At 50.4% G+C, this 63,762-nt stretch overlaps 1 protein-coding gene across 1 annotated transcript; it reads left to right on the top strand.

Moving 5' to 3' along the window:
* Positions 1-7,341: 7,341 nt before the first annotated feature.
* On the top strand, positions 7,342-60,122 carry ABCG1 (ATP binding cassette subfamily G member 1). Its single transcript, XM_080938274.1, has 15 exons — positions 7,342-7,432; positions 13,794-14,037; positions 38,723-38,840; positions 41,181-41,313; positions 44,608-44,658; positions 49,436-49,581; positions 50,913-51,036; positions 51,436-51,550; positions 52,827-52,975; positions 53,105-53,206; positions 53,949-54,117; positions 55,478-55,578; positions 55,776-55,934; positions 57,426-57,544; positions 58,531-60,122. The coding sequence occupies exons 1-15, from the start codon at positions 7,391-7,393 to the stop codon at positions 58,757-58,759; spliced, it is 2,001 nt and encodes a 666-aa protein (XP_080794400.1). The 5' UTR covers positions 7,342-7,390; the 3' UTR covers positions 58,760-60,122.
* Positions 60,123-63,762: the final 3,640 nt, after the last annotated feature.

A 63,762-nucleotide genomic window follows, 5' to 3' on the forward strand; every position in this document is an offset into this window, starting at 1 on the left:
ATTTCTCTCTGAGCCACTTTATACATTAAACTTTACCATAAGTGACAGATGGGGGGTACAGCTCTGGGGTCCACATTTTCAGGCATTCAGGAGCTCTTGCAAAGCACCCCCTGGGGAAATGGGGTCCACTGCTTTTACATGTTCTCAGCTCTACCTTATCCCTAGGGCAAGTAAGAGGGTCACTGTATCTGTCCCCAAGCCTTCTTCTGGGAACAAGGTTAGTCTCTGGAAATCCGAAGACCTCTTGGCATATAATGTATGGGATCCCAGAAATGTTAGAGCCGTTGGATGCTGGCTGGCTCTGGGTGGAGTGGGTGCCTCAAGTTAGGTAGGGATATTTTTCTAAAGAAAAGAAGACTAGCAATGTAGGTTACCAATGCCTTTTGAGCAAGAACCTTTTCTAAGGGACAGGAGCTTCTAATTATGAGTGGGAACGTGGCCTCCAGGAAGTTTCCAGGAAGGTCTGTCTGTCTCTGGCATGTCTGTCTTCCTTACTTGCCCTTCCATGTTGCAGGCTGATAAGAAGAATAGAAACAAGCTCTTAGCAGCACGCATTTCATAGCCACCCAGAAATGCAGTTTTCTTGTAGTCTATGAAGACATAGCCCTGCTAGTCAGCGTGGATGTGTGGCTGTCAGCGTAGACCCTGCCTGCCAGAACAGACACATACCTGTTGATGTAGACCCGTGCCTCTCAGCGGTGACACACTTCAAACATAAACACACTTCTGCCAGTGTGGACACTGCCCATCCATGTCGACACACACACGTGTGGGTGTGGATACATGCTGGCCAGCACAGACTTGTTCCTGTATGTTTCACTGTATGCTGGGGAGACATACAATGTGTATTTTCTCATTCCCTCGAGACATTGCTAGTTAATCTCACCTTTCCATCTCTGCCTTCCAGGCTCTTCCCATGTGCCTCGTGCCTGCTCCTTCCATTCTCTGTAGCTCACATCCCTGACCGTCTGTCTGTCTAGGTATGCTGGGGGCGGGGGAGGGGGACAGAGAAACTCCACTGGATATTTGTGAGGTTCGGTAGGAAGTTGGAGCAAAGGGCGGCCAGAGCTTTTGCCACTGTGCATACAAACCCTCTCCCATGACCAGCCCCCTGCTCGGGCTTGTGGCTTTGGAGAAAGAAAGGAAGCCTTCTAATCCGACATACCTAATTCTACCATGGGCAGTGAGCAACATATGTGGGGCACACGGTGACCAGCTTTCTTAAGTTTTGTGTTTTCCTTCAAAATATGAAGAGGAGCCAAAGGAAGAAATGTCCCTCAGCACCCAATGAAACACACAGTAGCAAGACAGGGACTAGTCGGGGCTGGCCAGCTTGTATTCACACTCACACATGCCCGAAGGTGTGTGTCCACTTCAATGGACAGTGTTTATACTGGCAGTACTTTATCTGTATTGAGAAGTGTGTCTGAGAGGTACATGTCTATGTCAACAGATATGTGTCTATACTGCCCTGCGGTGTCTACACTGGCAGTCACATATCCATCTGGACTAGCAGAGTTTACACTAGTGGGAGAGTAACCACTTGAAGTGAAGGAACCAGAGAGACTCGGGGTTCCTAGCCTGATTTGCACACACACTATTCCATGGTAGGAACCTGGCTATGGGCACACGTGCCTGCATCTTGAGGCTGATAACCAGGAAGGATGAGGAGAAGCCCTGGCTCAAAGGATGCTATCTACGCATCCACAGACTACAAGAATGCTACACAGGGGTGGGGCAGCTTGCGGGAGATAGCCCCAGAGATGGGATCTCCAGGATGGATACCTAGAGGGTAGTCTTAAAAGGACAGGAATGACAGCAATGAAAGACTCACATCCCCAGCTTGCCTCTGGCTGAAGCACAGGACAGTCCCCACCCTAAGCTGTGATGACCCCCAAGAGTATTGGGTTTCTGGAGGGAGTCAGAGCTATGTATTTGGCTTCCAAAAACCTTCCTGTCCCTTGAACATGGAATTCTTTGGGTCTGCCTGCATCCCCCGTGCTGAGAACATCTCTGGTACCCAGCACATCAGGATCTGCTAAGCCCAAGGCAGGATCTTAGTAGGAAATGCTGCTTATACTGACACAGTTCCACAGCCAACCAGAGGAAGGAGGGCCATGGGAGTTCTCTCCAATCCACCCAGAGCAGCATGCCCTGCGCCGACAAAGCCAACTCCAGGTCAGTGTTGAAAGTCACATCACCCAGCTTCATGGAAGGCTCAAGTCATGGGAGATAATTCATCTGCGCTATCTGTGGCTGGCTGAGGAAAGACAGGAGGATTGGTACAATGATTGTCCCTGAAGACTTTCCTGGACCTGTTGCTGGAACTTTCTAGGAAAAGGACTCTCTCTAAGAGGCCAAGCCAGCATGGTGTTTGTCCAGCTACCTGCAGCTGCTCATGAGGAAGCCACAGCCCTTTGAAGGATCCTAGGTGCCTGTCTTTAATGGACCCATCTATACCATATATGAATTATAGAGTTCAGAGACTAAACCCTCAGGGCCCCTCTCCCACCCTTCTTAGCACACTCAGCAGCTACTTTTCCATCACGAAGAAACTGTATATGCCTTAGGACTAGACTTTGAGTAGAAGGCACACACAGGACCAGTGGAAGTCTATATGGGCAGTAACTGCAGTCAAGTGGCAGAGGGTCCATTGACTTATGAGCTCCATGGATACCAAGTCAGTGGTTTGCTACAAGACAGCCAGGCCATGGAAACAGGTGTTGCCATGTGGTGACTACCTGAATGTTATCACACAGGGACTTTGCCATGGCACCCGGGCATGGAGATGGTGTGAGATATAGGGATTTGTTTATTAGACATAAATTCGAAGCCTGCACTCAGCACAACGCCATAGAGGAATGTCAGAGCAGCAGTTCTTGGCAATGACCCGGCTCTGGCCGGCTGGATGTCACTCAAGGCTTCTAGGTTACTGCGGATTCCCATACCATCAACTCAGATCGGTTGTACTCACAGGATAGAGAATCTAGATTTGATAGTGGGCTGTCCTAACCACTCTGTCTGTCTTGGTCAGGCCACACCGAATGGCATTCCATAGTAGACCCAGCATTTCACAAAGGATCCTGAGGAACTGGCATACATCCAGAGAAGAAGGGGCAGGAGGCTTGTCCTACAAAGCTTTGCTGGAGAGCTGGAGATATGGAGATTGAAGAAAGGCACATCAGCCTGACAGATGGCTCATAGCTTGTTTGCCTCACTGGGGCCTGTGGTGCCAGACAGGAGCCAACAGACCACGTAGCCTGTGACTGAAAGCGATAGGGACAAGAAGGAGGCAGATACAGGGGTGCCTCGCTACCGGAGGAATCTATAGTCAGCTCTGTGTCTATAGGCTCCCCCGTCCCACCCTACTCCACTCCACCCTTCCACGATGCTATTATTTAAAATTAGCTTTTTGAGAAATTTCCACTCATTATTCTTTTTTGCCTGAGACATTTTTTTTTTTTAAACACAGCTCTGGGTATATAATTTTATAAAATAGTTCTGCAAGTCAAACAGTTCCGGACAATAAATCACAACTTTACTTTAGAGCAGTTCGTTAGCATATGCCTTCTTACTGTCTATTAAAGAGGAAAGCAAATTTGTGTACAAATGAGACGAGACGAATGTGTTTCTAACTTAATCCAGTCCCGAGATATATGAACTTGATACCTGCGTGCTGTCCTAATTTCACTTCTGTGGCTGTGACAAAATGCTCTGGCAAAAATAATAATGATAATAATCGTCATCATCATCATCATCTCATGTATCTTAATGGTAGAACTCTTTGTCTAACGTGCATGAGAATCAGTTCAATTCTCACTGTTATAAAAACAAAACACAACTTTAAAAGGGTCTGTTTCAGCTCACAATTCCAGGTTCCAATTTTTCATAACAGAAAAGCCAAGGCAGCAGGAACTTAAATCAGCTAGCCCCAGCATATCCACAGTCAGAAGTGGAGAGAAATAAATGCATAATGCACGGGTGCTTTTAGTTCTTGGCTGGCTTAATCTATCCCAATTAGTTCAGGACCTAAGCCTAGGGAATGCTGCCTCCTATGGTGGGCTAGGTTTTCCCATATCAGCTAGTGTAATCAAGACAGCTCCCCCACCAGACAGGCCTACAGACCAGCCTGATCTAGACAATTCCTCACAGAGACACTCTTCCCAAGTGATTCTAGCTTTGTGTTCAAGCTGATAAAAGTAACTATCGCACCTGCTGAGGAGCCATGGCAGAAAAATATTAAGAGATCTTATTTTCTGATAATTAAACCATTATGTTCCCATGACAGCCCACACCTTTATATGCACAGTAAAAACTCAACATACAGTATTCAGAAATCTGAAGTAATGTGTTATTAGTCTGATGGCCTTTGTAGTGCAAAGTGTGTTTGTGTGGCATGTGAAGGATCAGGGCTGTAATGACATCACAGGTGAGTGTGGACAGGAAACCCATGGATTTGTTACGTGATTGAATGAACTTTTGCGGACCATTCCATGACCTGCACATTCTATGGTGCAGCTCCAGTTGGACTATGGACCCACAGCTTAAGAAGCCTTCCTCTAAGTTGCTACCAGTAGTAGTAAAATGTAGTGAAATGACACATCTTATTAGATACGATTGTATCATGGCGGAAGTAAGTCAGAGACAGTCCAGAGCACACAGGAGGGAATGGGTATGTTATAAACAAGTCCTGCATCTGTGCAAGGGATATGAGGTTTTGGCATTGGATGTGGGGTCTGGAAACCAGCTTCCCATAGGTACCAAGGAATACAGACAGTATTAATGGAAAGCCCTCTTGCTGAAACAGGAAGTGCTTCCTTCCAGAGGTCCCCAAGACCAACTAGGTCTATCTATGTATGTTCATGTCTTGCTAGAATTTCCCACTGGGGTTATGTCTGGACTAGACAGTGCTGAATTGTACCCACCTCACATTGGCTGGCCTGGTAACTGTGGTTAGAAGGTCTCCAAATGGTACAAAAGCAGCTGGGCTGCAGCTCCCTCTGTAGTTCCTATGGACTCAGCTACTTAATTTTTCCTTCCATGTGACTTGGGCTAGGAGGGCCCACCAGGATTAGGCATTATTGACTGGGTACAGCTGATAGGATGGGAGAGTGAGAGTCTTACTTAGGGTTTCTATTGCTGCAACAAAACACCATGACCGAAAAACACGTTGGAGAGGAAAGGTTACACTTTCAGCTTACACTTCCAAAGTGCTGTTCATCACCAAAAGGAATTCAAACGTGGCAGAAACCTGGAGGTAGGAGCTGATGCAGAGGCCGTGAAGGGGTACTGCTTACTGGCTTGCTTCCCCTGGCTTGCTCAGTCTGCTTTCATATAGAACCCAGGACCACTAGCTCAGGGGTGGAAACACTCACAATGGGCTGGGCCCTCCCCCATCAATCACTAATTAAGAAAATGCCTTATAGCCAGATCTTATGGAGACATTTTCTCAGTTAAAGCCCCCTCCTTTCAGATGTCTCTAGTTTGTGTGTCAGATTGACTCAAGACCAGCCAGCACAGAAGGTAACATTCCCTGAGAGAAGCCACCACATGAAGGCAGAGCTACTGAGACATCAGAAGGGGGTGGGTGAGGGGAGAGGGAAGGGGAAGGGAGAAGGAGCGGGGAGGGGGAGAGAGAGAGCTGTATTTGTCCTTGGCCCCACTGCACCTGAAAACAGGTTCGGAACCTATACACTATGGAAAGCAGTGTATTCAGCCAGTCAAAACCGGCCTCCTGTTACTTACAACCCAAGTCTGTCCAGCTCTACCGCTCACTCATTCCCTGCTCAGGCATGCTGGGATGCCAGCACTAGACTCGGGAAATAGACATTTGTCTGTAGAAAGCACCCATCACTTGTGGGGGGTCCACTGCGGTCAGAGGGACCACTACCCCACGGACGCATGTATGAGTGGGGGGAACCCTTTCAGTGGCCCAAGCCACACCAATGAGGACCCCACACATGGCTGGCTGTCTCTGTCTGCCCTCTCTGGCTTCCTCCCCGGGGCTTCACACTGAGCCCTGTGCATTCTCAGGAGCCCAGAAAGGCCCGCCTCCCATCTGAAGCTCCTGTGGACAGGATGCTGAGTGGTGGAAGCTCATTGTTGGCCTACGTTTGAATTAAAGGTTCATCAAGTGCACGTGAATCCAAGGGGAGGGGCGTACAAATGGGGGAGGGGCGCGGGGCGGGGCTGAGCAGAAGGGGTTTGGGAAAGAAAGAAAATGCCAGAAGAAAATTCTGGAAGTAGGGAGAGTAGACACAGAGTAGACATCTGCAAAAATAAGGCATGCTGATACATGGCCTTTGTCCTGGGCACATTGTTCAGTCTCCCCTTGTCTATCTAGGCTGATCTATAGCAGTGCTTGGCACCAGGACAGACAGCAGCCCAGACACCAGAAACCGTTCTCATTCCCTGAGAGGTTTGTACTCGTAACCTTTTTCTAGAATGTTCTGGCTTTGTCAGCCTTCTTGATACCAGATCTGGACATCAGTCCCTCCTGCATGGAAGCCCACCCTCTCCCCTCTAAACTCAGCCATGTCCACTCTCCTTTCTGTGATTCTAGGGAAAAGCTTGGCCAAGGTAAAGGATGTGACGGTGTGACACCCATTTCCCTGCCCCCTTCTAGGAGAGCAGAAAGTGTCCCGGCGGCACGTCCAGGTGTTGGAGTAGGTGGCTGCTCTACTGTGCTCAGCAGACGCCCTCAGCTTAGCATCTGAGGTTGGGATTAAAGAATTTCACCGAGGTTATCAGGTAACGGCCCATTTACAAAAAATAGGGGCTTCAGTAGGGTACAAGAACATGGCTGTATAAGACACTGGAAACACCCCTGTGGCTTACTCGGGGATGGAGTGGTGCTTTTGGAGGCCTAGGTGCTATCTGTATGAATGCCCATGCTTCAGCAGCCATCTATGTCTGTCCCCTGGGGCTTCCACCTGGAATACGTGCAGAACAAAAGAGCCACATGCCTTCTTCCCTATCCCTTTGGTCTCAAATCACCTCCTCCGGAGGTTTCCGAAACAAGGACCTCAAGGTTTTGTAGGGCGCCCCCACTGGTTTCTGCTACGGTTGAGTTGGCCCAGCCCCTGCGGGGGTCTCTGAACTGGCCTTCCGAAGCCCAGTCGGTTGGGCCCAGCGAGAGGCCTAACAGATGGCTCCGGGTCTAGAGCATCCTCCAGCCGCTTTGCAACAGGAGCAAAACAAGAGCACGCGCACCTGTCGGCGCCCCGCCCCCTCAGCGCCGCCCAATCGCGGGCCGGGGCGGGGCCGGGGCGCAGTCGGAACCCGCGCAGAGCGGCGCCGTGGAGCAGGAGCAAGCGCAGCCTGGTTCCTGCAACCTCGTCCCCGCCGCCCGCAGCCTCGTCTCCGCCGTCGTCGCCGCCGCCCCCGGGGCATGGCCTGTCTGATGGCCGCTTTCTCGGTCGGCACCGCCATGGTGAGTCTCACATCCTTTGCACTAGGAGCTGGCTTTTGTCTTCTAAGGAAACAGGAAACCCAACGCTTGGCTGGCTGGTCCTCACACCAGCCGCCGATGAGCGCATCCTCCAGGCGCTGACCTGGGGCGCTCTGGAGAGGCGCCCGGCTCTGCCCGCCTCCGCCCTGGCCACCTGGAACCCCGGGATGCTCCCGCACTGGCTTGGGGCACCGGAAAGGTGGAGGGACCGGGAGTGGGACGCGAGGCAGTGAGCAGCCTCACAAATGGGCAGGTAGATGGCCTTGACTTATCCGCCTCCTGGGTGAGGGGCTCGGGATGTGGAAGCGCACTGGGGAGGGACTGCAGACTCAGCCCGAGGGAGGGGAGGGTCGGATATCCCTGGGGAGCTCTGCGGGGCAGGCAGGCAGGCGGGCGACTTCTTGCGCCACCCTCTGGAGCGCTGGGCACAGTGGGGGGACAAAAAGAGAAACTGTGCCCCAGGAAACGGAGCCTGCAGTCCTGCGCTCCCCAGGGACAGCTACTCTTGGAGGAGACAGCGGAGTCACAGGGGAGACAGAGGAGGACGAGTCCAGGTCCCGGCGAGGGTGAGGGAAGGGTGTGGGCATTTACACGCCCCCCCCATACCAGTCTTAGGACAAAACCTAGGTGCTACTGAATTGCTAGGCAAGTACTGTTCCCAGAGGTGGGCAAGCGTCTCCTCTTGCGCGGTCACTCAATGCTTCAGGAAAAAGAGCGAACATACAACAAAAACACAGTCCACCATCTGTCTGGTCTCACCCGTGGCCTTACCGGCTCTGCCTAACAAGCGGACATTGCGGTTAATAACCTCTTAGGCTCACTTCAGACTGTGATAGAGTATAAACAGCAAGCCCTCCGTTCTCCCACCCGAATCGTCCCTTTCTTTCCCTCCTAGCTCTGTTACTAGCCTGCCTGTTCCTTCCCAATACGCTGGAAGCCCACATAGCACAGTCCCTCCCCTTTATTTCATTTTTAGCATCCTGTATTTGAAGTCAGCAAGGCTCAGCAGGATTTGACCGACAGTTACCTCTTGCCTTGAGCTCTAGAGAAAAAAAAAAAAGCACCGGCTTTGTGCGCATGCTCTGCTCTGACACCCGCATCCTGTGATTCCAAACAGGTTACTGTAGAACTCGGTCTGAAGCCCAGCCCGCCAACTCATTATGTAATGATTTTGTGTAAACCGAATGGAGGAGAGATGCACTGTGGTGGTGTTGGTTGGCAGGGGGTGGGGTAAGGCGGGTAGGGAGACCCCCGCCCCTAAGCTGCTTCCCATCCTTGGGACGTGCTCCATTTCCGATCCATCAGAGCCAATGGAAACAGGAATCGCTTCTCCTCCAGTTTTATCTAGTTGGTGGCTTGGTTAACACTGAACACTTGGCCCTTTCGCACTTAACTATCAACGCAAGGATGTTGTTGGCAACAGAAATTAAGATAATTGACAATCTTCGCAAGTAGAGGAAGTTTGGTGGGTTCTCTCTGCACAGAACTGGCTTGAACCTGTGGATTAATGAACCAATATGTTGTAGGGTATAGGTTTTGATTTATAACGTTATGGTTTGATACAGCCCAGACCCATGCTATGACGTTACTGATCTCATAATGGCTGGGGTTATCTTCTATTGATAACCCCGTTGATAAACCTATTGATACCTTTAAGAAGAATTTTCTTCCTGGAAACCTGGCACTTGTGTCTTAAGTTTTAAGTGTCTGTCTGCCTGTGGTTATACCACCTCGAATCCACGAATCTTGTCTGATTTTGGAAGCTAATCAGGGTCAGCCTGGTCGGGACCTGTTTGGAAACAGGAGGTGACAGCCATTAGCAATGCCAGGTGTTACAGGCACAAAGCAAAGCTGAGGTTAATTTTTCAGAATGTTCTGAGTTTCAACAAGACCTCAAGGTTGACTTTTTAAGTGTCTCCTGCCTTAGGGTCCTGCTGGTGCTGGCTGAGCGAGCTTTAAATCTGGGGGTGTGATCCTGGAGGGTGGCCAGAGCATCCCTGGAGTACTGGGTTCTCCAAGGCAGCAAAGACACACAAGGTGGGCACGTCTTTCCAAGGGATGGTAGCGTTGGAGCGTTGTGGCATTGTGAGTGGTCACTCGATTATAACCTGCCCTTTAAGCTTAGCTCAGGGTGTGACATATGGACACTTTTCCTGTGGGAAATGGCTCTGATTATGGGTTAGCATGTTTTCCTTGGATGAACCCAGGATATCCTAAGGATACCGTCTGGGTGAGCATCCTAGTTGGTCATGAGGAAGCACAGACAAATGCAAATGGGAAAGCTCCCTGTCCCAGTGTGCAGAGAAAAATTCCGTGTTGGAATGTGTCACAGTGAAGGGGTCTTCCGTGCTTGGGTAAGACTTGCTGGCTTTGTGTGAACTCCCCCCACCCCCACTCCTCTGGCATCTCTAGATTCCGAGCATTTGTGCAGAACTCACTGGTCGCTGTGCCAAGAAAGCAATCTCCTGAACGGCCCCCAGCAACGGTCCCAACAGGGTCCCCCTCTGCACAGAGTCTCCAGCAACGGACTTCCTGCCTTCACCATCTGTTTGATCCTCAAAAACACATTGGTGAGGAGAGGGCACAGTGTCCAGACAGGAAGGTAGGGAAACAGACCAGCCCAGGGGGGAGAGCAGGAGCGGATAGGTGTTTGTTTTATTTTTAATGAGCTCAGGAGGCTGAGGCAGAGCTCGCTGTAACCTACATTATTAGCTAGCAGCTCTCATCAGAGGGCGGGTTTCCAGAGAGCTGGTCTATTTTGGAGTGACAGGCCGCTGCCTCATCACATAGGTTTCCATGATTTTATTAATTGGGTGAGGCCACTGGACACCGGTGGAGGAAGGGTGGGACTGCTCTCTTTGCTGGGAGAGGCTGCAGGAGTTCCTGTCTGCTATGCATTTCAGTCTGAAAGGGCAGCGTGGCACCTCTGCTGTATACAGTGAACTAAGCAATGGTCAAACGGCTGGATGGGAGGAGGCCAGCTCAGACTCGGAAGCCTCAGGAAGCTGGACCTCCTGACTGGGGTGTCCGGAGCCAGGTGGACCGGTTGGTTACCTTGTTGCCTTCCTGTGATCTTTCCAACTAGTAACTTCCCTCCCACCGGTACTGTGCAAATGCTGAGCGCACAGGCTTGCTGGAGCATCCTAAGCACGCTGAATCTTAGTCACTCTTGTTTACAGTCACTTGCCTAGCATGGGCCCGCACGTGGTCTTGCTCTTGAACACATCCCATCCTAAGTAGCTAACTGACTTCTCCCTCCCTCCTCAGTTCTAATCACCCAGCTTGCTTTACAGTCTGGCGTGGTGGGCTCCTACTTAGTTACCCCCTGCTGATTAAACTTCCCCAGTTCTGGTTCTGCTGGTGACTGATAAAGCTTCCTGAGGCTGGAGCTCTGGGCTTGGGTTCCCTTTCTGGGTCCCCAGCAATCCCCAAACTCTCTTTTTGGGGTTCTCTCTAGTCTCATCTATGCCAAGGTCCCTGTTTCCTGTCTTCCTTTGCACCCCAGCCTTCTGGCTGGTTCTGCCATAGGCCCAGGTGTCCCTATTTCAGACTCACTGTTCACAGAGGCCCTCTGCAGGGAGCGTGGTACACAAAGCCTTGCCCTCATCTGTCTTGCTAATCTCAGCCTGGGCTATTTCTGCAGACAGACTCTGTTCTGGGCCCCTACCTCAGGGTCTGATCTGAATCGGATACCCCCCCCCCCACACACAGCTTTTGTCTAATCCCGCAGTGACAGCTGCTCTCTTCCCTGGGCTCAGTTTTGAACTTGTGCATGCTAAGGCTACCGGCCGTGTCTGTGTCTAGCTGACTGGTGTTATCTAGTGTTCTGTCTGTTAAGGGAATGAATGTGTACACAGATAGGTCCAGTGAGAAGGTCAGGATGCAGGCCTGATGCCTGTCTGATATCCGCCGCACTAGGGAGTAGGTGGGATGATGGCTGCCAGACCTCTTACTCCTGTGGGTTTCAACAGGGAAGGAAGCAATCCCTTCTTGGCTTCCCTGGGGTTGGTCGGAGGGGGATGGGGGGGCTGCAGAGAGGGGAGATTACTCCCAGCAGCTAGAACCTGAAGGGTAGAGTTGTAGGGGATAGAGAATGGCTGCCCACCTCTCTCAGGGTTGGCACTAAGCCAGGAGTACTTCCAAACCTATGAGAAGCCAGATTGGGGGGGGGAGGGGTGACCTGGTCTTATCTAACTGCCTCTCTTTAGGATGCCCTGCCCCTAAAGCACCTGGCATTTCCCAGGCTCCTCCACAGCCCTTGTAGTTATGAACCTGCCATGTCAGGTACAGCCACAAAGGACAGTAGATGGGCCCAGGGGGTGCCCCTGTGTGCGCTGGGTGGGTTTTAAGTCACATAGGTGCATTCCTACAGAAGTGTATGACAGAGTGACCCACCTTCTTCAAGAGGCCTATAAGGGAAGGCACCTGATGTGTGGGCACAGAGGCCACTTGTGGGTACTCTCCATTGGGCTCCGTGGGTCTCAGAGTCTCGAGCACAGACATCGTTTGGAGCAACTGTGAACCCACTTTGTTGGCACTAAAAAGAGCATCTATGCTTCGTGTCTGGTGCCCGGAGCTGGAGTCCAAGAATTGCCTCTGTGTCTTTTACTTGCATTCATTCGGTAGGTGTGTCTGTGAGAATTCAGAGATGCTCATGAGGGTGGGAGTGGATCTGTGGCTTGTGCATCTTTTTCTTAAGCTCAGAGCCCCGTTTTTCATCGCGAAGAGACTCTGAATTCATTTCCAGGTCCTCTACCATAACCCGTTTGTGTTAAGTATTCAAAACTCCAAAGCTTGCTCTTGAGCTTTGGACCCCCGAATGCCTCAGTGGCGAGGACGTCAGCTCTTCCATGGTTCAATTGCGTGCTCTCAGTGGGCACGTGGGTAAGGGACTTGACTTGCTGGTCTTATAGAGATTATTGTAGGTGAGGGTAGGGTCTTGTATACCCAAGGCTGGCCTCAGGCTCACTATGGAGCTGAGGATGGATTTGAACTTCTAATTTTCCTCCCTCCACTTCTCAAGCTTCTAGAGTTATAAGTGTGCATTAGTATAGCGGGTTTGCACAGTGCTCAGGAGCAAACCCCAGGGTTGGCGCATGCTAGGCACACATCCTACTGACTGAGTCACCTCCCTAACCATGTAGGGTGGCTTTTTGTTGTGGACAGTCTGCTATAGTTTTATTCTATTTTATTTAAAGAAGTAATAATAAGTCATAAGTGATACTAGAAAAATAGTTACAAACAAGCCATAGAAGAACAGCATGTGTATCCTTTCTACATCGGTGTCCCTTACCAGACCAGCAGCCTTGGTGACCAGCACCTGTGAGGGGTGGGCTCTCTCCCATACATCAGCAACCTCCTGGCTGAGCCTGCAGATGGCCCACGCTTTTGGACATTTTCCCTAGGCTTCAGGAGACTGCTAGAAACACTTTAGTACAACGTGTCCCCTTAAGGCCCTGCTGTGTTTGGAGGGTTCCTGAAGCTATTGATCAAGCCAGGGTTACCAAGCCATTAGAAAAGCAAAGCCCTTGCTTTGCATAAATAAGCCTGGGTCTTGGCCCACCTGCTACGTGCATTGATTCCTTGTGAAAGACTTGAAAGCTAAAGCTGTGGGCTCCTTGGGTACTTTAGACTATGCTGGCTATGGACACCTTTGTAATGCAGAAAGCACCCCACCTCACGTGTGTGTGTGTGTGTGTGTGTGTGTGTGTGTGTGTGTGTGTGTGTGTGTGTCTTAATGGCTCAAGTTTAGATCTCCTGTTCCCCCTAATTGTGGCACCCCAGCCTTAAGTCACCTGTGCCTCAGTTTCCTTGCCTGCATAACAGAGAAAAAAACAAACTACACCAACCCTCCGATGTTATTAGAAGGAGAGTGGAGTTCCAAGGGATCTAGAAAATGTGACAGTAAGGTATGTCAGCCCCCACAAGCCGGTGCTCTAATAACACAGTCTCAGACGTGTCAGGAACTGACACAGGGAACACGTGACAACAGCTCATTCTAAATAAGCCCCATGTGTCTTCCCCTAGACCCGAAAGGGGTGAGTCTCCATGGTGGCCCGCCTCTTCTTTATAGAGGAAGGCAAGTCACTTAAATTTTAGATTAGATGTCGTGATCCTAAAGACTGTCGATGTGTTTGGTGTCTCATCTGAGGTGATTTTTTTTGCTAAAAGCAAAAGTGATAGTTAGTGGGACAGCCCCTCTGGGGCCGAGGGTATTCCAGAAAGGTCTAGAAAGTACCTCTATAGGTGATCAGTGACCCTGAGCCCAGCAGCAAGTCTCTTGATATTCCTTCTCTCCAGGGAGCACACAGCGTACCTCATGGCCTCTGTTCTGTTCTTCCAGAATGCCAGCAGCTACTCTGCAGCAATGACGGAGCCCAAGTCCGTGTGCGTGTCGGTGGACGAGGTTGTGTCCAGCAACGTGGATGAGGTTGAGACAGACCTGCTTAATGGGCACCTGAAGAAGGTGGACAACAACTTCACAGAGGCCCAGCGGTTTTCCTCCCTGCCTCGGAGGGCAGCCGTGAACATCGAATTCAAGGACCTTTCTTACTCGGTACCAGAGGGACCCTGGTGGAGGAAGAAAGGTAGGAAAGGAAGCCACCAGCTTGGTGGCTGGGTTGTGGGGAAGCCCTTGAAGGAGAGTCTTGGTCTGAAGTTTGGAATGTTGAGATGTATTTTTCACAGCTGGTTTCTCTCCTATGAAATATACAGGTTAGATTAGACAATCTCAGAGTTCACAGAGGCCCTAAACTTCAGTGGTGTTGGTATAGGTTGAATGTCCCCTGTTGAAAATGCTCGGGGCCAAAAGTACTTCTGACTACATATATATTCTGGATTTGGGGCAATAGGTACATATCTGTAATGAGGTACCTTGGGGACAGCAGCCAAATGTGGGTGGCTGCGATATCCACCTGTTTCTTGGACAACTTATGAGATACCTGAATGTGATTTTATACATTTTTTCCCCTCATGCATCTATATTCTGATTGTGACTTATCACCTCCAATCATGTGGGAAAAAATTCCAGTTAGTGCTCAGAAAAATGAGAGTTTTAAGTGTCTTAGATTCCTAATAACGGTGCCCGGGTAAAGGATTTCACAGGGTCACCCAGCATCAGGGCTTTCTTGTTCCTAGCATGAGGGTCCTCCCTAGTGGACACTCAGTTGCTGATGATTTTTTTCAAGGTAGAATACTTTTCCAGTCATTCAGAGAAAGCGTGTGTTGCCTTCCAGGCCTCAATTGTTCAAGAGCATTCCAGGGTCGGGCATAGCCTTTCTGGGAACCGGCTTGGTTTTGAGATCTTGGGAGGACTCTTCAATGTGTAGTGCTGGTGGCCAAAGGGGAGGACGGAACAGAAGAAGCCCCTAGGGCACTATATGACGAGGGACCCGCACTATATGCTGAAGTTTCAGCTGCTCAGCCATCCTCCTGAGTTCTCCACCTCCCCTACACAGGGCTCGCTGAGGTTTGAGTGCACAAGCCTCTCTGACTGGTTCTTACTTTCCAGCCTAGTCTGCTGTTTGTAGAAGTGGGGTAGTCAGGGAAGAGACCAGGCAGTTCATGGTATTTACGGAATCACCACAGGCAAATTGGAAACCCGAAGGGGACTTGGGATATTCGAGGTGACTTGGGTGCCACCGGAAGATTGATTAAAAAAAAAAAAAAAAAGTTAAAATAGTGACACAACCTTTCTTCTTTCTTTCTAAAAAGTTAGCCTCTTTTTAAATTTGTCATCTTTTCCTCTTTCCCTCCCCCATTCCCCGTTTTGTTTTTTCTGCTTCCTAAAGCTAAGCTGCTGAGACCATTGGCAGGGGCAATCTGGTCTTGGTGGTAAACAAAATTTTGGAAACTTGAGAAGCCAATCTCCAGGACCTTTGAGCCCAGTGGTTGTTAAACGATTGTGATTGTGTCTGGGTTTGCACAACCAAGAACAGGCCTTGTCCCCTCTCAGGGGTGATTGTGGAGCACTGTTATCTGACACTCCTGCCTGTTTTGTTAAGAAAGAAACTGCACCAGGCTCAGCCGTGGGTCCTTTCTATGGCGCCCTTGGAATTGAAAGGTAGGAAATATACAGAAAACTGTACCTCATGGGGCTCGTTGCTTAGTGTAGATAATTGCAACAAACCTGTGAAGCACACAGCAATCCCTGCATATGGTCTTGGAGGTGTTGTGGTGGGGTTTGAAAAACCCAGGCTATAGGTGAAGATGGCTTGCCATGTAGGGGTTCAGATGTTTGAATCCTTGTGTGTCGGTTACTTATTTAAATACGAGACAGAAAGGACTTAAAGGGAAACGGGCTTGTTTTGGCTCCCACGTCCAGGGTACAGCCAACCATGGCAGAAAAGTCATGTGGGCAGAAGAAGAAGGCAGCTGGCTGCTCAGTGGTTTCCACATTCAGGAAGCAGAGAGCGATAGATGCCCATTCTCGGCTCCCTTTCCCCTTTTTATTGAGTCTAGGACCCTAGTCCATGATATGGCACCGCCCACATTTAGGGTGAGCCTTCTCTCTTCACTTAATCAAATCCAGGAGTAATTATTCCTCCCAGAAGCAGCCAGACACTATTCTTCATGGCTATTCTGAATCCCATCAAACTGTCTCCCAAGATGTACCGTCACACCCTGGCAGCATCTTGAGTTGAAACCCAGAACGTAGATCTGGGCCCAGGAGGGGCAACCCCTCAGGTGCTGTATCCGCCTCTCCGACCATAAACAGGTCACGTTCACCATCAGAGTCAGGTAATGGATTCCTAACAGGCTGAGACGCAAGTGTCGGTTCTCGGCACCTTCGAGGATGTTCAGCCAGGTGGCTGTTTGCCCTGTAGTAACCTCTGTGGGTTCAGGCATGGGAGGAGTCGCACATGAGCCCCGGGGGACTTGCCCATGAGTCAGAGGATGACAGATATGCTCAGTCTGGTATGTCTTGTTGTTGGCTTCTCAACCAGCTGGCGTGGCTTGCCGTCTGATCTCTTCCACAGTTTTGCTTTTCTTCCTCTGCAGCCAACATCTCTGAGGTACTACCCTCTCTTCTGTGTTCCTTGTCCTTCCCTGGCTGCCAGACCTACATCAGAATTGAGATGCTTTTCCAAGTCAGTCTGAACTTAAGATTGAAACAAAGTACCTACCTCCTCCTCAGTGAAAGGGCAAACAGAAGGATTGTCCAATACTCCTGCCTGAGGCCACAACCTCCTCCCTGAAGTCCAGTGTGGAGGCCGGGCCTTGCCCAATTCTGAGCCCTGTGGCTCATGTCACTGGCAGGGAAATAAAGTCTTCTGGAGGCTCGGGTGCCCAGGGAAATAGTCCATTAGCCTGTAGGTCACATCTAGGGAAACATAGGCATTTGCCTCATCAGCTACAAAGGACAGGAGCTGCAGACATTCTCGTAACCTCCCTCCTGACACCAGTGCTATGTCCTGGTGACTCCGAACCTGGGGGTTCAATTTCCTCAACTTGGAACTATATCCAGTAAGCAGGCAATCAGTAAAGTGCATTTTCACTGGGGCCCGGCAGCACCTCTGGATTCCTTGTCTTTCCCCCACACAACACCCCTCCTTGCCTCTGCTCCTGAATGTCTAATCTGCTTCCTTTGCCCCCCCACCCAGTGGGACTTCTTGCTCTTTTGCCCCTCACATGGCTAGTGACCCTTAAGGGCTCCAGCAGTCACTGGAGCTGTGGAGGTCATGTCCTTGGCTACTCTTGCCATTTCTCTACAATGGTGATTTGGGATCTGCCATCCTCTTTATGCAGTGCCAAAGTGACCTTCAGGGTAGAAGCCACTTCTCATATGCTGCTACCTGATTAGTTTTGTCGGCTGTGTATCAAGACGATTGGCTTGTTGTTGGCTTTTAAGATTCACCCTGATGTGCTTAGCTGACTGTAACTCTGGGGTTGGCTGCCATAGCCCTGCTGGAGGGAGGAGTGCTGGAGGGAGGACTGCAGGAGGGAGAAGTGCTGGAGGGAGGGCTGCAGGAGGGAGGAGTGCTGGAGGGAGGAGTGCTGGAGGGAGGAGTGCTGGAGGGAGGACTGCTGGAGAGAGGAATGCTGGAGGGAGGAGTGCTGGAGGGAGGACTTCAGGAGAAAGGAATACTGGAGGGAAGACTGGAGGAGGGAGGAGTGCTGAGGGAGTAGTGCTGGAGGAAGGACTGCAGGAGGGAGGAATGTGGGAGGGAGGAGTGCTGGAGGGAGAAGTACTGGAGGGAGGACTGCAGGAGGGAGGAATGTGGGAGGGAGGAGTGCTGGAGGGAGGAGTGCTGGAGGGAGGACTTCAGGAGAAATGAGTACTGAAGGGAGGAGTGCTAGAGGGAGAACTGCTGGAGGGAGGACTGCAGAAGGGAAGAGTGCTGGAGGGAGAACTGTTGGAAGGAGGACTACTGGAGGGAGGAGTGCTGGAGGGAGGAGTGCTGGAGGAAGGACTGCAGGAGGGAGGACTACTGGAGGGAGGACGGCAGGAGGGAGAACTGTTGAAAGGAGGACTGCTGGAGGGAGGACTTCAGGAGAAATGAGTACTGGAGGGAAGACTGCAGGAGGGAGGAGTGCTGGAGGGAGGACTGCAGAAGGGAAGAGTGCTGGAGGGAGAACTGTTGGAAGGAGGAGTGCTGGAGGGAGGAGTGCTGGAGGGAGGACTGCTGGAGGGAGGAGTACTGGAGGGAGAAGTGCTGGAGGAAGGACTGCAGGAGGGAGGACTGCTGGAGGGATCACTGCTGGAGGGAGGACTTCTGACTTGTAAGACTAAGGAGCTCTGGGAGCATCTAGCCTGTCAGACTTATAGATTGGTAGAGGCAACAGGAGTCCGAGAGCAGAGGCAATTTGCCCAAAGTCAAAGCCAGAGGGGAGGGCCCAGCTGTTCTCCTCTATTACCCAGATAGAGGCTGGATCACTCTGTAGACCCCTCATGGAAACCAGTTCCTTCCCGGATTTCTCCCAGAATGTGGTGCTACTATACTGAGTCTTCTGAAGACAATAACACTATAAATATACTGTCGCCTTAGAGAAAGCAGGCAGGAAGGAAAGGGACAGTCTTAGCTTTAGGAGAGGCCATTCTGTCTCTCTCTCATCCAGGAGCTTGACACTGACAATGGCATTTAACCAAACATGTATTTTCAATTGTATTTAAGTTTTCATCTTTTGATTAATGATGTCTTCGGAGGAAAAACTAGCTCATGTAATAGATTCCTGGTAGGGAACATAATTGTGAAAGGAGCCAGTCTCGGGAGGGGATGGTTTACCCCAAGGAGCATCTCACCGGCTTCTGATCTGGTAATTACTCTCCCTCAAGGAACGCACTCACGTAGTATGTGAGCTGATGGGACAAATGACTCGGAACAATCTTGCCTTTGGTGCCGTCACACTGGCTGTTGTGGTACGGGGACTGACGGGAGGAGTCTCCCCCTCAGGCCAGAGTGACTGCGGAAGATACAGTCTGTGCTTCCTGTGGTCCAAGAATCCATTGCCAAGGCTGGGGAGGGGAGATGCTGTATACTGTCCCCTCTGCAACCCAAGCACAGCTGAGTGGTTTCCTGCACAGTTGGCTAACTGAGGGGGGCTTCTTCAGTTTGCTTGGCTCAGAAAGCTGCTTTAGGACCCGTTCTGACCCCTCTCCCTAGCTCAAGGTCATAGCTGTAGGAAAGGCCAACTTGAAACCTTGTCTGTGGTATTTGGAACCAAGGTTGGTTACCTGCAGGAACCCCACGAGATGAGTGTTGACCCCTGAGCTGGTTTCATGCTGGACCACCACAGTACAGATGGCATTATTAGCGCCTGTCCTATTTCCTGTCTCATGGGTCCTGCTTGGATGTAACCTTTGATAAGGCTGTCTGAAGGGCTTTGCAATTCCATCCTCCTCTGGAGAGACTTGTGTGTCCTGTGTCCTTGTCAGTGGAGGACACTGGTGGCAGGGAACATCCTCTGCCCAGCAAATGACACAGCTCTTAGGAATTAAATACATCTGTAGAGATCAGCCAGTGGTGACGCTTAGGTTGAGAACAAATGCTATCCCACTGGGGCTTCAGGACATTTTCTTTAGTGTCCTTTTAGCCAGGCTAGGCCATGTCTCCACATGCCACATTCCATGTGCAGGGGGTGGGGGGGGCGAACAGGATCCTCCAGTTTTCAGCCCTACTCCCACTCCCTCCCCCCCCCCCCCAAAAAAAAAAAACAAAACAAAAAAACCAGGAAAGGTGTTAAGCAGTCTGATCAGCTCCAAGCCAGATTATGTGTATTGGCTTGCTTCTGAGTTCTAAAAGGCCATTGGACACCCAACACCCTTCTCAAATTAAGGTTTGCTTTCGCTTAATTTTCACCACCCTTTCACAAGGCCTGTCATTACAGGCTGGCTAAAATGAGTGGACCAGGCCATTAATAAGCCCCTTTCAGGAATTGCATTAGGAAATTTGGACTTCGACCAAATGCCCAAGATCGGAGAGGGGAAGGGGAACCCAGCCCAGATAAGAAAGGCTTCAGAGAGCCCCAGGGTTGGTGATGCTCAGGTTTTAAGGGGGAATTCACTCCCTTTAGCTGGAAGAATTCTGTTGATCCTCTTGGCCTGTCTTGTGCTAGGCTTTCTTTTGGGCCCCAAAAGAGATTGCTTTTAACACAGGGTGGTGTGCTTTATTTAGGGTGGTAGCTAACCCTTTCAGGCAGCTTCTAACCTCAGGCTACTTGCAGACCTCTTGTGGCTTAATTGTGTTGAAGAGCACCCCAATGGCCATCTGTTGCTTGGGTAAACTTAGAGGGCAGGTTCTTGCTCTTCATTATTTGGTGACTCCTGGGGACAGATGGGTAGGCCTGAGAGCAGCACCCTAGGTGATAAGGAACTTCTTTGGTAATCTAAAAATAGAATTTGAGGAACTGTTGACATTGGATGGATCTTGGGAGTGCCCAGAGCCCTTTACTTCCTAGTTTATAGTCTCAGCATCCAGGCTCTCCTGTCTCCCCTCGTCTGGCTGGCACATCTTCTCCTGTTAGTCCCTCCACATGAGAAGAAGCTGCACTCTGGAGTCAGAGGCATGAGTTTCCTATGCACTGTGTGGTCCAGGCTGACATCTTGACATGGGTTCAAGCCCTGATACCATTGTTCCTGGGTTTGTTCACCCCCCAACCCCCAGCATTCTATCTGGCAGTTTCTTTATCTGTCTATGAGACCTTGTGACTTCCTCAAGGTTGCCCCGGTTCTTGAGCCATCTGGCCTCTGCAGGATGGCTTCACAGGCCCTTACTCGGCCGCCTGAAGGGTGTCATTGTCAGTATTTAATTTCCCAAGGACATTCTTACCATGCTTGTCCGTGTCCTCTGTGCCTGCTGCTTGCATTTAGCACCTCCGCAGTGGGGCCTCCATCCAGAAACCCCCGCCTTCTGAGACGAAAGACCTTTTAAAACTGAAGCTGGCTCTCCTGGTTCAAGAAATAACTATAGCTGACAGTTTGCGGAACATAAAACCGTCCCTTTTGTTTATAAACTGGCCGGGAACTAGTGGTTAGTAACCGTACACCTGCTCCCATCGAGTTCTAGCAGCAACAGATTTGCTTCTTTAAGGGAAAGGGGGTCACCACAAGGGGCAGATTAAATAGTTAAGACTCCACCACATGGTCGAGGTAATGTCACAAAGCACATTCTTCATGAGACGTGTTGATAAAAATAAAAAAAAAATTCCTACCATGCATAGGAAAAGCTACCTTCAAATCAGATATGTCTGATGCTGGTGCTTTGCTTCTGTGAGGAAATGTGTCAAAGGGCTTTTCCAAGGATGGCTGATGTGGCTGCTGGTTCCATCACACATGACCCAAAGCCAATAGTTTCGCCATCCGCTGAACCAGCTGTATGTTGTCAGCTACCTCAGCGCAGTGGGGCAAATGGCATTCAGTGTGAAGAGTAAGATATGCCAGGAGGGCCATCAAGGCTGTGATTAGGTCCAGCTGAGACCTATATTTAGCATCTAGATCTTGGCGCCAACAGGAGCCTTGGACTTGCCCTAGTCTGAACTCCCACATGTCAGGGGACCAACCACCTGCGCTTTCCCTCCCAGCGAGTCAGTCTCTTTGATTACTGCGGTCACCAGGAACTGTCCCAAGACAGCACTCACAAGGGTGTGCTCACCCAAGGTTCGTTCTTAGAAAATGCTTCTGAGCTAAAATTCAGCGTTTGAGTAAGGTCCGTGAGTTGATCCAGCTCCTGCTTCTGGAACTCTGTGGAACAAGTCATCTTGGCCTTGAAATGGGCCCACAAACTGGACAGAATAAGAGACTGACCAGGGACAAAGGAGTAATCAAGTTTATAAGGGAGGCATGAGGAGTACGTGGCTGCCAGACAAAGAAGGTCCAGGCTTGCTTTGAGATTGCATGGCACGGTGACACTTGGGGCTAACAGGGCAAAGACAGGCATGCCTCCCAGAAGGCTTTCTATTATTGGTAAGGGGAGAGCCCAGTTGAGAAGCAGCACTAGCCTTCTGCTTTGTATCTGTCACGTGGCAACTGGTGCTCTGCCCAGAAGCCCCTGGGCCAAGCATCCCTGCAGGGATTGTGGGAGGTCTCAGTTTTATGCCTCTTCTCCCACTTTTGAGGGAGTCATGCTTATTTTCAATTAAAAATAGCCCATGTTTGCTGTTTCCTTTCCCACATTGTCTCATTACCCCAGAGTTTCAACTCTCTGCCGCAAAAAAAATGTTTCGAGAGGCCCAGACCCACATAGGATGACCGGCGTTAAATTCTTGCTCAGGAGATAAATACTGTGGGTGTCCACACAAAGACCTCTTTGCCTACTTTCAATGGAGGTATGGGTGTGGAGTAGGGGCAGGGGCAGGAGGCAGGCTTGACTTCTACCTGGAGTCTTGAACTGCACCGCTGCCTCCTGGACACATTAGACCTCAGCTCACTCTCCAAGATGGAGTTACATATGTTCAGCCAGTGATCGAGAGGGGGGGGGGCATAAATATGGATGAGAGAATAGTTCATTCCAGCCAACTGTCATCTACATGGTCCAGTATTAAAGGGACTGGCCAAGTGACAGCCCCATAACGAGTTTTTATTGCTTAGAACACCCCTCCCCTCCTTCTGTGGTTCTGTGAGCATCCTACAGGCGGCCAGGTCACACTGGCTCTATTGCTCACAAGGAACCCTGGCTGCAGGCTCGGTAGAGGCTGCCTGCAGGGATTCTTGGGAATTCTCAGTGACTGGAAGGAGATGCTGCAAGGATCTGCCTCCTCCAGTTTGCAGGTGCGGGCGGGGCAGGTGTGCGCTGTCGCGCAGGCGCAGTGCGTGCCTTCCTGCCTCCCTGCCGCCCGCGCCGGGGTTACTATCGGTCAATGCTCGCTAGTAACCTTCAGCTGGCGGCAGCGGGGAGCTGGGCGATTGGCTGCGCGCTCCCGGCTCTGTTGCTAAGAGGATGTTGCTGCTCTGGGGGGCTCGAGAGATCCCGATGTGCCGCCATCCTACAAAGAGCAAAGCCCCTGGTCCCATTTCTCCACTCCAGGCCCAAAAGGCACCCAGAACTGAGAACTTCTCCAGTATCTGAAGCAGATGAAGCAGGACCTATTACTGGATAAATATGTTGATGCACATGGTTGTTTCCTGTTTAAGCTTAATCTGGGGATGTGGCTGAGTGGGAATAACACAGCAGATACCAGAATGCTGAAGCCGTCTCTGGGTGCTGGCTATGACCTTGAAGTTCTGATCAGATGTGTGTGTGTGTGTGTGTGTGTGTGTTTGGGGGGTACTGTGGGTGTGGGTGTGCTTTTATACTGCTGTTTAAAGTCAGAGTTCCAGGTCACACCCATTTCCAAGAGACACTGCTGGTCTGTGACTCCGTGAAAATGGTCTTACTTGCTTTCGTGTTCAGAGCAGCGGAAGGCACAAGAGGCAGGCCTTCTCTCTAGGACCAGGGCTGGTTCTCAAACCCTACAATTTCCCTTTAAAGACTGGTCTGTGGATCCACTAAGCCAGCTGGAATCCGGAGGACTTCCCTGCCCCAGCTGAGTCACTTCCATCCTGGGGACTGCAGAGAATGAACAGCTGAACTCCAGGAGGGCATTTTGTAGCGTCTGTCCCCCCCCCCCACGCCCCCCAGTCTGTGAGTTCACAGGTATAAGAAAAGCACAATTTCGCCCATTTAGGTAACTGGAAGGCCCAGGACAGGGCGGGACAGGAGGTATCACGTCATGCCCTCCCTGGGGACCAGGGCCTTCTTGAGACACTGTCCTGATAGCTCCTTTGGGCTTAATTTAGGCACCCTGTGAAGTGCTAAGCAGTATCTTGCATATGGTCTGCTCAACCTCCTGCCCAATGCAAGGGGATCCCTTGGGGCCGGTGACTTCTCTGGTTTGTATGGGCTTTTTTCTTTTTCTTTTTTTTTTTCTTTCCTCTTTTTCTGTTTGCTTCTCTACCTTATTTTGTAATGGCAGAGTTAACGTTTCTCAAGAGAGACGATGGAAGCAAGCTAGAGATGGGTGGCAGGAAGTTACTGTGACATCATGAAACCTCTTCTGTTTCCTGGGGGGTGGTTATCGAGGGAGGTGGGCAGAAACCCCTGTCAAAAGAAGGAAGTGTGCATTTTCGATAACTACAGTTATCACAGCTGAAGACAGTGACACACGTGGTGCTAACATGACCACGTGCCCAGCAACCCCATGCGGAAGTGTCCTTAGCTCCATCTTGTGAGATATTGGCACTTGGAGCCTTGAGCTACGCAGGGCTGGGTAGACAGAGAGTGCTTCCTGGAGATGCTTGTACCCTCCCTCTGGCCATCTGACTTTAATAATAGTCCTTAAGACATTGGAATTTCCCCAGGAATCTCAGACTGGGAGAAGGAAAAAGTCAAACAGAAACTTCTCCCCCAGGACTAGATTTCACATGCTTCTGATAACTTGTTAGATGTCCTTGCAGGAAAATCTGGAGCCCAGACAAGGATGAATCCATGGTTGGTGGTAGGTGAGCAGACATTTTGTCTGGGACTACTTAGTTATGTAGACACTGTTCCCTTAAACTCAAGCCTCATGTAAGCATCCTAAAGGTGGGCTTAGACATCTCTGGAACTCTGATTTGTTCTTCCCAGTGTGGCTACATAGAGTAACCTTTTAAACTTTTGCTATTATTTTGTCTCTTTAATCAGCATACTGGGGGCAGATGGGTGAGCATGGCTTGTAAGGACCACCAGGGATGGGTCTCTGACCAGTTATATGTCTCTCAGAGATTCACTGCTGCCTCCCTTAGACTTAACACTTGTGTCTCCCTGGTGGCCAATATCAGAATGGAATCAACCTTCCTTTCAGAGCCATTGATAAACACAGTTTACTTAGTACTTGGCCCTGCCCTGTACAGGACAGGGCATAGCTGTGTCATACCTGAGAAGGCCCTCTGAGAACTCTCAGGTCATTGGGTGATGAGTTTTGCATCTTGGAGACTATTTATACTGAAGCATTGGCATTTGTGAGTGGCTGGGTGGAAATTTCCACCATTGAAACAGAGCTGGGTAAGCAACATTACACTTCAGAGCCTGCCTCCTGAGAGAGGTTAATGTAGGTCATCTTGGGAGGATGTGAGACTATCAGGCCCCGTGTATTTCTGTCTTGTGGCTGGATCTTCATGATCGAACATGAGAAAGTGGTACTCATTGCTTTAACTGGCTACCGCAATGGGGACAGTAGCTGTGTGGGCAGAGAAGCTCCCGTGGCACCTGAAGCCAGGTCCTGTGGGAGGGTCACTCTTGGGTCTGTAGATATTTACAGTAAATTTCATAATCTTATAAATTTACAGAAAATGCATCTCTCTTTTTCTCAAAGTGGGGGGTGATAAATGAAACTACACTCTGAAGTTAGTTTTGAATTTCGTTTCTGTTTCTTAACAAAATGGTTTCCAGTCTTGACAACATTTAAGACCATTCCAGTAAAGGAAAAGGCCAAAGGACGCACTGCGTGGTTGGGAATGTAGGTGTAAAACTCGCTCTTCAACTCAACGGCAGGGCACTGGATGAGTCTTTGCCTTCTCTATAAAATAGAGCATCAGAACAGCAATAAACCATAGTTTAGTGGGTCAAACAGCTTGCCACCTACAAACGTTTTATGTCCCACAGGCACGACTGAATAAACAGTATTGTGTGTGACATCAGAAACTATTAGTACTAGCATCAATGAAATGGATTACTAGCCCTTTAGACATTCTAAAAGAAAGTATGCTCTGATACCAGGTTTTCCAAGCCAAAGAGCATGGTCGTCGGCAGATGCTGGTTCAAACTTTCCTGGGCCATGTGTCCTCACAGCTCTTGTGTGTCACTCACTACTACTTTTATAACAAGATACTTGTTCAAATCTGATCAAGGTTACAGGTCTGTATGTGGTAGAGCCCAAAGTGATCTTTGATGCTACCTCCTAAGCCCTGGATGGATACATCTCTACTCCAACCTTATCCCAACACGTCTGTGTGTAATGCGTACTTCTAGAGTGGCCTCCGTTGTTGGAGCAGAACACCCTCCAGCCTGGCCAGCCCTCTAAACAGGGCCCACAGGTAGATAAATGTTCATAACACTCAAATTAAGAACCTTTGGCCAAATGGTATCTTCAGAATCAAGGAGTTGCAGGAACTGTTCTAGAAAGTTCTTCTAGTCATCTGAATGTTCAGGTGTCTAGCACCTCATTCCTTAAGTCAGACCCAGAGAAGGGGTGTGTGGCAATGATACTTTAGCACCTCTATACTAGTTTACCCTTTTACGGTGCTGAGGACGCCATGCATGCTTGTTGTGGGCTTCAGGGGGACCCAGGTTATACAGGAGAGAAAGGCAGCTGAGGATGGTGGTGCAGTGTTGGGTCGGGATAGGATGCCAGCCAGGCTAAGTTTTCATCCTGTCAAAGAAGGGACCTAAGCACAAAGATCAGAGAGACCCTGCTAGTGACAGGAGCAACCCCCAAGGCAAAGCCCAGCATGATGTGATTCCTAAGTTCCTGCTCTTTGACCGTTGAGGTCATAGGAAACAGTCAGGGACCACCAAGGATCAGGGCCACCCAGTGACCTTAAACACTCCTGTGCTTCCTGCCTACAGTAGCTTTCAGTGAGGGGGAAGCAATTAGCCTAGAGACAGGTTTGGCGAGCTTGGGATGTTTCAAGGGGTGGAGCTCCCCCCCAGCAGGTCCTCTTCCCAGGTGACACCTGCAAGCCATGCTTGGGGAGAACAAACAACCCCACTCAGAACATTCCAGGCTTACTCACACTTGGCCAGCATGACCTTCAGCTCCACCCACGGGACTGAGGGAGCAGCGAGTAGGTTTAAGAGGGCATCAGGGTGTGGGCAGGCTTAGAAGGAATTTTGCTGGCATTGGCGTCTGAAGCCTTCACCCCAACACTCTCTAGGTCTGTTGTGGAGCACATGGGTTTCTGAAAGCCTTCCCTTGTGAGGTTCGTAGATATGTGGTGGGAGTCTTGAGCATAGGTAGAACAGCTGCCCCCCAGGATTCTGATGGAGCACCAGGCTTAAGGACCCCACTTCTCAGCGCCCATTGAATCAAGACATTCAGGTGCAATAGAGCTCTTCTTATCCCCAGGATAGCAGCAAGCTTGCCACAGATGGGAGTGGGGGACAGTGGGGGCCATGTGCCATGGGAAGGTCGGGCCCAGAGGCCTGGATATTCCCTTGGAAATCAAGACTACAGATCTGTGCTTGCTCCATAGACCTGCCTATCACAGATGGTGCAGGGGAAGAAAAGTCCCAGGACTTAGGGGCAGGGCAGAGGTGGGGCTGAGGTAGAAAGTTCTGGAGACACATGTCATTCTCACCCTTTGACTTTTAGATTTCCGCATAGAAAACCTGGGCCCTGAAAAAGGACGCTGGAGCACTTCACAGGCGTGTGTGCACTTTGATGCTGCAGTCTGCAGAGTTCATGCTTGAGAGTCCCACAGTCAAGTTACACATTTCCCCTAAAAGTTTACAGTGTTTCAAGCAAGTTTGCAACTGTGTGCCGGCCTGTCTGCATAGCTATCTTTGGACTGAGGTTGGGCCCCTCTAGGTAGGTAGATCTTGACCCTGGAATGAAACAGTGAAGCATCTTAGATGTGAATAGATTAAAGGTTTCAACTCTCCCTTTGGGGAGGACTAGCGGCCCCCAGGAGTTTATTCAGTTTGCTTCACAGACCCACCCCCTTCAGAGCGAACACGACAGAGACCCATGAAGCTGTTTGTGTGTTGGGCATTTCTTTGCTGGTGTGGTGTTTAGGCCTCAGAACACAGTTGACTCTGTGCTACTCAGGTGCGTCTGGGATACACAGTGGGAATTCGCACCATCCTGGTCACACAGATCCAGTGTGTGGGCAACTTCAGCTTGAGAACTGGTTCAGATTAGTGAGGGGTGCATGGCCACCCGGGAGCCCCACTTGAGCCTTGGAAAAGCAGCGTCAGGAAGTGTCTCTGCTCACCCCCTGGTTTCAGGGTGGGCGACCACTCACAGTGCTCCAGGCAGCCCCTGCATGTCAGTGGCTCCTCCCCTAGAAAGCACTGGAGGATCAGAGAGAAATGTAGACCTTGCCTTCCAAGGGAAGGGAGAGCCTGGTACTGTCTCCACTGTGAACCCAAGGAGCTACTCAGCCCCTTTTCTTCCTGGGGATCTGGGCTGAGGAACCTTTTCCCCAGAGCGTCAGGGACAGCAGACATTGGTGCTGAGTGTAGGGCAAAACTCCTGTGTTCTGCAGTTCCTACTTCTATTTAAGACAGCATGGATTTTATTTCTGCCTCATTGACCCAGGAGATGCATTCTAATTCCCCCCTTGTGTGAGCTTGAATGAGCTGGTGTAGTGGTCCTTGGCTGCAGTGGGGTGGGGGTGGATCTTAGTGGAGAGTGGACGGAGATGGGGTTCCAGTCACTGGTTTGGGAAGCAAGTTGCTGAAGCCCCAGATGAGGCAGCTCTGATCTCCATCCCTGACTGCCAGCTAGCACTGAGGACTGCCACAGAGGATGTCCTGTGAATGGATTCCAGGACCCTGTCTCGTCAGAAGGGGCAGGAAGGAAGTCTGAAGAAGGACCCATTCTAACCATGGAGTTTGTCTGTTAACCCTCTCTATCTTTGGCTGGAAGAAAAATTACCTGCCATGACCGTGAAATGACATAACCATTTGCAAAGCCTCAGGTGGCCCTAGGATGGAAATGTGTCATGGGGCACAGGCAGGGCCTGGCAGGTGTTGAGTAGAAGGCATGCAGACCCTGTGTCTCACTGGCCTCTCTCAGTGCCCAGCCCCACTGAGGCAGCTGCTCAGAACTTGACCGTAACATGCCAGGCCAGAATGCAGTAGATATTTCTCCACTCCTCTGTTCCAGAATCTTAGGATCAAGTGGGAAACAGGCAGAGCTGGGGTGTGGGTCAGTGGTAAGGCACCTCTCTAACAGGCACAGACCCTGGGTTCAGCACACAAGAAAAACAAAACCCAAACTAAAACCTGCAGATAACACAAGCAGTGCCAGCAGAGCATTGCAACAGAAGCCCCGATGCTTGGTTTCCTGCGTCTCCTGCAGCCTGATTTCCATATTGTCTAACTTGGCAGTTCTCACTCTTGGGTAATGAACTTCAGTGTTTCCTTATTTAAACAACGACAGATTCTAACGCGTAAGGGTCACAATCCCCCAATTTTAAAGATTGCACTTGAGGCATAGATATGGCCACACGGGTCCTAGTGTGCAGGGGGAGGGGACAACGGAGGCTGCTTATTACTCTTGCTGATGGAGGGCTGGGGTCATTTACAAGCAACTCCTGTTCCTACCAATAAAGGTGTGGGAAACACCCACTTGAGGCTCCAGGTGACCTTTGCATAGCGATTTGTCTTCACACATAGAACCTAGCACAGGATCCGGTGGTTACCAAGAGATAACTTGCTGGAGTCAGCTACTACGCCTGAATTAGTTCCAGCATGCTGGGGTGTGGTCTTTACATTCCTGATGCAGGGCCTCTGGATTTGCGAATCAGCCATGTGAGCGGTCCATAGAACCGAATTAGAGGACTCCTACAGAGAGCAGCTTCTCAGAGTCTTCAGTAGGTCTAGAATAGCTCCGAAAGGAATTATTAGGAGGCGTTTCAGTTCTGAGAGATACTGGCAGAGCAGCCACACCACTCTGGTAATTTACTTGTTAATAAATATTTCATAAAACAACCTCAGTCCATGAGCATAAGCAATAGCTAGGGCAGCTCTACTCCAGGGTAGAGAGAGAAAGAGGGGGAGGGGAAAGAGAGAAGGAAGGGGGAGAGGGAGGGGAAGGGAGAGGGGGAGAGAGAGAGGAGGGGAGGGGGAGAAGGAAAGGGGAAGGGAGGAGGAGGGGAGGGGGAGAAGGAAAGGGGGAGGGAGGAGGAGGGGAGGGGGTAAAGGAAAGGGGAGGGAGGAGGAAGGGAGGGGGAGGTAAGGGGGAGGGAGAGAGACAAAGGAAGAGGTAGGGGAGAGGGAGATAGAGAGGAAGGGGGAGAGGGAAGAGGGAGAGGGAGAGAGAGGGGAAGAGAGAGAGAGACAAAGGGTAAGGGAGGTGAAGGGGGAGGGGGGTAGAGGATTGATTTAGTCATGGCTTTAACTCACTGATGTGAGAGACTGAAAAATAACCCCATGAGTATTTCACTTTGTCATTTTGCCTTACAGATAGTGAGAGATGTTGTCTTACGGTACAGTGGCACGCGTGCGTCTGTGCATGCATGGCTGTGTTTATAACATGAATGTTTCCTTTGCCAGCCGTGCTTACTTTGTAGTTTATAAGGTGCTGTTAACCCACTGTCTGGAACACAGATGGACATGTTTGTATCTTTCTGTGGGTTGGCAATAATTTCCAAGTCACATCACCTTCATGGTCTTTAAACTCTCCAAGGATGGCAGAATTCAGTATTTATGACCTTTGGCAATCTCTGGTTCCTTTATTTCAGTGTTTTTAGTGACATGTTTTTATTTTCATGTATGTGACTGTGTGTGGCTACCCACAGAGGCCAGAGGAGGACATCTGGTCCCCTGGAGCTGGAGGTACAGGTGGCTGTGGGTTTTCCAACCTGGGTGCTGGGAAACGCACTTCTGTTCTCCGCAGAAGCAGCAGGTTCTTTTTTTAAGATTTATTTATTCTATGCATATGAGTATACTGTAGCTGTCACACACACCAGAAGAGGGCATCAGATCCTATTACAGATGGTTGTGAGCCACCATGTGGTTGCTGGGAATTGAACTCAGGACCTCTGGAAGAGCAGCCAGTGCTTTTAACCTCTGAGCCATCTCTCCGGGCCCCTGCCATTTCTTTAACTTCCTTTATTTATTTCTGTTTTAATTACTCATATTAACTCTCGGGGTATACAGCAGATGTCACATGACTATAGAGACATTACCCTGAACGTGGAGGCAGACAGATCAATGAGGTGTAAGGGGAGTATCCACAGGGGCCAAGTGAAGATTTACACACGGTGGGTTCAGGAACGGTGAGGCACACCATAGCCCTTGCTGGACTAACTGGCAAGTGGCTTCCAGCATCAGTCTGAAATGGGCCATGTGTCCCAAGCAGGAGAATGGAGATAAAGCCCAGGGACAGGCAGATGGAGCTCTTTGCTGTGGTGACTTGTGGCTGAGGTCCTTGGGGAGTGACCTGACAGTGGCCAGTACTGCAGTTCTCTTCCGCTGCTCAAGCACCCCAGTCTAAGAACAATAAATATCATGTGTGGCCACTAGAAAAAAGGAGTTACTTAGCAAAACACAGATATACTCACTATAGAATATTCTAGAATACCAGGTGAGAAAAACAGCCTTGGACAGACAGTACTCCATCATTTATATAAATTCCAGAAGCATGCAAAAAAAATTATCTAGACTCTTTAAGGATGAATATAGTTAAGCAGTAACAAGAAAAAATACAGGAGAACAAAAATTTCAGTAGAGGTGAAGTATTGGGGCAGAATTGGAGAATGTGATCAGGCTTTGAGGCCTAGGGGGCTGAGTGAGTGTCTCAGACTGGAGACAGGATGGCTGTCGCATGAGTTTTCCTGGAGAGACATGATCAAACACTATTCTCCTGGTGTTTTAGTCTCCTTCCTGTTGCTGTGAAAAAAAAAAAAACAAAACAAAAAAACCAAAAACACCCTAACAAAAGCAACTTAGGAGAGGAAGGTGTTTGTTTGGATAAAATACTTCCAGGTCTTAGCCTGTCACTGGGGGAAGTCAGGGCAGGAACTGAAGCAGAAGTCATTGAAGAACATTGCCTGTTTGTTTGCAGGTGCACCCTCAACCTGTTTCCCTGTATAGTGCAGAACCACCCGCCTAAGGAATGATGCCACCCACAATGGGCTGGCCCTCCTACATGGATTAACAGACAGTCCCCACAGATACACTTGCAGACCACTCTGATTTCACACAGTCCCTCAATTGAGACTCCTTTCTCAGAGGACTATACATTGTATCAGACTGACAGTTAAAGCCAACTAACTAGGATGCCTCAGATAGGAAACTCACATCAGAACATACCAACAGTTACACTCAAAGTTGGCATGATGAGCCAATGAGATTGTTGGTGTTAGTGACGGGAACATGTGTGAGGGTTTCCATAGGTGTATAGGTGATTCAGACACTAGCATCATTAAATGTTCATCCTATACTCTGTGACAAGTCACAGAAGCTGCCTCCCCAGAGGTTCCTGCACAACCTGGGGACAGTTCCACTTGAGATTCTCTCTTCCCCCAGCAGGTATTCACTGCTTTTATAACCTCAAGTCTCTTAAGCCTTGTAAATTTCCCGGGATTTTTTTTTTCACTGTACTGGCTGGTTTTGTGTCAATTTGACACAAGCTGGAGTTATCACAGAGGAAGGAAGCCTCCCTTGAGGAAATGCCTCCTTGAGATCCAGCTGTAAGGCATCTTCTCCATTAGTGATCAATGGGGGAGGGCCCATTGTGGTTGGTGCCAAACCTGGCCTGGTCAAGTCCTGGGTTGTATAAGAAAGCAAGATGAGCAAGCCAGGAGAAGCAAGCCAGTAACATCCCTCCATGGCCTCTGCATCAGCTCCTGCTTCCTGGCCTGTTTGAGTCCTAGTGCTGACTTCCTTTGGTGATTAACAGCAATGTGGAAGTGTAAGCTGAATAAACCCTGTCCTCCCCAACCAAAATGACATCCTCAGGTTGTTCTTGCTCAGTTCTTTCTGTAATGCCCGGAGCCATCTTTGAACATTTTCATGATCCATTGAGCAAGAATGTACACCATGGCTGCCAGACCTGGGAGTCCGAGCCTCCTGTCAGGCCAGCAGAAAATGGAATCCGGCAAGACATCTCAGGAAAGCAACCTGTACCAGGCAGGGGCTCAGGAGACAGTTCATTTTGTAAGATGCTTGCATGCAAGTGTGAAGACCTGAGTTCGAGCCCTAGAAACCACACACAAAACTGTGCAGTGGTGTGTTCTTGCAGTTCTGAGTGCTGGAGAAATCTCAAGACTGGTTTCTAACACCTAAATTGGAAGCTGCCTAATGACATGCAGGAAGCAGTTACATGGATTGGCGTGCTGTTGGCATAAGGGATAGAGGAAAGCTAGAATTGAGGAGAGCGTGCTTGCCTCGTGAGGGTGTGGGGAAGATGAGAGGCCATCTCCCCTCATCCTTACTAATGTATTTATATCCTTTGTCTTCTTAATATCATCCTGTGCATAGTACAACTAGACATCCTGGATCTGGGTTGGAAGGGCAAATGGCTTCTGCCTACACTTAGGGGGCCAGGAATCTACAGCAGGAGATGTGTGGAGAAGGAAAAGGGAACCATTGGTCAGGACAGAGAATTAGGGGGCCCAAGTGACCACAGTTACACTTGTAAAGTAGAGCTGAGAACGAAGGGACACAGGAACCCCTGCTCTGCAGCTGCACATTACTTAACAGAGCACAGTGGTGGTGTAAGCCCCTGGTGAATCTCCATAGACTCGTGTCTTAGTTATGGTTAACTGCTGTGAACAGACACCATGACCAAGGCAACTCTTGTAAGGACAACATTTAATTGGGGCTGGCTTACAGGTTCAGAGGTTCAGTCCATTATCATCAAGATGGGAGCATGGTAGCTTCTAGGTAGACACAGTGCAGGAAGAGCTGAGAGTTCTACACTTTCATCAAAGGCTGCTAGCAGAAGACTGACTTCTAGGCAGCTAGGGTGAGGGTCTTAAAGCCCACACCCACAGTGACACACTTACTCCAGTAGGGCCACACTAATAATAGTACCACTCCCTGGGCCAAGCATATACAGGTCATCATAATTAGCATAGGAGATCTCCTATACCTTTTGCAAAGAGAGGCACTCAGCCAATGGTGCATCTGGAGATACATCACAATGTCTTCCTCAGGTACTGGTTCCCCGTGACTTAGACAGATTCCTTTGTACCTTCAGGCCCACATGTCTGTTACCAGAACAATGTCCCAGATGTCCAAAACCACCACTCTTGTTGCTCCAAACCCCCTTTGTCCTTCAGGATACCAGGAGCAGCCATTTGATTTGACAGGGTTAGGTTTGTCTCACGATGTGGCCAACTGGCAGTTCAGAAGGTCCTTGGGCATTGGGGAGAAAGCCCCCCAAAGAGAGCAGGGAAGAAATGCTGCCAGTACTAAGATTATGTGCCTCTGGGACTAAAAAACTCAGTAATATTGAACACCGACTGCTCTTCCAGAGGACCCTGGTATGGTTCCCAGCAACCACGTGGGGATTCACAACTACATGTTCCGAGGGATCTAAACCCTTCTTCTTGCTTCCACGGGCACCAGTGGTACAGGCCAAACACTCATCATAGAAAATGATGAAATAAGAATGGTGAAGAGGAGGAAGAGAAGAATATATACGTCTTTCTTTGGGGCCTTTGGCTTCAGAAATGGCAGGCAGTGTGTTCTGGAGCCAGATCCTATCAGATAGGAGCTAAAAGGAGACAGGGTGATGGGGGGAGGCAGGAAGTGATGTTAGGTTTGTCCTAGGAACACTAGCTATGCACAGTTTGGGCCTTGGTTGTAGAGGGTGGGGCAGCTGGGTTGCCTTCAGGTTAATGTTGATGGGGGCATTTGGAGCCCATCTGGAGACCTCATTGGTACAGTGTCATCATTTGGACCTTGAGAGCTATCTTCCAATTGTCCTAGCCAGGCTTAGACGCCTGTAAAGAGAGTACCTTCGATTTGTAGAAGCATAAAAGTTCTGCCTAATAGAACGCTGCTTCCTGCAGGCCGATGCAGGTGACTGCCAGATACATGCATGCTAGGGCAGGCAGGGGCAGCCCGGCTGTGAGCTCAGGACCTAGCGTGTGTGTGTACCGTTTGTGTGGTTCAGGTGCGTGCATGTCTGTGATGGATGAGTGTGTACACTGTGTCGAGGATAGGTTGCCACTATGGTGTGTATAACAGACAACCTACAGGCACTTGGTGTGTTCACACATAGACGAGAATGTCCCCCGTGCACATGGTGACAGTCCCAATAGGCTGGAGTGCTATGAGCATTTATGTTTGCCCTGCTCCTTTCTGCCCCCCTCCCCAACTCCTCCCTGAGCCTGTGCTATTTAGATAAGAGGAAACAAATCCTCAGCCTCTCTTTGTTTTACTTGCTCTTCAGTCTGGGCTGCCTATCTAAGGAAGGAATGGTCAGTCCTGATTCACCTACCATTTTCAGGCTCTGCCAGCTCCAGGCCCTGAGGCTCAGGGGTCCACACACACTTGCCTCTTAGCAGATGACCTCAGACTGTCTGGCTCTGCTGGGAGTCTGGCTGGGGTTGGGAGCTTTTGTCTTCTGACAGTTTCTCAGTCTGCCCCAGGAAGTAGGTGGAGCCCAGTGGCCTTTGCCATGAGATAGCCGGACCCAGAGGCAGTGTGGACAGTTCCTCCTTGAGGCCCCAGAAGTTCTCTTGGCCTCCACATCCTCTCCCTTCCCCCCAAAACAGCAAAGCACTGTTCCCCACTTCCCCCTCTGGGGGTGCCAGGGTCATAGATGCAGATTGCATTCCACCTGGGGACAGTCTGCTCCTCAGAAATCTACAGTAGTTCTCCAAACAAAGATGCTAATAGCATACTGTCAAGACATACATCTCCCTTTCCTTCCTTGTGGGTTTTCTAGCTGCCACTTATGGGGTGTCCTCTGTCTGCTGGATCCCTGGAGTGCCAGTCAGCAGACATTGACCTGTGGGGCAGCGCCCATCCATTGTGGTAGAGGGCAGATGCTGGGGACAAGATTCCTTCCAGACTGACATCCCTAGTACAGTACCCAGTATAGAAAAGCCCTAGTGTGTCTCAGGCTTCCCAGGAATGGTTCTGGCTCTTTGAAAATGACCCCAGGCGTAAGCAGCTGGGTCAGAGCTGTCTCATTTTGTGAATGCTTCTTGGTTGAAGCTGGTGCCGTACCCCACACACAGACAGGACCCTTAACCCCCATGGGTATGAATGATCATCTCTTCACGGCCATCACATAGCCTTTGGCCACCAGGCGCCACCAGTAAGGGACTAACACACCTAGCATGTTTCACAACTGGATTGAGCAGCTACATTCTGTGAAGACTGAGTCTGCTCACAGGAGCAGTCAGGGGAAGAGGGGCTGCTGAGATCTGCACGCTGCTCTGCCCAGGCTGGCAAAGATGCAGGCGGCCCCAGGTTTGTGGACTGCCTCAGGCTGGCTGAAGCTGTGGGACCTTGCTTTTCCTTGGCTAGGCTGCAAGGTGGAAATGGTGGTGGCCAGCCCTCTCTGAATCTTTCTGTGTGTGCAAAATGTACAGAAGAACACCATAGGCAAACACTAGCATGAGCAAAAAAGAAAGGTAGTTCCAATCCTGAGTTATACCACCTGTGTCTCCTTTAGTTAGCGGACTGAGAAGGTTCAGTTCGTGAAATGCCCTCAGCACAGGAGAGGGAAAGGGCTCTCACATTCCCACCCTGCTCAGCTTCCTGCTTCCTGGCGTTAGTTTATCTCACAGGTGATGTCCTATGAGACATATAGCTCATCTGGGGAGAGTCTGGAGTGACAAGCGGAGGCTCATGGGTATGTTAGGGAGCATGTCTAAAGAGGAAAGGCTTCATACAAGTGTGGAGAAGAGGTTGGAACCTCAGAAGTCACGGACATGCTGGAGCCACCCATAATTTCAGCCTGGGGAGGACGAGAAAGGGGATCCAGTGCAAGCTAACTAGAGCAAGGCTAGCCATATCCTCGATTTCTGAGTTTGATTGACAGATCCTGCCTCAATAAGGTGGAGGAGTCATGGAGAATGATTCCCAGCATCCACCTCTGGCCTCTACAAATGTGCAAGCCTCTGAGCACATGCAAGCATGAATACACGCATGCACAGGAAAAATGGATAAAGGGGGGAAAGGAGGAAGGACTGATTTGTCTGCAGGCAAAGGAATGTATGTAGTCTTGGCTTCTTTTTTTAAAAAGATTTTATTTATTTATTTTATGTATGTGAGCACACTGTCACTGTCTTCACACACCAGAAGAGGGCATCAGATCCTGCTACAGATGGTTGTGAGCCACCATGTGGTTGCTGAGAATTGAACTCAGGACCTCTGGAAGAGCAGGTTAAGAGTCAGTGCTCTTAACCACTGAGCCATCCCTCCAGCCCCGTAGTCTTGACTTCTAAGAGAAGCAGCTATCTGGTGCTGCCCTGGCTGTACAAAGCCAGGACTCTAAAGCAGCTGCCTGCCATGTCAGGGGAAGTGGGGGCAGGAGGCTTCTAGACCTGGCCACACACACACCATCTGTTAATTGGGGGCTGGGAGCCCAGCTGTGTTCAGAAGTCTGTCTTTCTCCAGTGAGCCACCTTTGGCTTTCATTCAGCAGGTGGCCATCTCAGGGACCCGATCCCAGCTTTGAGCAGCTTCCAGATCCTGGGGACTCAGCAGGGGTTGAGGGTCCTTAGAGGGGAAGCCATTTGCTCGACAGTAACCCCAACTCCAGCCTAGGCAGAGAAGTATAGTAATGAACAGGCACCTGGGCATTTACTAGCCCCTTGGTGATGTCATTTGGCGCCCCTGGAGGTTCACATCTGTCCCCACAGGGGAGAACTGATGAGCCTGTAGGAGCTTGGCTTCTGCTGTCCCCAGCTCCCCTATGCATCTGCTCTTCCTGTCTGTCCTCTAAGGCAGACACAGCTATCCTTCCCTGCTCAGTCACCTCCTGCTCTCCTGTGCCATCAGGTAGGGTACTGGTTCCTTTGCAGCTTAGTGCTTCCCTCGGTGCCCTTCCCTTTGTTCCTGGGCCCCCTTTTCCCGTTGGGATGATTCTCAGCCCTCTGGGGTGACAGCTGACAGCCAGCCTCCTCTGCTTAATGATTCAGTCTCTGAGCAGCAGGCTTCCTGGCTCTAGCTTCCGCTTCCCCATGCCTCACTTAAATAAGGCTCCAGGGACTCCTCGTCCAAATTAAGGTGGCACCTGGTGACAGGTAGGAATGTCCAAGTGTCCCATCTGTGAAAGACAGTAAGACTGTGTAGAGAGCGTTCTCTTGGGCTCTGGGTGCTCGCCAGAGCCTGGGGAAACCCAGGTAAGTTCCCCACATAACCCGGCTCATGAGATCTCCTTAGACTTCATGCAGAGGAACTGGAGTGTAATGCTTGCCTGTCTCCATAGGGTGGGTTCTTATCTGACACCGCACCAAACACCGAGTCTGAGCTGGCACCGTTAGCTCTGAACCGGTTGTTCTCATTTATCATTGATAGCACATTTCCACAGTCTGTTTGAAAGCCAGAGTGCTCAGGCTTGTTTCGGATGTGGTCCCCCCCCCACACCCTCTTCTAAAGATCCAGGCAGATAACACTTGCCAGACATTCCCTAGACATTTGGTGTGACTGTGTGACAATAAGCCCTTTCAATTATCCAATAAACCAATCAACATTTCATTGATTATAAGGTTTAATATAAAGTAGTTTTTCATACAAATAATTTGTACACAGTATTTGTAAGTATGTAAGGGGGTAAGGTTAAAAAAAAAAAAAAAACAAAACTTGCTACAGGCACATGGGTACCATATTGGGAAAAGGAGATGACCGTCAGTCGGTCCGGGGCTATATAGGCTCTATCCACCTGCCCTCTTTTTGAGGTGGGAATGGTGGATCTTCCTGGATGCCATTTAGACATGTGCTCTGAAAAACTCAAGCAAGATGCATATGCTGTGATCATGGGTCTAAGGTGTGAGGTCAGTCTGGGAAACAGACAGTACATAAAACAGGCACAAAGTCAGCTTCTAGTCTGAAACATCACTGTAGGTCTTCACACCGCACGGTGGGAGACTGTGCCTTTGGCCCCAGCAGTTCAGCATTGGGTGGGGGGGGTCAAAGAAAGCACTCAACAGTTAGAAAACGAATTCCAATCTGCATTTTGCAGGATACAAGACCCTTTTGAAAGGGATCTCTGGGAAATTCAACAGTGGAGAGCTGGTGGCCATCATGGGTCCTTCCGGAGCTGGGAAGTCCACGCTCATGAACATTCTAGCAGGATACAGGTGAGCGGATGTCAGCAGAGAAAGCTGGGTGAGGGGCGGAGCTGCTTCAGTGCAGCCCCTGAGGACACTTCGTCAACCATTTGCTACCACGAGCTCTGCTCCTATACATGGGCTCCTGGGAAACCATGCATGTGTGCATGATGAGTACCTGTGACATGCGTGCCTGTGTGCCTCTCTGTGTGTGTTGCATGTTTGCATCCAGAGCTTGAGAATCCATGAAGGAAACAGCTCAGAGAAGCAGTACTGAAAGTCTGCACCTACTGATGATACCATGCATATGTAAAGATGAGACCGTAGCAGGTGAACTAGGCAGTTTCCTAATAAGCTCGGCCCCCAGTCCACCTTCTGGACAGGAAGATATACCAAGGGCAAGATCTGCTCAGAAGCACTGTTCAGAAGACGGCGAGCCAATAGGACAGCACTCTGGACAGTTAGAAGAGAACGAACAAGGAGCTGCCATGTCAAAGGCTTTTGTTTGCCATGGTTGTTTGGGGCTTTAGGCTTCACCATCCCCAAGGTCATGCCAAGGTCGCTCCTCTGTGAATGATTCTGAAGTGGCGAAGAAAGGCTTTCTAAAATCCTGTTCTCACAGGGTTCGCTTGGGCGCTAGAGCAAGGAGTAGCAGCAGCAATAATCCATAGCTAACCGTGATGGGAAAGAATTAAAATCCCATTCTTGGCTATTCAAACCTTGTACACTTTTATCAGAAATGAAATCTGATGAAATCTGATGCCACCTTTGTTACCCTGGACATGGATCAGTGTGTCCACACTCTGTGCCTAGTAACTGTCTAGGCTATCAGACTGCCTGAGCGATGTGGAGGGCTGTGTAAGGGACCCTTGTTTTCCTCAATAATGTCCCCAGAGTTCAAGGACAAGACTGTTGACAACACATTGTAATGGTTCTGTTCCATTAGTGGTCATTATTAATCTCTTGCCATACTTAATTTATTAATTATGCTTTAACACACACACACACACACACACACACACACACACACGGGAAAAGTCACAGTCCATATGATGTACAAAAAAAACTCCACATAATTTCAGAGTCTGCTAGGACACGTGTCAGTTACTGTCAGGTTGCTATGGCCAAATCCATATCGCAGAAGCATCGTAAGGGAGGAAGGGTCTGTTTTGGCTCACAGTCTCAGAGGGAACAGTCATGCCAGATGAAGCACCTGGGTTTGTCCCACACGTGAAGGCTTCTCACTTCCTGGCACTGCCCAGGAATCAGATAGTGTGAAGCCAGAGGTAGAGCCAGGCGTCAACCTTTAAATGCCTGTCCTCAGCAATCCTCCTTTACCACCCAGGCCCCACAGCCTCCCATATCAGTACCACAATCTGAGGATCAAGAGTTCAAGCACACCCTGTGGGAGACATTTCAGATGCAAGCCAGAACATAGTATAGTTCCTGAAAATAATAATAGACACCTGTAATACTAATGATTTCAATTACTGGGGGAGGGAGGAGAAAGATAAATCTCACCATCCCTTAGCGTGCTGAATTGTTTCCTAATATCAGAAATTATGATTTTTCCCCTAAAACCGTCACTATAAGCTCCCCTTTAGGAGCTTTTAAAGATCACATTTAAAGATCAAAGCCAACTTCACAACTCCCGGAGTTGAGCCAGTGGAAAAGTTTCTTGGGGCCGGCTGATTTTCGGACTATCATAGCAGTTCCTAGATGACCAAGGGTACTTACTTGTGCATCCCAGAGATGCGGAGTCAGCCCTGCCAGGCTGGGTACCCAGGGGAAGCCAGGGGATCTGCCCATTGCCTGGGAGCAAAGTCGGACCCACTACAAAGCCCTGGGCCTTGGCAGTAGGCCTTGGGAAGCTGGAACCCGGGATGAGTTTATTAGTCCCTACAGGTCCCATAAAGCTGCTGTTGTCCATGGCAACAGGCAAGGAGAGCTGCAGAGATGTGTCCTTGGGTGAAAAGGAAGATGGAGAGTCTCTGGAAGCCAGCTCTTCTGGTGTTTAGAAGCACCTGAGAGGCAACAGGCCCCATGGGCACACACAGGAGAAACTGACAGGGTTGCTTCTGGGGAGGTTGGGTGGCCCTCCATCCCTGTCAGGACACAGGAGAGGCTTCCAACCCTCTGACCTGTAGAGAGAAGGCCCTCTGCTTGCACTTTGACCAGTCTGAACTGGTCACTGGCCACACCTAAGTGTGGTACTCTGGATCACTTGGTCCCTCTCCTCCATCCTGTTGCCATGGTGAATGGTTCTACTGGGAAGAGTCTAGGAGGGAGGGAGGCCCCCTCTCTTGTTTGCTTCTCCAGACCACCTGAAGGTGACCTTCCTGATGGCTCCCTTTCTTCTTGTCTGGGCAGGGAGACTGGCATGAAGGGGGCAGTCCTTATCAACGGTATGCCTCGGGACCTGCGCTGCTTCCGGAAGGTCTCATGCTACATCATGCAGGATGACATGCTGCTGCCTCACCTCACTGTTCAGGAGGCCATGATGGTGAGCTACCCCTGCCCTTGGCATGGCCCAGACCTGCTGCATGTGGACACATCCGGTCCCTTCTCTGTAGCAGAGTTTCAGCCCTGGACTTGCTGCTTATACAGTTGTGTGAGCCACAATCCCCAAGACTAGGCGCCTTAATAGATCTTGTTTAGCAAAGTCACTATCAAGTTTCTGAGATTATTGGTCACTAAGTTGAATGACTGTTTCCATGGCAACCACCTTCCTATTTCCCCCACCCCTCAGGGGCTAAGCAATCTCTTTACCCCCTGCTTAGTTAGATAGCATTTCTATTGCTGTGATGCCACACCATGACCAAAAGCAAAGTAGGGAGGAGGAGAGGGTTTATTTCACCTTACAATTGTAGTCTGTCACCCTGGGAATTTGGGGCAGGAACTAAAGCAGGGCCACGAAGGGAGGAATGCTCCTCATGGTTTGCTTCTCTTGGCTTTTCTCAGCCTCTTTTTCTATAGCACCTAGGACCACCAGCCCCCGGGGTGGCGCTTGCTCACAGGACCGTTTTCTCAGTTGAGGTTCCCTCTTTCTGAATGGCTTTAGACTACATCATAGCCTAGCAGGCTCACCCCTCCATCTCTGCCCTTGAATCATTGTCTTTGCTGGATTGCTCATTCTCTGAGATCCTCACTGGACCCTTCTGTCTGCCAGGTAAAAGACAGAGTCAGCCATTGCTGGGTACCCACAAGCTCTAGTCTGTTCAGGCTCTAGGGAGCAGGGATAAGCAGAGCCTCTAAGAATGAATCCACAGGGCAGGGTTACAGCTCTGCCAGAGCCATGTGGGGACCCTGAGGCAGAGCTCTGGCTCCAGGGTCTCTGAGTTTCCCGCCTAACTCTATGGGCCTTCCATGATGTTGCCTTAGCCCCTTAGCTGTGGCTTCCTCATCTGTGAGACTATCCTGGTGTTGCTGGAAAAGGGATGAGCATCACAGGGAAGGGATGGGAGGACCTGGACCTTGGGGCTCATCAGTGCTGTCCTTATGAACCTGCCCTGGTTATCTCTGCTCTCCCGTGTCTTCTCCTTGTATTTTCACTTGGGACTCCAGTGCATAAGCCCAAACTACTTTCCCCACCAGGGCCATGCAAGTGTCCAGATGGAGCCCGTGTCATAGGTTTCCAGAACAGCTAGGCTGTCCTCTCTGCATAGACTGTGTCCCCACCAATGCAGGAACTATGGACCCACTAGGACTACCTACCCCATAGTCAGTGACAGCCCACGTGGTCTCATTGTCGGTAGAAGAAGCCACTAGAGTGTCTCTCATTAATGGGGATTTAAAAACCAAAACTCAGCTCATCATGGCTCACTTTGCCTAGCCGGTGCGGTTTCTCTGCTTTCCTGTCACTGTGTAGAGAGTCTCAGTAGGATTGTGCTTCCCCTGGTCCTGAGGAAGACATTGTAGGAAGCTCTGCACTTTGATAGCAGATGGGATGTTGGTATTGGTGGCCTTATATGGAGAGGTCTTGCTCTCATGTTCATGACTTGAGCCGGGCAAAGCCTAGGCAGTGGCCACCACATGGCACTCTGTGTGACTTCAGGGGAGTTGTAGATCAATAAAGAAAAGTGGGTTAAGATTTCACCGGCTTTGTGGGGAAAGAGAAAGGGAGGGCCCAGCAGGGTTGCAACTCATTCTTCTGCCCTGGTACTAGGTAAGGGGACACCTGTCCACCCCCCACCCCCAGTCTCTGTGGACTATGGCTCCAGGGGAGATCTGCCCCCTTGCTTGGCCTCTAGTGGAGCTTTGGTGGGCTAAGAGGATTTGCATACAGACGGGGCCAGGCAGCCTACTAAGAAGGTTTCCCTCACCTCAGGGCTTGTTCTTCACGTGAGTCCCCAAGTAACCCTCTGTGTTTTGAGTGATCTGATGGGGAGGCGCTGGTGGACTGTGTGGTCGCTTTGACTCTCCAGCTTCTTCCCTGTTCTTTCCTGTGGCGATGGTGTGTCTCTTCTGGGTCTTGCTGGGAAATATGTCTGTTTTCATAATCACACAATCAGTCCGGGGCTTGCACAGCACCTTTGGGAATGTTTCTCTCTAACCTTTGACCCTTTGAAGTCCTGCTTCCCATGGGCCCCGCTTCCTGGCCGCTGGCTACCAACCTATGGCAGTTGACATCTTTATGTGCTTCTTTTGCCTCGTGCCCATCCTGACCCGTTCTCACAACACTCGGTGTCACAAGATGGGCAGCTGGCCTTGTAGAGGTAATGCAGGCCTACTTTTGTCCCACTCCGAGGCCCAGAGCCTCTTTAGTCCCCTCCCCTGCCTCTCAGTCTCTGACCCGACCCCTTCAGCAAGTTCACTGATGAGGTAGATTTTAAATAGATTGTTGTGCTGGTTCAGGAAACTGGGGCCCAGCTGTACCCAAGTACAGAGTTGGGTATGATCTAAACAGGGCTGAACCTGGGCCAGATGAGTCTGTCTCAGGGTTTAACCAAGCGAGGCTGGGGACCCCACACTATCCTGGTAAACGGATCTGAATAAGCGAAGCAGGAAGTTCATCCCGCTATCCCACGCCTGCCCAACTGTGGATCCTCCCAGCATTGACAACTTCAAGTCAGTAATGGTTTGTCACCTGATTTGTGGAGGTCCTGGGTGTGTTACTGGTCCCCTTCCAAGCCGTTTTCAAACCCAACTGCCTAGGGTTTCCTTGTCTCTGTGAGGTGCACATCTGGGTTATCTCATTGGCAACTGAGAGATAAACAGAAGCATAGCAGACCCATATGGCTCTCCTAGGATGCCCACCTCTTTTCTCAGGCCATGGATGTTTGAAGCTGAGTCCTCTTGGGTCTCATGAATCCACCAAGCAGCTCAAAAGTTGATGGGACCATGGACTGTGGTGTGGCTTTGGAACATGGTGTTGCTTTAACTGTGGTGTGGCTTTGACCATGGTATGACTTTGACTATGGTGTGACCGTGGACCTTGTTTGGATCCTGTGAGACTCATGTGTCCTGAAGCCGCCTGCTGTGGTTTGAATATCTGTGGCCCAGGGAATGGCACTATTTGGAGGTGTAACCTTGTTCCAGTAGGTGTTTCACTGTAGGTGTTGGCTTTAAGACCCTCATCCTAGCTGCCTGGAAGTCAGTCTTCTGCTAGTAGCCTTCAGATTGAAGATATAGAACTCTCAGCTTCTCCAGCCTGGATGCTGCCATGTTCCCACCTTGATGATACTGGACTGAACCTCTGAAACTATTGTCCTTATAAGACTTGCCTTGGTCATGGTATCTATTCACAGCAGTAGACCCTGACTAAGACCCCACCTCACTGCTGTTCTCTCATCCACAGGTGTCCGCGCATCTGAAGCTGCAGGAGAAGGATGAAGGCAGACGGGAGATGGTGAGTTTGCTGCTCCAAGCCACACATGTTCCAGAGTGTGATATAAGCACATGTGAACTGTGAAGGGAGGGGGGCTTGTTCTTTCTGGCTATTTTTCTGTTAGTTTTCTTTGCTTCCCCTTGAGTGCATGTGTGTGTGTGGGGGGGGTAATCAGAATGTGCGTAGCAAGGTGTGTACAGTTGTTGGAGTCCAGGAGATATGGCTCTAGGGCTAGACTGATATTTAGATCTAGGAGTCTGCAGCCTTAGCCCCTCTTCCTACTCAATAACCAGAAGATGCAAACCTCAGGGCCTGGCCAGGGGCTCCACCCCTTTGGGTGTTTAATATATTTTAGATGAAACTATTCTTTTTTTAAAGAAACACTGACAATAGGGACGGTTAGTCATTGGTTTAAAAATAACTCCCCTCCACCCACACACCTTTGCAAGGAGAAACCGGGCTCTTGCGGCTTATTAACCGGCTGTTTAGAAAGAAAATAAAAACATCTCAGCCTAGCTGAGACTTCTCCTCCTCCCTTTTATCAATTCCCCTGACTCCCTGAGCCCTCAAGGAACAGAGAAGGAAACAAGCAAGACCCTGTAGGAGCCCCAGGAAGTCCCAGGGGTAAGGGAATGCCTCTCAGTCCATATTCACCGGTACCCAGGGAAGCTCAGCTTGCCTATTCCTTGTTGTCTCTAGTGCTACTGAGATGCTCTGCAGAAGAGATATGTTGCTGAAGGCCCCTTCCGTGATGTTATCTGTGCCTTCTGACACCTTCCAAGGCCAAGCAGTGGGGGTAGTGCTGATGACTGGTGGTTCCCAGGGGACAGTATTTGTTGTCCTTCAGTTCACATGCTCAACCCTAACCCCTCCACTGCCTAGAACGGCTAATATATTGTATACTGCAGTGGCTGGCTATGGAAAGGAAGCACCAGGTAGCCTGAGGGTCCCCCTTCTTCTCTCTCACAGGATCCTCACACTCTGGGGTTCTCTGTCATGCTAGTGAGGTATGCACTATGGAGACGAAGAATTCGTTTCTGAGGTGAAAACAGTTCCCTGGAACTACTAAAAAAAGAAAAAACTTTCCTGTGGAATTCTCTTATTCTGTGATCGAGGGGAAGGTTGTTGGACCATTTGTAGCCAACACAAAGAAGATATGGGGGTGGGGGCGCATGTGGGCAGTAGAATGGGGGCTTGTGACCTCATCCTGTAGGGTGAGCTTCAAGAGCCTCTGTGGCTCCCAGTCTTCTCTGAATCATGTGACTTAGAAAGATATCACCCCCAAGTCTCCTTCTGACTCCCATCCCCAGACCTACCTCCATTTCTCTTTTGAATGAAGACAAGAAGAGACAAGGCTGAGGGGCTGACCTCCCAAGTTGATATGCCACAACTCAAAGCCCAGGATTTCAGACTTAACAGGCTGTTTACAGAGGTCATTGGGATGGCCCTGGTCCACTTTCACTTTGTCCTTGCAAGAAGAGGAGGACATAAGCCCACTCAGAAGGATTTCTCTTGAGGGTCCAGGGAGAAGACATTATCTTCAAGCCGGAAAGAGAGGGATCAGGAGGGGCTGGGAGAACCAGTACCTCCCACACCTTGAGCTTAACCAATCAGCTTTCAGACTCTAAGGTCGCATTTCAGGTGTTTGTGCCTTCAGTTTGGGATACTTTGTCATGGCAACCTGAGCTGACTTAAGTCAAGTAACCATTGGGATGACAAAAGAAAGCTCTAGAAAGAAAGAAGGAAAGAAAAAAAAAACAAGTGTCAGAACACGGTGTGCCAAGGTGAGCCTGAGATGACCTATACCGAAGAACCGGGTCCTTTGTCCTTTATCTGATGCCTGCCCCAGCGCTCCCTGGCCCAGTGTTTCTTCTTCACTGGCAAGGAGGAAAGCCACCCACACTGGAACAGTGCTGAACCTGACAGAAGCCAGAAGCTAGCCCAGAGGGCGCTCTCTCCTTCGGAGCATCCTTGTGGCTCCTAGTGACATATCAGAAGACTGTGGTAGCCTTGGGACCACCTCCCATCCCTGGTCTCTCCCATCTACCAGCCTCTCGGGCTCTACACCATCCAACCTCTGTGATGCCTCGCCAGTATCTGACAGTTGCCACCAAGTAAAGTAATAGTGTCTGTGCTGATTTTCCTCCCTAATGTGGAAGATGCTGGTCTCTTTGGAGGGTGAGCAATTGGGAATGGAGCTTTTGCTCTTGGACTCAAACCAGAGAGCCAAGGTCAGGGCCAGCCACAGACGTGGAGATGAGCAGACCAGAGGGGAGGGTCCTACAGAGTAGAGCTAACTACACAGGTGGCTTCTCTGCACCTCTCTAGATAACAGCCTATGTGAACCATGCTCGGGACCCCACCACCTTTCAGGCAGCATTGCCTGAAGAAGACAGCATCTTTCAAGTTGATTAAATCACTATAGGATGGAGAGATGGTGCTGCGGCCAGCCTTTTCCTGTGCAGCTGGGGAAGCAGAATTCAGTGGACTAAGGCCTCTGACCACTGTGAACCAGGCATTTGGCCTCTCATGCCGTCTTTGCCTCTGATGCTGTTTAGCACTATCTAGAGTCTAGCTTCTAGCTTCAGTACCTCTCCTGGGTGCTGGACAGGGTGCCCACTCTGCAGCTGGAGTGGCATCTTTTAGAGAGGCCTGGAACTTTCTGGAAAAAAATTCATAGGCCTCAGTATGACAGGATTCTCACATGAGCCCAGCTTCCATTATTCTGCTCTGTGAAATGTCCCAGGAGCTAAACCCAAATCCATCCCCTAATCATGGCCCATGCTGAGTGTCACAGAGAGCCAACCACGTAGGTCAGAGGCGGTTGTGTGGTCCAGCATGTGTGTATGTGTGTTACCAGAAATTCTGCTTGCTATGGGATTTTTCAGATCAGTACAGCTCTTGCCTTTTCCAAGAGTCCATAACAGGCATCTCACGGACAGATTTGCAGCAGGGCACTACCCTGACTCATTTCCCATCAGCCCCTGTAGCACCTCAGTGAATGCTATGTATAGGATGTGGAAGAACAATGGAATGGAATGGAATGGAATGGAATGTTCTAGCACATCATGGAGTATGCTCTTTATAGCCTGCTTTGTTTTCCCAGAAAAGGCATCTTGGCCCTGAGGAGCTCTCTGGTACAGCTGCTTCCTCAAGAGGGAGATCACCATGGGCAGTCTTGGGCTGCTGAGACCATCCCTAGAGGATGAGACTCCAAGAGGACTTGGATTCAAGTGACCATGGGGATTTCTGTTTTCTCTTGTATTGGTGTTCTGTTCACTTATTTTGGAAAACAAAACAAAAATGAACCTGTAAAGTTTTTTTTTTCCCTTCTTTCTGACTACTTGATACCAAAACCAACCTATATAGATAATATCCTTGCTAAGGCCAAGTTGACGAAAACAGGTCAGGTATCATGTGGGCAGAGAGACAGCCACCAACGGGTAGACTCTGTTTCCACTTCCCTGCCATAAACTTCCCTGAAAAAGTCGGGGTGCGCTTTGTGTATAGAATACCTCTCAGAGGAGACCACCCCAGCAACCCTGCGGGATCAGCTAGCTGTCTGGAAGAGCCTGGAAGCCTCATGCTGAGAAAATCAGCAGACACTGCGGCAAGAAGCAAAAATGCCTAAAAGAAATGGCTGCCCATCATGGCTCTTCCTGGACAGCCACATGGACGCTGTTCCCAGGTTGACACCCGTCTCTCAGAGCCATGGCATTCCAGAAGGAGACCATGGTGCTGTGCTGAGGGTATGAACAAGAAGAGGCAGAGGAGGACTTGAACCCGGGTCCCCAGCCCCACCAGCATTAGATTCGGGGCTCACCAGCGTTTCACTTGGTACCAACCACGAATGAGGAATTTAAAAGTCCAGAGTGGAAAGTTTCTCCTTTGTGCCTTCTCTCCTCTTGGATGACCTCATCTCCCCAGAGAAGCCACTGGCCAAGATCCTCCTGGTATGGCCACCAGGGCCTGGCGGCCTCAGAGCTGTCCTGCCTTTAGGCAAACTCTGGAGAGAATCACTGAGTGCCCTGGAGAGGAGCCTGGCAGAGCTGCGGCAGCTGGATCAGCCTCTGCTTCCCAAGAGCCTGCTGTCCTGTTTGTTTCCCTCAGCCAATACTAGGTCACCATTGTGGGCCAGTCAGAAGACTCTACATATAACTAACTGTACCTGTTTCTATTCTCAGCCTTTATCCCAGGGCCCTGGGCATGGGGTGGCCACTGTGTCAGTAACAATACAGACCTGTTCCCTGCCTTGAACCAGTTTACATGACTCTCATGACATGGCCGGTTCAGGGAACTTTCGAGGGAAACTGTTCACATGTTTCGTGTAAGATGAGAAACGGGTGGGGTACTTACTGTGTGCTCGGTGTTTCAACGAGGCACCTTGAGGTCTTCACTGCATGAATGGTAGGTGACAGCCGGTGCTGGATACAGATCTGATCACCCACCTACTCATGTGTCCATTAATCCATCCACTGATCAAATATTTATAGGTCTTTTCTTCATGCTAGATGCTAAGCTTGGCTTAGAAGGGAAAGCTGATATTAGGTCACCAGCCGGAGGATGTGTGAAGACTCCAACCCTTGGCTTGAACCCCCAATGCCACTTCTTGCCTCTTGTCAGTTATTCCTGTCTCTCCATACAGGGACACTTACTTGGGGTGACCTGGGACAGCCCAGCACTGTAGACATGTGTGTATAGACTGTCAAGGTCTGACCCAGCAGGGTGGGATATCCCACCAGCCTCAGGTTGTTTTCCTAATAGAGACTCTGGGTTTTTTGTTTTTGTTTGCCCGCAGGTCAAAGAGATCCTAACAGCACTGGGCTTGCTGCCCTGTGCCAACACACGCACAGGGAGTCTCTCGGGTGGCCAGCGGAAACGCCTAGCCATTGCATTAGAGCTGGTCAACAACCCTCCTGTCATGTTCTTTGATGAGCCCACCAGGTAAGCTTGCATGTGGGGTCTGCTGACCAGAGAGAGAGAGAGAGAGAGAGAGAGAGGGAAGAATCATTCCTAGAATCTGTTCTGAGGTGTTAGAGGTGACCTGCTGTCTTGGTATGATCGTGGAGGAGCTACAGGAGGCTACCCCATCTTTGGAATGACAAAGCTGTTGGCTCAAAGGCTTCTGTGTATTTGGGACATTGGGTACTGAGTGTGGAGATATGGAAACATCCCTCCATAGTGTCTGTCCATCTCTCCCTTGTTCCCAAGTTCCCAGTGCCATAGCATCCTGAAGGCTAGTGTTGTGGGATGCTCTCTGAGAAAGGGACCTGGGATATTACGTTTGTAGCAATTCCGGCCCCCCCCCTCCCCATTTCGAGTGGCTCACCACCTTTATATGACCACGTGAATCCTGACTTTTGTCCCTGACACACCTGCTTACTTTTAGGGGACAAGCTGGTCTCAAATCCTGGCTCCAGAGCACATGGGTCATTAGTTAATAAGCCCGCCTTTCTGCCAAGCAGGTTGTATTTAGACATTCCCAACAAACTAGGCTGGCTGCACAGGGACACTCCTGGCTGGCTTCATTCAGATTTTTCATCTCCTTCCGACTGGGTGCTCGTCTGGAGATGCTCACTGAACTTAGAGCCATCCCTGGCATCCCAGGGAGGTTCACATCTACCCCAGCCCAGCTGAGTGCCTGGCCCACAGTGGCCCAAAATAACAAACTTCGAGAACCTTTAAAACTGCCTCTCACAGGCTCACTGCTTAGGGAAAGCCAGTGTTCAGGGGTGCCCACTGTGACTCACTCTTTCCCCTTGTTGGGAGCTACATAGTAGAAGCAAGACCGGCTTGGGAGTGTTCAAAAAAGAGAGTACTCACCCAGGGGTGCCAGATACTGGCAAACCCCTGCAAGCCTCAGGACTCTGCCTCCCCACACAAGGCATCAATGTAGACAATAAAACATCAGGAGTATAGCCTCAGCCCCTCCCTCCCTAACAGCCCAACTGGGCAGAAGGGTGCATGCAGTTTACCGGGACAGTTCTGACCTCTCTCTCCAAGGCAGGTGGGGTTTCCCTTCTCCCATTCCACAGCCAGGCCTCTGCGGACCTTCTGGGCCCCTGTATTCTTGTCAGAAATAACATACAGCACACAGAGCCCCTGTGGAAGTATCACCCTTGAACAGTTACAGGGGCTGAGAAAAGCCCGGCCTGGGGGTGGAGTGCAGCTATAGGTCTTCAGCAGTGACTGCCCAGTCCCTCCAAGACCTGGGGCACTGGGTTTATACCTTATACTCCCAGCATCTCATGGTGTCTTTTTTTTTTTTTTTGCAGTGGCCTGGACAGCGCTTCCTGCTTCCAAGTGGTGTCCCTGATGAAAGGGCTGGCCCAGGGCGGCCGCTCCATCGTCTGCACCATCCACCAACCCAGTGCCAAGCTCTTTGAGCTCTTTGACCAGGTATGTGGCCCCCTCCCCCGTTCGGGTCCTTGGCCTACCCCAGACTTCATCCTAAGATCCATGACAGGGCAGAGAGAGCCTGAAAAATGTAGACCCTGAATCTTAATTTTTTTCCACTAGTTTTTTTAGGGTGATTGGCTGACTGGTTGGTTAACTAGCTGGTTGACTGACAGATTAATGACTGACTGGTTGAGGAATGGATGGATGGATGGATGGATGGATGGATGGATGGATGGATGGGATGAACGGATCACTGGCCAAATGCTTGAAGGACTGACTAAGTAAGAGCCACCATTGCTCTGCAGAGGTGAATTCTGTGGTTGACACCCCCCTCTCTCTCTCTCTCTCTCTCTCTCTCTCTCTCTCTCTCTCTCTCTCTCTCTCTCGCCTTTCTCTTAGCTTTATGTGCTAAGTCAAGGACAATGCGTATACCGGGGAAAGGTCTCGAATCTCGTGCCGTATCTGAGGGATTTGGGTCTGAACTGCCCCACCTACCACAACCCCGCAGACTTTGGTGAGTAGAGCCCACCCAGCTGGAAGGAAAGGGGATCCCCCACCCCAGTCTCATGTGTCCTACTTTGATCTGATGTGTGAATCAGGAGTTACTGCTGTGTCTTAACCAATGGGGGAGGGGCATCCTGTGAGAACTCCACTCGGTCCTCCCTTCCAGGAGGACTTGTCTGATGACCAAGATCTGTCTTTGCTTGGCCTCACCCTACTATGTGGATGCTGGTCACTAAACTTAGAACCAACCCTATATCCATGAGTGCTTCTATAAACACCTTGCAACTCAGGGCAGCCCAGAGGCTCTCATTTATGGTTTTTTTCAGACATCTGGCCACACAGCTCCTGGGGTTCCATATGCCATTTTCTAAATTGTGTCCTGGGGCCCTTGGCCCTGGTTTAAAAAAAAAAAAATCCTCACCTACAATAAGCAGACTGCCACAACGTCCGGAGGGGAGGAGGCAGGGGAGGGAAAGTTCCCCTTAAAGGGAAGAACCAACGGGGCATATTTAAAAGCCAAGGGAAAGGTCTTGTTTGCGTTTGGCTTCTTTCCTCACACAAGAGAAGGGAGCAGCAGCTATAGGCACCGCTGGGGGGGAGGGGGGTGGAATCCCAGAGAGGATAAGCAGGAGTGGGGAGGACCGTAGGAAGATGGCAGGTATCTGGTGAGGTGAGCATGCCCCTTCCAGGTGCTTCTCTCCCCTTCCTAGTTTCTAGACCTCGGCAAACTGTCACCACCATGGAGTGAGCAGGGGACAATCAGCAACCACAGAAGTCTAGGTGGAGGGAACTTGGACAGGGTCTAGGAAGGGCAGAGGAAGTGAGTAAGGAAAGCCAGGATAGGAGCTGCTTGCTGGGAGGTGAGGGGTGTGAGCCATGGTCCCCAGCTTCAGAGTAGTGGAGTCTCAGAGTGCTTTGAGCAGTCCTCCACTGTGGACCATTTTCTGTACTCAGCACTTAAGTAAGCAAGGAACCCTGCTTCCTCCTGCTGATCTCATGCTCCAGCCCATGCTGGTCCGGAGCAGGCGTTTGGTGTATGCTGTACGGATTCGGATTTCTGGCCTCCTGACACCATGAGTTTGGGGGCGGGGGTGAGCGTATATCAGTCAGCATCCGGCTCCTGCGGCTGTCAGCCAGCACTGTAGCTCATTCACCACGCTTTCTCGTCGCCATTTGGGCCTTGCTATTACAAAATGACAGAGACCTCCAGTTCCCGTCAGCATCTCGGCGATCTTTCCCAGAATCCCCTACCTCATGCCTCACTTCACCTCCTATGTCTCCTGCAGTCATGGAAGTGGCGTCGGGCGAGTACGGTGACCAGAACAGCCGCCTGGTGAGAGCTGTGCGGGACGGCATGTGTGACTCTGACTATAAGAGAGACCTCGGGGGCAACACTGACACAAACCCGTTCCTTTGGCACCGGCCTGCTGAAGAGGTAAAGCAGGTGAAGGGATTGGAGAGGTCTGAATGTGGGTCCCAGGTACCTGCTACCTAAGGACCTTCCTGGGCAAGGAGGGCGTGGCAAGCAAGCAGCTTACCGCCTGCCTTCCCTGTGTGTCCTCAGGACTCTGCCTCCATGGAAGGGTGCCACAGCTTCTCAGCCAGCTGCCTCACCCAGTTCTGCATCCTCTTCAAGAGGACCTTCCTCAGCATCATGCGGGACTCGGTAAGGGTGCCCACTTACTCGCCCCCTCCTCCAAGCACACTTTCAAATTGCTCAGTTTGCATCAGTCTGTCTCGGTCACTGTTGTGCTGCAGTAACAAAAGGCCCCAAGACGTCCATGTTCACAAGACCCAATGTGTGTCTTGCTGGTGTCATATATGTGCTGTGTAGGTTGAGGTGGGCCTGGCCCTATCTCTCTTCTCATTCCAAACCCCAAACTGGATAGCTCCAGTATGGACCTGCAGGAAATGGACTGGGATCATGCAGAGAGGGAGGCAGGAGATGATGAAGGTTTGATGACACCACGGTCCAGTGGGCACTAGGCATCCTAGGGAGTCTGAAGTCCAGGATAGCCTCAGGGCCCTGAGCTGGAAGACCTGTAACTTACCATATGGGCTCATGCTCATAGCAACCCAAGCCACAGCTAGTGAGGGTTTCCAATAGACCCATTCCCAGCATTGCTTCGTTGTCTCTGCAGAGACCAGCCTTGCTTGCCAAATTTGAATAGAGCAACAAAGCATAGTAATCTCAGTTACAGTAGTAGTACTGTGTGTGTGTGTGTGTGTGTGTGTGTGTGTGTTTGTGTGTGTACATGAATGTACTTGATAAAGACTATTTCCCTCGAGGAAAGGGAAGGTATCTCAATATGATCTGCTGTCATGGGAGTCAGAATCAGACGCTTCCATTGGCCTTGCCCCTGTCCTCCCTCTCCTGTGCACTGGGTAAAAGCTCTTCCTGCCCTTAGGTCCTGACCCACCTGCGGATCACCTCACACATCGGGATCGGCCTCCTCATTGGCCTGTTGTACCTGGGGATTGGGAACGAAGCCAAGAAGGTCCTGAGCAACTCTGGCTTCCTGTTCTTCTCCATGCTGTTCCTCATGTTCGCCGCCCTCATGCCCACTGTTCTGACCTGTGAGTGTCCCGTCCCTTCTAGCTGGAACTGCTGCCCAGGCTTGGGAGCTGAGGCCTTGCCTTGACCGTGTGTGGCTTTTACAGGCACACAGGTCTTGATGCTTCAAATTCAGCATTTATATGTTGACAAAATAGGTTGTATTTACCGTTGGATAAGAAACTATAATATAGTGGGTTGGGGAGATGACTCAGTCTTAAAAGAATATTTTGCCCCTTTTAGAGGATTTGATTTTTAGCATCTATGTTGCATGGATCACAGCCACATGTAACTTCAGCTCTAAGGGATCCAGTGCCTCTGGTCTGTGGGTATCTGCATATGTGTCATACACACACACACACACACACACACACACACACACACACACACACACACTGTATCTAGTACAGATGATCAAATCTCAAGGAAAGGCAACTAGGCATGGTGGAAGGTAATTCCCCCAAAGTCTGCCATTTAAAAGACCCTCGATTTGGCTGCACCTACCTCCCCACTGGAGCTCAGCTATTTAGATAGCCTGGATGGCCAGCGCTGGCTACTTTGGATTAGAGCCGGTGGGCCCATCAGAGATAGGGCTGGCCAGATGTCCCACTAGCCACCATAAGGTCCCTTGGTGTTCTCAGGGATTTGGTCCACTCTGGGTCTTCATGGAACCACTTGGATTGGTTTATTATTTGCTGTTGTAATAAAATATCACAGACAACAGCAGCTTAGGGAGGAAGTGCAGCGTGCCCGCAGGAGCAGGAAGCTGGCTGCACTCGTAAAGCAGAGAGTGAAAACAGGAAATGGGATCAGGGCTGTAAATCCTTGAAGCCCCGCCCCTTCATGTGACGCACTTCCTCCAGCAAGGCTCTACCTCTTGAAGCCCCGCCCCTTCATGTGACGCACTTCCTCCAGCAAGGCTCTACCTCCTAAATGTTCCATAGCTTCCCCCAAACAGCACAACCTACTGGAAATTAAGTGTTGACCTACAGGAACCTGCAGGGGACATTTTGCATTCAAAACATCATGGGATGTACCTTTACAGTTTTTCTGAGACATGGTTTCTCTGTGTAGCCTTGGCTGCCCTCGAATTTGCTCTGTAGACCAGGCTGGCCTGGAACTCACAGAGATCCAACTGCCTCTGCCCCCCCAAGGGCTGAAATTAAAGATGTAGCTCTTGAGGTTAGATAAACAGTAGGTGTTTTTGTTGTTTTGTTTTGTTTTGTTTTTAGACCAGTGAATCTAGGTTTCATCTGAGTACTAGAGTGTTGGGGGCCCACACTGTGACATCGGTCAGAACCACCAGGGCTCAGCCCATCCTTGTACATATCTATATCCCTGGCTGTGCCTACCCAACCAATCTCTTCCATCTCCTTGTTGTAGTTCCCCTGGAGATGGGCGTCTTCCTCCGGGAGCACCTGAACTACTGGTACAGCCTGAAGGCCTACTACCTGGCCAAGACCATGGCTGACGTCCCCTTCCAGGTACGCGAGCCACCAGTGACTGGCAAGAGGGAGCAGACATTCCCCACACCCCGCAGAGCTGGGTAGGACCAGTTTTCACTAGTGTTGTGCTGAGATGTGAAGCCAGATTTGGTGGAACCTGCGGCGTCTGTGACAGAAAGGGCCCCGGGGGCAGGAGACAAGCAGAGCCCCCAGGGACACAGGCTGTGTACTTGCAGATCATGTTCCCTGTGGCCTACTGTAGCATCGTGTATTGGATGACGTCGCAGCCATCGGATGCTGTGCGTTTCGTGCTGTTTGCTGCTCTGGGCACCATGACCTCGCTGGTGGCCCAGTCCTTAGGCCTACTGATTGGAGCTGCGTCCACATCCCTGCAGGTAAGGCTGAGGAAGTGCTCAGCAGCACTGGGCTTTTCTCTGTTTCCTTGGTCTAACCTGGTCTTGCGGGGCTCAGTGAACCCCTGGACCCTTAATGCCATCATTAACCTCTGGGTGTCTTTACTAGGCTGTTGTCATAGGAACGACTTAGCATTGCCTTCAGTGTTCAGAATGGCCGCCCTACAGTAGCGACTCGCAGAGCGGCTGTGCCTACACATTGCACATGCCCAGACATGAGTTCTAAATGTCAGCTCATGTCATACCAAGCACACCTCAAAGACCCCATCTTACAGGTAGGGAAGACTCAGGACCAGAGATGCCTTGACTGGTCAGCATCACAGAGCTGGTATAGAGACCAAGCTCTCTAGCCTTGCCTCAGCAGGACCACTGGCACACCAATGGCGGATACCTACTCTTCACCCAGAGCCTCGCATAGCTCTTCTCTGTGTCCTTGAGCCTGGTCTCATCTCCAATCCCCAAATTGCCTCCCCTGCCCTTACAAACCAAAGCCCTTTAGAGGCTCTTGAGGTCCTGCGCCATCTTCCAAAGATTCCTGGGTTACCACATGCTTCCCGGTTCATCTCTGCTATCCCCAACAGTGGCTTCCTGGCCTCTAAAATCTCATTCTGAGGTGAAAGCATTCATGGTATCTGTCCTATGCTAACACCCCAGAGAGGGGGCTGGGACATCCCAGCCTCAAATCAGGCTCATGGAAGAGCATCTGTACTGCCATGTTGACCTCTTACTTCAGTGTGGCCTCTGCCTCCTGCCAGACCCATGCAGACATCAGAACCATGCTGTTTCTGTAAATGGCTTTATCCCCTAAGGTTGAACCCCCCTAGAGCTTTGGACCCCAGAGGGTGTACCCAACTAGGTGCTGGATGTCCTCAGTCTCATTTAGGAGCAACACACACACAGCATACAAAAACACACAGCACAGCCACACTTAGAGTCTTTCCCGCAGAGCCTGGTCAGTAGAAACTGTTGCCAGTATGCTGGGTGTTGCCCTAAGCTCTCAGGGACCCAGAGGAGGGGCTCATCTAGTGGGTCCCCCTGGGATCCTTGAAACCTATCTTTTTTAATTTGGTGTCACAGCAGGTTGATGACAGTATCTTTGCCTCTAGGCCAGACCCCCAGAGACGTGCCCCTACCCAGTTGTCAGCTCCAAGGACAGCCATAAACTGCCCCCTAAGACTCCTCAGAGACCATTCCCAGAAAATATTGTCTCATTATATTTATATGTTTATATATATATAAACAAATGTTACATTGTTCAGTTCCCTTCCTCAGCTGGGGTCTCAGGATTAACTTTTGGCACTGCCAGGGAACATTCTTGGCCACCATCCTGGTCTTGGCCAGCCCATGAAGACTCTGGCCCTTTGACACACTTCCTTTCCAGCCACTGGGATGACCTCTGGGTCACCTGAGTGGGTGGGATATCCCTTCCCCTTCCAGTGAGCGCTGTTCATGTCCCACTCTGCCTCACTCCAGGTTGCAACGTTTGTGGGTCCCGTGACAGCCATCCCTGTCCTGCTCTTCTCCGGGTTCTTTGTCAGCTTTGACACCATCCCAGCCTACCTGCAGTGGATGTCCTACATCTCCTACGTCAGGTACCCATGGGCGGTGACGGCAAGGGGATGGGGGTGGAGGGGGCAGGTCAAAGAACTGAGCAGCAATGGGACCAAATCCGCATTCCACATCCCATATCCAAGGGTCTTCCTCCACCTTTCCCTTAGTTTTGTGCGTCTCTGAGCATGTAGTCTCATACCCTGAGGATTCTATGGCATGCCTTCACGTTCCAAGTGTTCCCAAGGGAGTGTCTGTATTTTACATTTTATGGGAAAAGTGCCACAATGAGATCTCTGTTATAAAACCTGAACAAAGCACCCAGGGAGCAGCTCACCCTCTCTGAAACACCCCAGTGCCTTCCCACAAGAATTTTCTGGCAACTTGGGTCCAGGGTCTACCAGAGTTTTACCCCTCTGCTGTGTGGCTTTGCACACTGGGTATTCCCTGGGAAGTCAATGGCTGCCCCTAGAACTTGGCTTGTGTCCCCAACCCGGACCCCCAGCTGCAGCTCTCTCCACGCTGGGAACAAGTGTTTCTTTCCTAGAGTGTCAGCTTAGACCCCACTACATTGTTTGGGCGAACAAGACAGACACAAAGCCGCTGTACAGAGTTTCAGCTGCCTGTACACTCGCCAATCCGGGGAAACCGGACACCAGCGCCTTTCATCTGAAGATCCCTGCCTTTGTTCTGCCCAAAGAGGCTTTATTTAAATGCTCCAGTGTACTTGCCAGGATATCCAGCCCATAACAGGACCTAACACTGAAAAGGTGTACAGGCTCAGAAGGAAGCCAAAAACGTTTGTTTATTTGCTTATTTCCCCCATGGGTAATAAGTTCATTTAAAAAAAACGGTTCATTCCATTTTGCATTTTCTCAGAAGGATCAGGACTGGGGACAGAGGTAGGGTGCTGATTCAGGGCTGACTCAGGAAGCTGTTGTCAAGTCAGGAAGCAGTGCAGGGGAAGGGGAGCCAGCCTGGCGACCTTCAGCCAGGACCGCCCCTTCACACGTGGCGCTCCTTTCCCTAGATACGGCTTCGAGGGGGTCATCCTGTCCATCTACGGCTTGGACCGAGAGGACCTGCACTGCGACATCGCGGAGACATGCCACTTCCAGAAGTCGGAGGCCATCCTGCGGGAGCTGGACGTGGAGAACGCAAAACTGTACCTGGATTTCATCGTCCTGGGCATTTTCTTTATCTCCCTGCGGCTCATCGCCTATTTTGTCTTGAGATACAAAATCCGGGCTGAGAGGTAAAACATCTCCACGCCAGCAACGAGGCAAAGCAGACATTAAGACCAAGGGCACTGCTAGGAGGTAGCAGCGCACCTGCTCCTGGTGACACAGACTCTCCCAACCCAACCTGGAGGCCACGCAGGTCGATGATGACCAGTGTTGAGCGCCTCTGCCCGCCGGGTTGGAACTGTTCATTTCCTTTTCTAACTAGGAAGATGTAGGGCGGTTGGGGTTTTCTTTTTTTTGACATGTGGGATTCAAAACACAACTGGCATAGAATGTCATCCCTTGCTCCAGCTGGGGACAAAAGGCTTCCTCAGTAGATTCCTCCAGGAGTTCAGGACACACTGGCCCTGGATGAGGACTGTTGGCCGAGTTGGTCCCCAGAGAGGTGGATGTCTTGGGGGACAGTCCAAACATATCCGGCGGAACTCCGCCTGACAACTGTCTTCTCTTGAGGTCTCAGCCTTCTAAAAGTTCCTCTCATTTTTGATGAAGTCACTTTCCGAGCCAAAGTCGATAAATTTCATTCACTTCGAGAGATTGTATCTTTCTAGGACTCCTTTGAGGACTTTATTCAGGGTAAAGGATGTGTTTTGCTTAGAAAGGGAAAAGTCCAACATGGTTCCCGAGTAGGGCGCTCACAGACAAAACCAGAGAAGGTCAAACGCAGGCTCCAGGTGAGGGAAACACCGCACCAGCTGCTCTGGGCCAGCAGGGACTAAACACAACGCAATGCAACGCAATGCAGACAGTGCTGGGGGAAGTGGGCAGGCTCCTTCCAGACTTTCTTTCTCCTGTGTTTTTTATTTTAAGCAAACTAGATGTGCTTAAAACTCTTCCTAGTTTCCCCGGCTACTTTTATTTTGCCCAGGAAATACTCCATCCACTTTGTCGATTTTTAAAGACCATTTTCCCTTTCTTCATGAATCACATTAACTACCTCCACCGAGCCTGGGAAGCCGGCCTGGGGACACATCGGATGTATCCCTCAAACTTGGGGGTGGGGGGATGGGGTGTCAAGGACAGGCAGGCCGGCTAAGTGGAAGGGGAGGTTTCATGGATGTCCCCGTTATGAAAATGCAGCTGCTTGTCTCTTCCAGAGCGCCACCATCCTAGGGTCAGTGTCCTACAAAAGTCTCTATTTTTGTGGATAGGTCAGCTTACCCCTGTGAGCCTCAGTTTCCCCACCTGTAAGTAATTGCACTAGATCATGTTTTGACAGGTCCTGAGATTCCTCGGCTGTGGCCTTGATGCTTTCGTATCTTACCTGTAGAGAATGAGAAGGGTCCGAATTTTACTTACCGCATGGACAAGTGCTTTGGAACTGTCTAGAGATTCTTTTTATTTTTTACACTCCTAGATCTTTTTTATAGAGAACACGATTGAAATGGCGTATTCCAATGTAACTTTGAGTTTGCTCGTTCTATACAAACACGGCCTTGCCTTCTAGACTCAGCTTTTAACCAGGGACACAATTCGCCTTTATATATATATAAAAAAAAAAGTCTTCATTAAAAAACACAACAACGAAAAGGTCTTCATTTGATTTCAAGATACCAGGGCATGGCTTCCAGAGAGGAACTGGCTGCTGACAGTTCCGAACCATGAGCTGAAAGGAATGGGCGTTGGGTGGCCAGGTCTCGGTCTGGCACTTGGTGAGGTTGGTGCCAAGGAACCCATTCCCTTTCCATCTGTGTCTCCACGCATGGGTTGCTGTGATGGGTTGTGTCTGGCAGGCTCTGCCAGGGGCTGCATTTACCTTCAGAGACTGCTGTGCTGCCAATCACAGGCAGGGGAAGGGGTGAATCCATGTTTCAAATCTAGAATGGCTCCTCGGCCTCTGGAGGAATTAATTCTTTCCTGTCTCAGTTTCTCCTCGTCACTGAGAACAGCTTGTCACTGCTTCCTAAGTAACTGAGGGTGCCATAGGGTCCTTCCACAGGGCCGAGTCTGAGCTCAGGACACACGAGCTTCGGGTAAAGGGGCAGGGTGACCTGGGCAGTTGGTAAAGAATGTTGACCAGAACAGGCGAGGAGGGGTCAGCATTGCTCACTTGGCCTATAGATTTGAGGAAGGCTGACAGCCATACTAAGGGACTCTGCATCCTTGTCCCTCACCATATCACAAGGGCCGTGATATGTGGCTCTGCTTATCCCCATATGTAGTGTGGATCCCAGAGATGCTACCTAGATTTTTAAACCATCCCCTTTTCTTCCTATGGTAAGGGGCCATCCATCCTCTTCCCGTTCATCTCAGTCATGGTAGGAGATACCCGGAAGTGTGCACCCTCCTGGTGCTTTATAGTCAGACTTCCCTTGCAGTTGGGTTCCCTGGGACTCTAGATCTTCCTTTCCTCTCCAGTTGGAAGGAAAGATGGCAGTGGGTTAAAGGCTAACACCACCCTCTCACGTTAGCTACAAAAACAGAAGTCCTTGTGTAAAAAACCCAAAAGCCTAAAGACACAGTTTACAGGGACCTCTCCAGTGAGGGGCCTGTGGAGCCCCCAGATTGAGGCTCCGAAAAGGCTGGCTGCAAGGGTGGGGCTGCTAACCTGTCTCGCCCTTCTTTGTCTGCCCCCCCCCCCAGCCTCTCCTGCCTCTCTTACCCTTTGTCCAGAGCGAATTAAATTCCCCAGCCTTACTTCTAGGGAGGGAGATAAGTCAGTGCACACGGCACACAGTAGGTGCCAAGAATCTCCCTTCCTCACTTGGAGGTGGGGAGAGACGCCTATTAGGAACAGAAAATGAAACAAAAAGCTAGACATCTAAAGGTCATTTTTAATCACCCCAAGGCCAGGGGCAGACAATGTCTGCAAATCAGAAAATACCCGAGTGTGCCCCTGACAACAGAAAACCAGACTGGAGGTGAACACCTTCCCTTGGGAGTGTCTGGGTACTGTGCAGCCCCCTCTGGCTTCTCCATCTTGTAGTCATTCATCAAACCTTCGTTGATCTGATTTGTCCCTGTTGTTCCAGTTCCTGAGACAAGGAAAGGGGCCTTCCTTCAGGGTTTACCCCAGTGGGCAGCTACTTCTCTCTCCTCTGTGTAGCATTGGGGTGGGAAGGGGCTGGCAAGGTGCTGAGGGCTGGCAGAGCCACTGTCAGACATCAGAGTCCCTGCTTTCTGGCTTTTCCAGCTGTCACTGTTCAATCAAAATGCAACTGGGGACAGTGGCTGCCTACTCGGCCAGTCAGTCTACCGCTAAGGAGAAGACAAAGGGAAGAGATCAGTCTCCTCTCTGTCCCCTGAGGGATTTACAACCAAGTGCCCATGAGGAATGTCATTAGCCCACCCAGAGGCCAGCCTTGCCTGTGTCTCAGTGAGGGTGGCCCTGTTCTTTTCTACCTTAGCTGAGCATCTCAAGACAGCACTAGTGGGCCACCTTAGGTCAGACACACTGGTGTATGTGTACTTTGTGATTGAGTGTCTGCTGTCCATGATTTTGCATGTGCACTTATGTGCACGCTCATACATGCACATGTCCGATAGTGTTACAATGTGGCCTTCTCTTCATGTCAGTAGCCTAGCAACCTCCATGTCTTCCCATCACCTCTCACCTTTACTCGGAGGAGGAAAAACAAAATTCATCCCTGCCTGTGGCGCAGGAGACAAAAGTCTAATGGGAAACCCGTCAAGGCTATTGATGAATACCAGCTAAAGGAAAATGAGGATGTGACAGACGGACAAATGGAACCCAGCAGGGCACAGGAGTGGACTGTGTCAATATAAAGTTAGATACTTGGAAGATATAAAACTGCTAATAAAATATTTTATATAAAATTTTTACATGTATTCGGTGTCAAAGCTCCAAGTGATTTGTCAGCGGTTTTTGTTTTGTTTTTTTTGCTGAGTCAAATCCATGTTTCCACCTTCTTCAGATGGGTGGGTGGGTGGGTCTGCCCAGTAAAGAGTTCTGATTGGCTGCCTGGTCTGACCCACTGGGGAGCCAGCCGGTTCTCTGCAGTGCTTTCTGGGCAGCTCTCTCTTGGTTGTGTTTCCTTAGATGCTTACCCCACAGTCCTCTGCTGTGACCATGTGACCCTGGTCTCCAGCAGCACCAGGTGAGGTTCAAGCCCCTGGACCATGAGAGTTGCCACCACCATAATCTCCACAGGCATAGCCAAGGCACCTCTACCCATTTCTTCTCTCCAAGCCCTCGCAGCTGCTGCATCAGGAGGTGCGTTGCTCAGGGCTCTGCTTCTGCAGGAGATAGATTTCATGCTTAGGCTCTGGCTCTGGGCTGAGCTGCCAGCCAGCCAGGCAGCCCTCACGTGGCTGTGTCTGATACTATTTAGATCTGGGCTCCCTGAGCTCTCAGCCAGGGGACCTGCTGGAATTCACCCCTGAAGAGTTGCAGTGGCCTAGGGACAAGGTTTAAACAATACCTTGCTCTGTCCTTCAGGACACAGAGCAGAGACCCTAACAGGCAGATCAAAAAGGTACATACACTCCAAGAAGCAGTCCTGAATTCAAGGCCAGCCTGGTCCACAAAGCGGGTTCCAGGACAGCCAGGGATGTTAAACAGAAAACCCTGTTTTGGGAGGGGGAGGAATAGCAACAAAACCAAAAAGGTACATTCCAATAGTTCTTGTGGCATCCCACAACATGGGAGGAAGAGCAGCAAATGAACACGGTGGGTGTGGCCAAGGCATAAGCATGCTCTCCTGTTCATTGTGAGTGCGGCTGGGGCAGGGGCATGCCCTCTTGTCCATGTGTTTATGTCCATCTCTCCCTGCATCATCTTGGTTTACTAGGCGACCTGCCCTTCCGAGGTCACCCACCATGCAGTGTTGAACCTTCTGTGGTGGTTCTTTTGAAATAAACCATCTGCAGTGTTAGGTCTCCGGATGACCACGTGAGGCTGTGTTCTCTACAAATGCCTTCGGGTCCAGACACAGGGAAGAAATAGCCCTGAGCCTCTGCTGCGGTTCAACCCTAACGGAGCAAGACCATAGCCCTATCTGAGCTAAGAGACCATAGTGCCTGTCTCCCTTCAGCTGAGAGAGTATACACTCAGGACA

Source organism: Micromys minutus, assembly GCF_963924665.1.
Source record: "Micromys minutus genome assembly, chromosome: 25".
Lineage (NCBI taxonomy): Eukaryota > Metazoa > Chordata > Mammalia > Rodentia > Muridae > Micromys > Micromys minutus.

Bases quoted from the DNA above. Each gene is read 5' to 3' on its own strand.
- ABCG1 (XM_080938274.1), top strand. From the start codon at position 7,391: ATGGCCTGTCTGATGGCCGCTTTCTCGGTCGGCACCGCCATG. The intron at 7,433-13,793 runs GTGAGTCTCACA...CTGTTCTTCCAG, and splicing joins TCTCGGTCGGCACCGCCATG to AATGCCAGCAGCTACTCTGC. The intron at 49,582-50,912 runs GTAAGCTTGCAT...TTTTTTTTGCAG, and splicing joins TTCTTTGATGAGCCCACCAG to TGGCCTGGACAGCGCTTCCT.